Here is a 72089-nt window from a genome sequence, read left to right as displayed (position 1 = left end):
TTTAGGTTTAGGTTAAGGTTTAGGTTATAGGTTTCGGTTTAGGTTAAGCTTATAGGTTTAGGTTTAGGTTTAGGTTATAGGTTTATGTTAGGTTTAGGTTTAGGTTATAGGTTTAGGTTATAGGTTATAGCTTTAGGGAATTGAGAATAGGTTAAGGTTTAGGTTTAAGAAATCGGGTTCGGGTGTGGGATCGGGTTTATGTTTGGGTTTTCAAGTTTAGGTTTATACCTTGTAAATTAGGGGGACCTTTTTTACACTAGCCCTGCTTTGCAAATAACAACTGATGCTACTAGCATAGTATTTGGCACCAAGCTAGAAAAATTACAAACAATCGTTATCACCAGGGTGCAAAAATGGCCAAGAATATGTGGAAGATTTCATAGTTTAACTACAAAGATGCAACTAATACACGAAGGAGAGAAAAGGCAAACCAGGCCCAGTTGGTGTAGTGATACAATAATAAGTACACCCTTGTCACGACTTTAGTTTTTAAGTTTGGTTTTAATTTTTATCACTTGAAAATCATACGAATACCACATTGGGGAAAAAAAAGGACAATGCAGAAAGCACCCATCACAACAACAAAAAAATTAATTCCATCCATTTAGGATAAAATGATTCAGAAAATCATAATATTAGGGTGTCTGCACTCACGGAAGGCTACAGGCAACACATCCCTACTCATTCTTCCACAGAAAAAACATAATTGTAGATAACTATTAAGTTAAATTTCAGTATATAGGGAAGAAACAAAGCTCAGCTTTCAATTGAAATATATAGATCAATGCTATGAATTTAATCTGTGGAATTGGTTTTTTTTTTTTTTTTTTTTTTTTGTTCAGGCAATTTCAGTAACTAGTATCAAAGTGAGCACAAAAGCAAAGTAGAGAAGATAATGGTCCAACACCAAAATTTAAAACTTCTTTAGATATTATATGTTACTAATTAGCCTGCATTTTTCAACAAGGATTTACAGGATGACTTTGGGTTGGTGGAACATACATCCAAGGGGTGTAGCCTATCACATATGTAGCCGCTCAAACCTCCACCACATGACCCTTGTCACTTGAGTTGGATCCTTCTCATAGCTCCATCAGCCCCTTTCTAGTCCATGAAATGAAGACAACTGGCCCTAGAGTCCACATTACCTGCATTTAGAAAATAAGAAAAAAAGAAAATTCAGGATAAAAGCCGTAGCCATAGACCTATTACAAACAGGGAGCAAACAAATGCCACAAAGCAGAGCCTCAGTCAGTTACTAGCATGAATATGAGCCTGTCCGATAATGGTGTTGCCACTGTGAATGAGGAAAAGGCGACTCTATTAGACAGTTAGAATCACAAAGAGATTAATGCTAGTAGAGATCAGTTGCCTGTTGGGAGTGGCGACAACCTGATAGGCACTTTGGTCGAAAATCCCTCTATTCCTTTTCAAGCTGACATGGGTCTTGATGGGACTGCCATTCTGAATTCAATGACTAGGGAAGAGAAGATGCCAGTTGATCATCCAGCAGGTGATTCTAGAAATGATGTTCAAGTTGTAGAGGAAGATAAAGCTTGTGATTCAGGAAACCATGTTAAAGCTGCAGGTGAAGAACATACTGCAGCAAATAGTAATAGTTATGTCGAATCCAAGTTACTGGTTGAGGATCATTCCTCTGTTTCAGAAGGCCAAAACCCAGATGCTCTTCTTATCAAGCAAGTTGGTCATCCCCTGACAGCTGCTGCAGGAGACGGTGGTAACTTGGCTGCGGTGGAGATGGAAGAGAAAGCGACGGATGAGGTTAATCAGACTCAAACAGCTGCAGGGAACATAGAAAAGGTGATGACCGATGAGGTTGATCAAATTCAAATGGCCACTCATTCTACATCAGATGTGGGTGGAGACACGAAATGCAAAAATATCGATCCAGCTACTGGGATCGATGCTGTTCCAAATGAGAAGGCCATGGAATCAGATGGAAAGCTGGTGGAAACCATTGCGAGTTTTGAACAGGCAAGCATAGAACTGGATAGTGAGAGAGTGCTTCGATGCGTGAGTATGCAGATGCTGAAAAAAAACTTGCTGTCAACCGTTCGATGTTCTCGGAATTCGACAAAACCATTGATTCAACATTCTCTTCATAATCTTAAAGGTCCATCAATGTTTTCTTCACAATATCCACGGCCCATGAAACGAAATCTTAAAATCCCCAAATCCCCAATTTGTAAAATCAGAAAAACCCAAATTCAGGGTCCACATTCAAATCTGTAAGCCCTAAAATCCCCAAATCCCTAAATGAGGGTCCATATTCGAATTGGAAATCCACAAATTACTAAATCCCCAAATTCATAAATCAACATTGAGATTGAGAGAGATTGAGAGAGAGAGAGAGAGAAATACCTCGCGGTCGAGGATGGGCAGAGAGAGAGAGAGAGAGAGAGAGAGAAGTGGAGCCATCCGAACGAGTCCCTCACGCAGTCGAGGATGGGCAAGGAGCGAGAGAGAAAGTGGGGAGAGTTAGAGAGAAAGGAGCGAGAGAAGATAGAGAGAGAAGTGGTGCGCGAGAATGAAAAATGCAGTGGGCGGGCTCCTTTTTTTTTGTGCACGCGGCCGCCAAACTGAGATGAACGGTTTTGTTTGGCTTTGATACCATAGGAAACGACCCACCCAAGAACACTATATTGTCCGCTTTGCCAGAGGGCTCACGGCTTTGTTCTGGGGTTGCCCCCAAAACACATTGTATCCTTAAGGTGTGAACCCCACATATAACCACCACAACTTCCTACGACTCTTCCAATGTGGGACAAGTTTAACCCCCACTGTGTACATAGTAGCCTACTAGCACAGTAACTTACCAACCACCGGTAGCTCGCCCAGGCCCTTTTAGGCCCTGGCCACATCAGCATCCACCCACGTGTGCCCGCCCACATGTACAACAATGACGGGGCGTCACATGATGGGTGATGGGTGTGAGTGATGGGTGTGAGTGACATGAGGGTTGACTTTGGGGAGAGTTTCTTGTCTTGGGGAGAAAGAAGGTATGAGTTGTAATGGGATGTGTACATGACTTGCCTTCCATTCAATTCAAAGAATTATTTAGGGATTTATCCCAAAAAATGAGGCAAATAGAAGACTCAAATGGACCACACCACAAATCAACAAAAGGCACTTAATCTCCATTGTTTCCTATGGTGTGGTCCACTTGAGCTTTAACTTTATCTAATTTTTGAGCTAACACATTAAAATGATCTGTCAAAATGGATGGACGGCTTAGATTGAATACAAAAATTGTGGTGGCCCCCCCATAGAACTTCTAAGAGACCATCCAAACGAGTAAAGACTACAGATGATTGGAGTATACAGCTATGGATTTAATCCGTAGTAATATAGCTACGGTTTATATCCGTAGCTAAAGACTCCAATCATCCATAGCCTTTGCTCAATGGGAGGAACACAAAGCATATCGACTGAAGAAAGCCCTTTATGGGTTGAAGCAGGCTCCTCGTGCCTGGAATGCACGCATCGACAACTATTTTCAAGAGAACGGCTTCACCCAATGTCCATATGAGCATGCGGTCTACATCAAGAAAAATGCTCATGGCGACATCCTCATGGCATGCCTATATGTTGATGATCTGCTGTTCACAGGAAACAGTCAGGCGATGTTTGAAGAATTCAAGCATGCTATGTTCAATGAATTCAAGATGACTGATGGTGGATTGATGTCCTTCTTCTTGGGCATCGAAGTAAAACAATAAGTCAGTGGCATTTATATATATCAAAAGAAAAAATATGCCAAGGAGTTGCTTAAAAAGTTCAAGATGGCAGACTGTAATGCCGTGAACACGCCTATAGCAACGGGTTTAAAATTGACAAAGGATGGAGAAGGAAGAAGTGTTGACTCAACTATGCTCAAGAGTCTGATTGGAAGCCTAAGATACTTCACAATCACAAGGTCGGATATTGTTTACAGTGTTGGGCTTCTAAGTAGGTACATGGAAGTACTAGAATTACACTGGCTAGCCGCAAAAAGAATCCTCAGGTACGTCAAAGGAACAATGGAATTTGGTCTTTTCTATCCATACGATGATGAGACGATTCTATATGGATACTCCGATAGTGATTGGGAGGTGACCAAGATGAAAGGAAAAGCACCACTGGCTATGTATTCTATCTTGGATCGACTGCTTTCACATGGAACTCAAAGAAGCAAAATGTGATTGCTTTGTCCACATGTGAAGCAGAGTACGTGGCAGCATCGTCCACAGTTTGTGAAGCAATATGGTTGAAGAACATGCTAAAAGAGCTGAAACATCCACAGGAGAATCCACCATTATATATGTGGATAACAAGTCGACAATCGAACTTGCCAAAAATCCGGTGCAGCATGGAAGGGGCAAACACATTGATATTAGGTATCACTTCTTAAGAGATCAAGTAAAGCAGAAAATGGTGAAATTGGAGTACTGTCACACCACTGAACAGGTCGCGGACATATTCACCAAGGCATTACCGACTAATACTTGTAGACGACTAAGATCGATACTTGGAATGAAGCCTGTTTTGGTTTGAAGGGGAGTGTTGAAACGTCCAAACTAAATGTACGGTTCAGATGCTACAGTTTTCATGGCATTTGAAACAGCCACACGTTATGGTTATTGAAATTTTCACATTTTGCACATGTTGTGGCTGGTGGATTTCCAAACGTTTGGAACTGATGGATTAAACGTAGTTAATGGTATAGAATGAGGGCATATTAGGTATTTCACAGTAGGTGCAAAAGCCTGTAAAAGGCACATTGTGTATCCTATTACAGCAACTGTGTGCAGCAAGAGTGCAGCAAGTGAAAAGCAAGTAAAAAAAAAAAATTTAAATAACAAAGGTTTTTATTTTTATAGTTTTGTGGTGTGTACGGTTCTAAGGCTTTGTAAAGCCAACAAATTGGCATCCAAGGAAAAAAAAAAAAAAACAATGTGGGGCCCACCGTTTCAGCCTCTTGGAGTCCTCGTGAGAGTCCATTTTGGGTCCCTTTTTGGATGGGCTCCCAACTCCAACATTATTCTTTGAGGAACTCCCAATCACCTCTCCTTTCTCATCAGAAACACTCTTAGGTTCCGAGGATGTTGATGTCATTGGGGTCGTCGGATTCTCTGTCGCCGGATTCTTACCCACAGCCGGACTGGGCTGAACCTCTTTAGAAGCAATGAAGCTGCCGCCACCTATCTTCAACTCGTCGACAAGCACTTTGTTGACAGGCTTTCCCATCAATGACCCTGAACCACCGGCAGATATACGGTGGGACACGTTCACCGGTGCTGACCTGGATCCATCTACTCCAAGCCATGTGACGGGAAGGTGCTGCTTCCGGTTGTGGGTCAGATATCCGGTTGTGGGCAGCACTCTTGGGCTCCTTGGTGGCAATCCCTTCCTCTCCTCCGCCATTTCCTTCCTTTGCATTTTCCTCTTTAACCTGCACACTCCACCCACGGCGCTTTTTAGCGAATTCCAGTAGCAAAATAGAAGAGAGAGAGAGAGAGAGAGAGAGAGAGAGAGAGAGAGAGAGAGAGATGAAAAATACAGACCTCTCCTTTTTTTTTTTTTTTTTTGCGGGGTGAATGCAATGGCCTCTCTCCGCTTTCTACTGAGTGGGAGAAGGAAAAGAAATGTTCCAAAAATAGATGATTGTCAGATGAACGTTCAATCAACGGTGATCGGGTGGACCCTACTTCGTGGCCACCGACACGTGTCAGCTCACCTTTCTCGGAGCCCTTGCATGAAAGAAAAAATAGTAACATGAACAGCTAGCCACAGTTGGGATTGTCCCCCCCTCCCCCTCAATTAGATAACCTAGGATGGGTGTTTCGGTAGTCCTTGAGGCTACTCAGAACTGTGGTCCACTGGCCGTTGTTACTTGTTACTGTTCAATGAGTGGACCCACTGTCATTCCAACCGTTAATCTAGTGGGCAACACTATCGATGGACGATGGTACAAATTTCACAAAGGTCTGACAGTCTTATCATATCTAGTCAATGGCCATCACTCCCAATTTTGAAGCCTTCCATTTGTAGGTCCTGGTGGAGCCCGCCAGTTGTCCAAACGATGGGAAATTTCACACCATTGATCGACCGTTCTTAGTTGAAACCGACGAACCGTTGATGTGACCAAATTACTTCGGGCCACATACAATATGGCACTACACACAGCTACAATTTGGGGTACTCCTAATCTTTTATTCTTCCACCTAAAATTCAAAATATTTTTAAGGGTACCAATTTAGGCGAGGATTTGGTGTAGTACACCAGTGGAAGGAGTTATCCCTTGGTCTAATCTGTCTATCAAATCAGATGGTGTACAATCAAAGTCTTGCAAAGATCCATCTCATCTCAAATCCATAAGATTGACTCAGTCAAAGAGATGAGTGCACTATCTGATTTGATGAACTGACTAGATTCTTCAATATACAGGTGGTCCAAATATCCCTGTGATCAGTTGATGATAGCCATTAAGTAAAGGACTTGAAAATTGAAATGTTAGAAGAGTTTTAGTTTTAGTTAGGTTTTTTTTCTTTTTTTGGCTTGCCTTGTTGTAGTGATTCTTGGTTCATGTACAATTCACAAATTTTTTATCATGTTCAAGTCACAGATTCTTCCTATCCAATGGTCATTGTTGATCATAAGTGAGCTTATTTGGCCCGACATAGATCTCCCATTTTCATAAGGTATCTGCGTAGTTTTCCATTCTTTGTTGTCGTTCTGCGACCGCCAAATTTGGTATGTTTTTGTTATTGATTTACATTCTCTACCGCAATTATGCGATCGCCGGATTTGGTCGGTTATATTATTGATTTAAACATTGCTCTGGGTTCCGGATAGGCCAATGCGATTATCATAGCGCTAGCGAACAGCGATTAACCTGGGCGATTTGTTCATGCTTTGCAACCAGGGCATGTTTATAATGAGCCAAGAGGTTGGGGTCCACTTTAGGTGAAAGAACTGGCATTTGATCATTTCTATAATTTCTTTTAAGCACTGATCTAGCCTTTATTCTTCATGCTTTATTAAGATGAAAATTTCTGAGTGGGGCCCAAGTTATAGTTCTGCCTAGAGATAATGAGGACTCAGATTCGGTAACTGAAGTATATGAGCTGAGCTGAGCTGAGCTGCGGTTTAGCCGCTTATACCATATTGTCTATACTCCTCCCAAAGCTACTAAAGGTCAAGCCATAGCTGATTTCTTGGCCTCCTTTATGGGTACCTCAATTCTGCTTTTCTTTGTTGCTTGACTGAGCAGCCCCAGCAACCAATGTCTACTGCCAGTACCCACATCGGTATTGCTCAGTGCTGGAAAGGCTCCGTTGGGCCCACGATAATGTATGTTCTTACCCACTTTGTCCATCCATTTTGCACCCTCATATTAGGGCATAAGCCCCAAAATTAAACAGATCCTAATATCAGGTGGATCACACCAAAGGAAATATGAGTGATAGAATGCCCATCATTAAAAACTTCGTGGGGCCCATTATAATGATCATTTACCATCCAGGTCAAACAGCTCCAAGTAAAGGGAAAACAAAAAATATCAGATTAATGAGCCCAAAAATGAAGCAGATCCATTTGTGGACCACACCACACCAACAGTGGTGATTGACCACCCACGATTATAAACTTCCTAGAGCCCACTATGATGATTATTTGACATCCAACCTGATGATTAGGTCATACAGACATTGTCCAAACCTTTTGTGGCCGTCGTGAAGTTTTTAATGGTGGCTTTCAATAGCCATTGTTTCCTAGGTGTGGTCCACCTGAGATTTGAGTATGGTTAATTTTTTGGCTCATCCGAGGTGGATAGAGCCCACGAAGCTTTTCTAGCACCAACCAGTACCAAGGTGGTTGGTACTGGCGGTGTCGCTACCGAATCTGCATATCCCAATGTGAACCACTTGATAGGAGCCAGAATGCACCTAACCCTGATTGGACATTTATCCTATGATTGTCCAGCTTGGTAGTCGAGCTGGGTAGTGTACCAGTTCTGATAGGGTATGGCTCGGGATATATTCTTTCCTGGGTTTTCCCAAAGGTCATGTTCCTTGAGCCAGTGGCCCTGATACCCTTAGAAAAAATGGCTTAGTATAATACATAGGTATAGTTATGGTAGCATATGAAATCGTCGGGGGCCATCTCATATAAGGGCACCGTCAGTTGGGGTAGCCTCAGAGAACTATATATGCCAGATAGTCACCACCCCCCGTAAGGGACCTAGTCTATAGTAGTGGTCAAGGAGACCATTTCCACTACCTTGATTTTATTTATTATGTTAAATTATAGGATCTTCGACCTAAGGCTTTTCACGGTACACTCAGATTTTAGTTATCACAAGTGGGCCTATGATTGATTATTTTAGGTGATCCATCTGTTGCATTCCACTGGTCTCAAAGGTCTCCTCACCAGCATGGGATTTTTCTTTTGTTATTCTCTTCAGAGGCCGAGTTCCTTGTATGTAACTTAGTATGTAGATCTGGAGCCTTGGTCTATCCAATCCCTTGATCTGATGGCCTCCACCGTTGATGGACCATCCTGCAAAATCTCCCAAATTAAAAAACCCTAGCCATCAAATCTTTTGGTCTTTCCTCCATTAATTGTGGGTTTATTCTTGAATTTCTTTTTAACCATGTATTTGAATGTCATCATCAGGAATGTTTTTGAGTTGACCAATTGTGAGGTTATTCTGTAACACAAATTGGCTTGGATAAACCAACCATGGCCTCACATCTACCACTAAGTTCCAAACAGTGAAGTTCCATATTCAGAATGAATAGGAAACTTGGCTTCTTTTTCTTATGATTGTAACTAAAAATGAAAGTGTGTCCACTGCGGGTGCATGAAGAGTCCGCATATGCGTATCCTGGGCTTTGCGGCAATCATTACTAGGAACTTTAACACGAATGTGCGCATGTGTATGTGCACATGCGCGTATATTGAGAAGTGCCTTCACTTTGCTTCGCGGACCACTTAAAACTCACTTTCAGTGACGTTTTAGAATCGTATACACAACATCGTCGACTTAGTACAAGACTTTTTGCTCACAGTAACAATCAGGAAAAAAGTTCTCTAACAGAATGTTTTTTTTTTTTTTTTTTTTTTTTTTTAATTATAATTGAACAAGTACATTGACAGGACCTGACCATGTTCTCGCCTATAACAAGGGCTTGCAGTAATTAACCAACTAAACTAGCGAGTTAGATGTAACATGCATTTCGAAATGGACTTTTGATTAATTGGAGATTTCAATCGAGTGTTATTAATACCTTGAGAAAATAGGCCATCTCAAACATGTGTAAGGGAGTTTTTCAAAGCACCATGACAAAATATTGCTACGATTTTAAATATCTTGTACTATTTCTGTGACAAACTAAGGAAAAGAGATTACCGCGTAACATCAACAGGACCCGGACCATGTTCTCAAGGGCTTGCACTAACCAGCTGAACTAATGAGCAAGATGCGTAACCTGCAGTTTGAAATGAACTTTTGAATGTTAATCATATTAAGTACTTGCAAATTCCAATCGAGTATTATTAATAGCTTGAGAAAATAGGCAATCTCAAACATGTTTAATGGAGTTTTTCAAAGCACTATAACAAATATTGCTATGATTTTGAATATCTTGCAATATTTCTGTGACAAACTAAGGAAAAGAGATTACCATGTAACATCAACGAGACCTAGACCATGTTCTCTCCTATAATAAGGGCTTGCACTAATCAGCTAAACTAACGAGCTAGATGTAAGATGTATTTTGAAATGGACTTTTAAATATTAATCATTTAAAATACTTGCATGTTTCAATCGAGTATTATTAATAGCTTACAAAATAGGCCTTCTCAGACATGTCTAAGGGAGTTTTTCAAAGCACTATGGCAAATATTGTTGTGATTTTGAATATCTCTTGCAATATTTTTGTGACAAACTAAGGAAAAGAGATTACCATGTAACATCTATAAGACCTCGACCCTGTTCTCTCCTATAATAAGGGCTTGCACTAACCAGTTAAACTAACGAGCAAGATGTAATTAACATGCATTTTGAAATGAACTTTTGAATATTAATCATTTAATTTAAATACTTGCAGATTCCAATTGAGTGTTATAAATATCTTCAGAAAAAAAAGGCAATATCAGACATGTTTAAGGGAGTTTTTCAAAGCACTATGACAAATATTGTTGCGATTTTAAATATCTTGCAATATTTATGATGAGAAACTAAGGAAAATAGATTACCACATAACATCAACAGGACTTGGACCACATTCTCTCCAATAATAAAGGCTTGCACTAACCAGCTAAACTAATGAGGTAGATGTAACATGCATTTCGAAATGGACTTTTGAATATTAATCATTTTAAATATTTGCAGATTTCAATTGAATGTTATTAATAGCTTGAGAAAATAGGCCATCTCAAACATGTTTAAGAGATTTTTTTCAAAGAACTATGACAAATATTGCTGTGATTTTGAATATCTTGTAATATTTCTGTGACAAACTTTTTTTTTTTTTCCCAAAAATTATGAGATATATTGATGGTGTCGAACATGTCTGTTGATGACATCGATTGATGTTCGATGAGATCGAGTGATCTATCGATGGCATCCATTAGACCCTGTTCCAGTTAGATTGATGACATCTGACAACATCATCCACAGTGAAACAGATCAAATAATCTGTATTACTCTATCTTTTCCCCTGAGTTGTACCATTTATTAAAAGCTTAACGGTCTAAAATTTTAAGTATGATCTAATATAATTGGATCTTAGGGTAACTTACCGTATGTTGTTTGTGGGCCTAGCATGATATGTACATAACACTTAAACCGCGCATCAGGTACTATTTGGGGGATGCATATCACATCGGTTGAGATCAATTTGGGGCATGACATCTAACCTCTAAATTGGGTGAGACTTGCTTGAGGTCCAAATTCACCATGTAAACAAAACATGAAACTTATATTAGGACGTTTTTGATAAGTGGTCTTTTAATTAGTTATTGTTCTCTCAAACAAGTGTAAGAGGTAATCGGGCGACATTGGACATTGGATGGACAATCATCGGAGACCAGGGAAGTGTCCATTTTGATTGGGTGAGGAGATGGGAGATGAATGCTAAGTTTAAGATTGTGCAATCACACCTTTTTAAGGAAGTCTTCAATCCCTTCAAGTGCTTTGTGTATCCAAATTATCCCATTAGGGCATGTTTGGATTGGTCAATTCCTCGATCAATGCCTGGTGACCCCAAAGAAGGGATTGAGAATAAATGCCTAGATTGGTCAATCTAAAATTAAGGAATGGAAAGCATTAAAGTGCTGTGTATCCAAATTATCCCATTAGGGCATGTTTGGATGCCACCTAAAAATGAGTTCATTTCTCATTAGTTGATTAAGAGAGGATGCCACCTTACAGTAGCTTATAGTAAGTTCGACTGCGGTTGGCTTCACAATAATTTGTGTTAGACAGACATCTGAATTATGCATGCCGTGAGTTCCCCTTCAGGTGATGGGTTGTCCTAAAAATTAGTTGTATCTGCAACTCAGGTGGGCCACACCATTTAGAATAATGTAAAATCATGCTTAAAATATCTAAATCATTTCTTAGTGTTTACCCAGTTTTGGAATGGCAAAAAATTTGGTGGGATCCCTCATCTAAGAGGTAGCTAACGGATTAGGTGAGACCCGGCCTCACCCAAAATAGTGTCGCTGTTACCATGGGGCCCACCTTGATGTGTGTATTCTACTTCCACACTGTACATTCGTTTTCCAGATCATTTTAGGGCATTATCAAAAAATAAAGCTGATCCATTTATCGGTGGACCCTACCACATGAAAAGTGGTGACTGACCATTAATAATGGGCCACGGAAGTTTTGGATCAAGTTGATACTTGTTTTTTTTCCTTTGTCCAACTTTATGTGACATTATCAACGGTTTGGATGGCAAATAAACACTACGGAAACATTAAAGCATGCCATAAGAAGTTTTTAATGGCAGGGTGATTCCACTGTTTTCTAGAGTATGGCCCACCTGATAATTGGATCTTCTTCATTTTTGGGGTTGTGCCCTAAAACGATTTGTAAAAACGGATGGACAGGTGATACATAATACACAAATCAAGGTGTGCTCTGCGGAAAGGGCCGCACTTTCTTGGGTGAGGCTAGGGTCTCAACTAACCCGCTCCCCATCCAAGAGGGCCACAAATATTGGATGAGTCAGATGTCTGAACCACATCTCAGTGGATCCCACAAACAATAAAAAAAGGTTTAATGGTGCACGCCTATTTAAGACTATTTACTATCATATGATCCACCTAAGCTACGGATCGCACTAAATTTTGGGTTCTAGGCCGAAAATGGAGGGACCCATCTAATGTACAAGGTGGATGTCTAGCACACATCATGGAAGTAACATTTTCCATTGGGTATTAAAAGTCATTTTATGGATTAAAAAATAATCCTTATAACCAAAACCAAACTATCATCTCTATTACATAATTTATATTAATGAAAATGAAATGAACTAATTTCTATAATTAATAATATTAATTAAAATGAAATTGACGCAGAGATGAACGTGATGAGGTCGATGACCGTCTTCCTCAAGGATAACATTTTCCATTAGTTTCTTTGACTCATCACAAAGAGTTCTCAAATCCACAAGAAGAAAAATAAAAAATAGATTCTATAAAATTCGTAATTTGACTGATTTTGAAATAATTGAGTCTAAATAGGGATACCAAACCTCGGAAGAAATTTTAGAATTAAATTATAACTAAAACTTCCTAAAATTCGTAACTTACTATAAATAATAAATATACTATTTACAGTGTCCTATGTGGCTTAACCACGTTATTCTCCTAATTTTTCTAAGAATTTTTCATGTTGGACACGACTCCTAAATCTCAAAGGATAAAGAGTTATAATAAAACTGAAACTTACTAGAAATATTAAAAACAGAAATAAACATGGAATCTTTCATGAAGGTCTATGTGACCTTATGATTAAGTTCATGGCAAATAAATATCATGGTGGGCCTGTCACGCCCCAAACTCGAAAATCGGGCTTATAAAATTCTCGATCGCTAAATCCAGTGCCGACAACCTCCGTAGTACCCCATTCTCAGCTCCTAGCGTCCATACGCCAGATTCCGATCCTGGGATCCTACAAGGAGGATTTTTCAATGTACACTTAACTCAGTATAACCACAAGTATACCCAAATCACAAAGGCAACATCATCATCACATATCCGCTAATATAAACATTCGAATACAATGTTAAAAGCGCATACATGTTCACTCCCCAAGTATAGGGTTGTGATGTAGTAATAAACTCGGTAAGACCGAGGTCGAATCCACAGGGACTGATACCTGTACGTTATCTGAAACCAAGTAGAACTAGAACTAGACTAAGATGTGATCTAAACCAAATAGAGTTTAAGGAATAATTGTGGAATAATTATCTAAAACTTTAAGGAATTCAGAGGAAGAAACTAGGGATTCAGAGGATCCACTTGTAGGGATCAGGGAGATCTTTTGCCTGCATCAAGAATCACGGAATCAAACTGAACCTACTTGATCTAGTCTTCACAGGATGAAAGGTATATGAGTTAGAATGGATTCCATCATCTAACCATGCCCAGGAGACAAAGCAAACAACAGGATTAAACTAATCCCCCTTTTCTTCCGTTTTTCTCCTCTTATAGAACTGTCGTGGAGTCCCACCAGAATTAGGTTGCGGAAACAGTCCTTCCGCAGCCAGGAATGCACGTCCCTCTACTGCGAGATACCTCACGCAGTTCGAAATTCCGCGTCTCCATTCTTCCTCTTCTTTGCCTTCTTTCCAAAAGGACAGCGTCCTCTGGGAGATTTTTGGCCCACCTACATGATGAACGGTTCAGATCAGCCGTCTGACCGCCCCCAAGGGCGTACAACCTGTTGCGAAAGTCGGACGGCGTCTGGCTGCGAAACAGAGTGCGTTACGCACGTACGCTGTCCGATGGTGGGGTCCACAACAGGCTTCAAATGATCAATCCAAGCCGTCCATTGAATTCTTCTCGGAATTTTCGTCAGGATGGGCTGGTTTTTGTCGAGTTTTGGTGTGGTCCACCGATGTTTCTCTTCCACCGTCTATCGTGCCTTTAACGGTTAGGATTCTGCAACATTTCACATGGTCTCAAAAGGCCACCTTGGTGAGGTAAATACCACACCTACGCACACAATGGATGGTCCCGATTGATGCTATGCCTGATGTGTGGGGCCCACAAGCAGATCCGACGGACGAACAGCGTTAACGCTGTTGCATTTTTGGAAAAATTTGAGTTTGAGTCGGTCAGCGCCTGCTGACCGACTTTAAGTGAACGGGTACACGGCTGGTGCACGTGATGTTATGCACATTCATCACAGGTGGGGCCCCACAGAGATGTTAATGAGAAATCCACTCCGTCCATCAGCTTTTTCACCTCATATAATGGGTTGAGAAAAATTTGAAGCATATCCAGATCTCAAGTGGGCCCAGAATCAACTGTTTATGGGCTGATCTGATAGTTGTGCCACTTCCGGAGGGATCTGAGAGTTAAAATCTGTCATGTACGGTTAATTTGTGATCTTCAGGCCATATATGGAGTTTCGAACTGATCGGATGGTGGGAACCCTATGATCTTGCGTTCTGGACACTTTTTAGGCCACTTGAGCTTTAGTTCCTCAATTTTCTTGGATCCCTAGCATACACATCCGTCGATCTTGGTCTCCTGGGATCCGTCCCTTGCCTTGGTGCATTCCGAACGTTAATTCCATACTTTTAGCATCCCGATCCAGTCCCAGCTCGCAATTCCACCTTGCAACAGAAACATGATTAAAATGAGCTATTAAACGGTGCCATGTTCATAAATCTAGGCAACAACTGGGTCTGATATGCAATATTTGACCCTCAACACAACCCCCAACCATCATTTTGCTAATCTCGAGCAAAGTATGCGAAAAATAAGTTGAGAATTATAAGACAATTTTTACAAACTCAAGAGAGTTATGAAAAACAATTCAGATACTCGAATTCTAAGATTTATGAATGTTGGCATTACTTTCTCCTGAAATCAAGCTCATGGTAAACTTCATAATCAAGTTCAAATATTAATCCATTAATTAGAACGATTCTAAATATTGAGTTCCATGGATGTAAAGTCTAATCTTGACTTATCAGCAATAAGATTCACCTCTCTATTTAAAGATATTATCGGAGACCAATAAGAGAATTCACGGTAATCCAACTTTGCCTTACACATTATCTCTTTATTCTTTTAATTTTTGACTTTTTCATTAGAAGTAACGCCAAGAAGAAGGATCAAACCTCACCTATAGGGAGCAAACCTAAGGTAAAGACTGTACACCCAACTCCTTTTCCAATATCATCCATGGGGAATCGAATCCTCACTTATAGGGAGCAAACCTATGGTAAAGACTGTTCGCCCAATCCATTCAATTTTCCAAGTTGGCTCTTTTCATGCTTAGTGAGTACCACGTTAATCCTTCAATATCAGACTGAAACCTTACTATGCAAGCGAGATGTGTCTTGCGAATTCATGACTCAATCAATGTTTACAAATTCTAATAATGGATTAACAATTCAAACTTAACTGTGAAATTTAATAGATAACCGAATCCAAGAGTCGTAAATTACCAACATCATGTATTTTGCAATTCCCAGTGTCCCAGATGGCCATCAAAATCACTTTGAATTCATATGAAATTCCAAAAAAATTTAAAATTTTCACAATTTTCGCTCAGGACTAAGAAAACACTGATTAGGAAACATAATCTCCCACCCCCAACCTAAGATCTACATTGTCCTCAATGTAAAAGAAATAGGCATGCAATGCACATGGGACAACGAAAATATAAGAGGAGTGATGGAAAGATAGTACCTAGATGAAATAATCAAGAGGCTTTCCATAGCTATTTACGTAAAAGGGGGTCAGTACAAGAGAGAAACCAATCAGAAGAAAAATAAAAATAACAAAAAATAAAATCCTACCTATACCACTTTCACAGGTACTCTCGATTGCATTTAGCGTATGCAACAAGCCTTTAAACCCCCACGTTGCCCCTAGTGGACGAGTTGTAGTCTCGTGAGGGTTTACAGTAATGTTACCCACAAACATTGAACTCACTAATGATAAAAAAAAAATGAAATGAAATGAAGAGCTGGGCTGCCTCCCAAGAGCGCTAAGTTTACCGTCTTCAGCCAGACAAATAAAGCAACTATCCTAGTCCTATGAAAACAGGAAACCTACCTATACCTCCATCAGACTAGGAGATCAATCCTGGTAAACAGGATCAGTCAGAGGCATGGACATGTCCTCTGAATCAAATTTCTCGACAAATGGTTTCAATCGATGTCCATTGACTTTAAACTCCTTGCCATTGTCGGGATCTCTTATCTCAACGGCCCCATGCGAAAAAACAGTGACAACAATGTAAGGGCCGGTCCAACGAGATCGAAGCTTACCCGGAAAGAGATGTAATCGAGAATTGTACAAAAGGACCTTCTGACTAGGCGTGAATGATTTTCGTAAAATGTGTTGGTCATGAAATGCTTTCATCTTATCCTTGTAAATTCTTGAATTTTCGTATGCATCATTCCGGATTTCCTCTAGTTCATTCAATTGAAGTTTGCGTAGCGAGCCAGCGTTGTCCAGATTGAAATTAAGATTTTTGATCGCCCAATACGCTTTATGTTCCAGCTCCACAGGCAAGTGACAAGCTTTCCCATAGACAAGTCTAAAGGGAGACATTCCAATAGGGGTTTTAAAGGCAGTAAAGTATGCCCATAAAGCATCGGTCAATCGGATTGACCAATCCTTACGATCAGGGTTAACCATTTTTTCCAAAATGTGTTTAATTTTCTTATTAGAAATCTCGGCTTGCCCACTTGTCTGTGGGTGGTACGAGGTGCTCACCTTATGAGAGATACCGTATTTCTTCATTAAGCTCTCAAATGGTTTATTACAAAAGTGTGAGCCCCCATCACTAATGATGGCTCGAGGCGTTCCGAATCGAGAAAGGATGTTTTCTTTTAGGAATATAATGACCGTGCGATGGTCATTCTTTCGACACGGAATCGCTTCGACCCATTTAGTGATATAATCCACGGCGAGCAAAATATATAGATTCCCAAACGATTGGGGGAATGGTCCCATGAAATCGATGCCCCAGCAATCAAATGCTTCGATGATAAGGATGGGATTCAAAGGCATCATATTTCAACGGGACAATGCTCCCAATTTTTGACAACGCTCACAAGCTTTGCAAAACTCATGAGTGTCCCTAAACATAGTGGGCCAGTAAAAGCCACACTGCAGAATCTTGGTCGTGGTCTTTTTAGCAGAAAAGTGACCACCACGGGCCTGTGAGTGACAGAAGGAGATGACGCTCTGATGCTCATCGTCTGGTACACATCTCCTTAGAATTTGGTCTGGGCAATATTTAAATAAATAAGGATCATCTCAGAAAAAGCTGCGCACCTCGGCGAAGAATTTCTTCTTATCTTGCGTAGTCCATTGTGTCGGTATGGCACCTGTAGCAAGATAATTAGCAATATCAGTGAACCAAGGTGAATGAGAGACTCTGAACAGTTGTTCATCAGGGAACATGTCGTTGATATGGGTCGTCTCAAGGGAATCAGAGGTATTAAGGCGAGAAAGGTGATCGGCCACTACGTTCTCTACTCCCTTTTTATCTTTAATTTTCAAATCAAATTCTTGGAGAAGAAGGATTCATCGTATCAAACGGGGCTTAGAATCATTCTTAGAAAGAAGATACTTAAGTGCCGCATGATCTGTGTAGATAATGATCTTGGATCCGATCAAGTAGGACCTAAATTTGTCCAAGGCGAACACTACAGCTAAGAGTTCCTTTTCCGTAGTCGAGTAGTTCACCTGGCCGAATTTAAAGTTCTACTTGCTTAATGAATGACGTAGGGCCGCTTATCTTTCCTTCTGGCCGAGGACCGCTCCAAGAGCATAATCGAAGCGTCGCACATAAGCTCAAAAGGAAGGCTCGATCGGGTGGTGCATGATAGGTGCGGTGGTTAACGTGCCCTTAAGCTTGGTGAAAGCTTCTTAGCATTGCTCATCTACTCGCACGGAGCATCCTTTTGAAGAAGATTACATAAAGGACGAGAGAGGAGACTAAAGTCCTTTATGAATCGCTTGTAAAATCTTGCGTGTCCTAAGAAGGATCGCACGTCTCTGATGTTCTTGGGTGGAGGTAGGTTAGAGATAAGATCGATTTTTGCCTTATCTACCTCGATTCCCTTGGACGAGATGATATGCCCAAGGACAATTCCCTTCTGAACCATGAAATGACACTTCTCCCAATTAAGTACCAAGTTCTTTTCTTCACATCTTTTCAGCACACATTTAAGACTTTCCAAGCACTTGCTGAAAGATGGACCGTAAACAGAGAAATCGTCCATGAAGACCTCTAGATATTGCCCCACCATATCAGAAAAGATACTAAGCATACATCGCTGAAAGGTGGCAGGGGCATTACATAGTCCGAATGGCATCCTTCGGTAGGCAAAGGTGCCGTAGGGACATGTAAATGTGGTCTTTTCCTGGTCTTCAGGGGCTATCTCTATCTGATTGTAGCCCGAATACCCATCAAGGAAACTGTAATAGGAATGACCAGCTAACCTTTCCAGGATCTGATCAATGAATGGTAAAGGAAAGTGGTCTTTCCTCGTGACGGTATTCAACTTTCTGTAGTCAATGCACATTCTCCAACCAGTAGTGACTCTAGTTGGCACGAGTTCATTATTAGCATTGGCTACGATGGTGATTCCGGACTTCTTAGGGACCACTTGAGTTGGACTCACCCATTGACTATCGGATTTAGGGTATATGATACCCACATCCAATAGTTTAAAAACCTCGGCCTTAACCACTTCCCTCATATTTGGATTTAGTCAACGTTGTGGTTGCCGAGAGCGGTTTTTGCATTATTCTCAAGATATATGCGGTGAGTACAAATCGAGGGATCGATTCCCTTGAGGTCCGCTATCGTCCATCCAGGGCTCCTTTATACTCAATGAGAGTAGATATGAGCATACTCTCCTGTTCTTTCTCCGTAGGCAGAGATCACCACCGGGTATGTCTCATCTTAACCTAAATAGGCATATTTCAAATCGGAGGGCAAAGGTTTTAGATCAAGCTTCGGCGGCTTGAGATTAGACGGTAGAGGCACTACATCGGTTTGTGGCAATTCTTCAAATTGTAGCCTCCACCGGTTAACTTCAAGTACAGTATCAAGCAAGGCACACGTCTCCCTAATCATGTCATCATCAAAATCATTGGAGTGGGCCAGGCACGTCTCTAGAGGGTCAGGATAAGGTCAGCGGTGTCGTATCTTCCACGAAAGAGTCAATCATGTTAATGTCGTGGAAATCGTCATCATCCTCTGAGTTGTTACCGTTATTGAAAAAATGTTTGACTCCAATGTCAAATTTTCAAAAGACATAGTCATGACACCATTCCTGTAATTGATAATTGCATTTGACGTGGCAAGGAATGGGCGACCAAGAATGACGGGAATCTGAGTGCTCATGTTATTGATGGGTTCGGTGTCCAGGATGATAAAATCTACAGGGTAGTAAAATCTATCGACCTGGACTAACACATCCTCAATTATCCCTCTTGGTACACGAACAGAGCGATCAGCAAGTTGTAGTGTGGTTAGGGTGGGTTTTAATTCACCCAAACCTAACTGTTTGTATACCGAGTAGGGAATCAGATTGACGCTCGCTCCTAAGTCAAGAAGTGCGTGATCAATTCGATGGTTCCCGATTACACATGATATGGTTGGGCTACCGGGATCCTTGAATTTCTGCGGCACGTCTTGCTTCAGGATGACACTCACTTTCTCAGTCAAGAAGATTTTCTTTTGAATAATTTTCCGTCTTTTGGTCGTGCATAAGTCTTTCAAAAATTTGGCATATGAAGGAATCTGTTTCACGACATCAAGTAGAGGAATGTTGACTTTCACTTGTTTCAACACCTCTAGGATATCCTGAGAGTTAGAGAGAGGTTTTGGTGAAACCAACCATTGGGGGAACGGAGCAACTGGCTTCTCTAGAAGTTCCGGTTCTAATTTTTGTGGGGCATCACTGGATCCATCATTGTTGTCCTCTTCTAGTTCTTGAGGCTTTTCGGGCCTAACCGGAAGAGTTTTATCAATGATCTTCCCACTCCTAAGAGTGGTGATGGATTTAGCATGCCCCATCTGATTTGAAGAGCTAGGATCATTAATCTCGTATTGCGGTTTAGGATTGGGGAGAGGTTGTGCAGGAAGCATCCCCTTTTCTATAACCGTCATACGAGAATCTATCTTTTGCATAAAATCTGTAATTCCCCGCATTGCCTGAGCCAGCTCTTGTATGGGATTTTGAACCGGTTCCTCTTGAGGTTTCACTTGATTTGGATTTTAATTGAAGAAACCTGGAGGAGTCGCCGTTTGTCCATTCCTCCAACTAAAGTTTGGATGATTTTTCCAGCCAGGATTGTATGTATTGGAGTTAGGTCCAGTAAAAGGTCTTTGATAGTTGTTTACGGCATTGGCTTGTTCATTCAACACTCCTCGAAAGGCGGGTATTGTAGGACAGTTTTCAGTTGTGTGAATGTTGCAATCACAGATGCCGCAAACAATTTCATTGACCTTATCCTTCTTTCCTTCCATGGCCTCAACTTTCCTTATGAGCGTAGTCACTTTACACTTGAGATCATCCTCTTCTTTCAAGAGATATAATCTACCTTTCTCCTTTGATTGAGTCGGCCTAGACGTGGTGTTCGACTTTGGGTAATAGTCCCAAGATTGTGTTTTTTCAGTCAGACTATCGAGGTAGTCCCATACCTCGTCGACATCTTTATTAATGAACTCTCCATTACACATTGTCTCGACCATTTGGCGCATGGAAGATGTCAGTCCATCATAGAAAAAATTTATAATGCGCCACATTTCAAATCCGTGTTGTGGGCATGAACTGACCAAATCTTTGAACCTTTCTAACATTGGAAGAATGTTTAATCTTCCTTTTGGGCAAAGTTCATGATTGCTTTTCTGAGGATAATCGTTTTATGATGTGGGAAGAATTTTTTTATGAATTCCCTCTGCATGTCATTCCATGTGCCAATGGATCTAGGATGCAGTGAATGTAACCACGTCTTAGCTTTCTCTTTTAAGGAAAAAGGAAAGAGTTTCAGCCTGATTATATCCTCAGATACATTAGGAAAACATAATGTAACTATAATCTCATCGAACTCTTTCAAATGTAAATATGGACTCTCTGATTCAAGTCCATGGAATTTGGGAAGGAGTTGGATAACTTCTGGCTTGATGTCCATTTGTCCTGTGTTTTCAGGGAAAATCATGCATGAGGGCGTACTCACTCCCGCCGATTGTAGATAATCTCGTAAAGTACGAGGCGGGGGTGCCTGATGCACCTCATTCTCATCTTGGGTATCCTCCACCCTGGGTGGGAGTAGAGGAGGTTGGTCTTCAGCCATAACTTCAGTTAACTCAAGAAATTTCGAGCGGTGTCTAGTCCTGCAATGGATAGTCAACCCCTCAACCAATCCTCCTTCAGTCAAGAGACGTCGAGTGTTGTCACGGGCCCACTTGGGCATGAAAACACTCGCAGCCCTCAATTAAATTCAAAACCCAATCCTAAGAAAGGGAAAGAAAATCTAAAAAGAAAGAGAGAGTTGGAAAGAAATTACCAAATTGAATCACCTAAGTTAAGGACATGCAAAATAAAATAAAATAAGTTAGATTTTAAAAAGAGAAGAACGATCCTTTAAAAGTAAAATAACGGTAAATTAATTCCTAAAAGAAAGTGGAAATTTCTAAAATAAATTAGGAAAGACCTAAACTAGAAAGTAAATTAAAAAGAGAACTGAAAAATAGAAAGTAGGGAAGGAGCTTACCGAATTAGAAATTTCTATCTTAAAGGCTTACAAAATAGGAAGGTTAGTTTTTAAACTAAAATTCTACAATTAGAAAGTAAAAAATAAAAATTGAAAGTAACTTTTTGAAAAGGGGACTAACTAACCAAGTTTCTAAAAACAAAAGAGGAAGATTTCTAAAAATAAACTATTTCCTGCAAATAGGAAAATACTAGAATTAGAAAAATTTAAACCCTAACTTTAAAAGTGGAAAAAGTAGAGAAATTAGGAAGGACTTATCAATTTAGGAACTTATGTCAGGATCCTACAAAACATGGAAACAAGTTAGTTCTAGAAATCAATTAAAAACCTAAAACTAAAGTTAGTTAAATCCTAATATTAAACTAATTCTAAAACTAATTAATTTCAGAGAATCGTAACCGTCAGTCCCCGGCAACGGCGCCAAAAACTTGTTCACTCCCCAAGTATAGGGTTGTGATGTAGTAATAAACTCGGTAAGACCGAGGTCGAATCCACAGGGACTGATACCTGTACGTTATCTGAAACCAAGTAGAACTAGAACTAGACTAAGATGTGATCTAAACCAAATAGAGTTTAAGGAATAATTGTGGAATAATTATCTAAAACTTTAAGGAATTCAGAGGAAGAAACTAGGGATTCAGAGGATCCACTTGTAGAGATCAGGGAGATCTTTTGTCTGCATCAAGAATCATGGAAATCAAACTGAACCTACTTGATCTAGTCTTCACAAGATAAAAGGTATATGAGTTAGAATGGATTCCATCATCTAACCATGCCCAGGAGACAAAGCAAACAACAGGATTAAACTAATTACCAACCAATCAACAATGTATGAAGATCAGGAAGGGTACTGTCATCCTACCATGCCCATGGAACAATGATGAACAACAGGGCTTCCTGACTTCATAAACATAAAAAGGGGAAAGAAATATTCAAAGCCATTGCAAACCCATTGTAATTTCAGTCACAACAGACCATTAAAGACTAAGAAAAATATTCCTTGAATAATCAACTAGAATCACATTCAGTTTATGAATTTGAAATTACAGGAACAAAATATAATCTCCCATCTCGCTACAGGCTTCACCTCTTGGCCCCAGCTAAGAGGTTTAGCCAACCATGATTAGGCTAAGGACCTTACGATTCATAGAAGAAAGAAAGAAAGGAAATAACAAAGAAGATCTGAAAACAAACCCAGCTCTCCCTGTCTTCTCTGTTTCTCTTTCTCTCTCCCTGACGTCCAGCCAACTGTCTTCACGTTTTCAGCAGCCCTGCTCGTCCAAAGCGTCTCTCCACGTTCTGGCAGCAGCTCCACGTTCTGGCAGCAGCCAAAAACCGAGCCCTAGTCCTCCCCTGCTGCTTTCCCTTTAAGCTCAAAAAAACTCCCCCTTTTCTTCCATTTTTCTCCTCTTATAGAACTATCGTGGAGTCCCACCAGAATTAGGTTGCGGAAACAGTCCTTCCGTAGCCAGGAACGCACGTCCCTCTGCTGCGAGATACCTCACGCAGTTCGGAATTCCGCGTCTCCATTCTTCCTCTTCTTTGCCTTCTTTCCAAAAGGACAGCATCCTCTGGGAGATTTTTGGCCCACCTACATGATGAACAGTTCAGATCAGCCGTCCGACCGCCCCCAAGGGCGTACAACCCGCCGCGAAAGTCGGACGGCGTCTGGCTGCGAAACAGAGTGCATTATGCACGTACGCTGTCCGATGGTGGGGTCCACAACAGGCTTCAAATGATCAATCCAAGCCGTCCATTGAATTCTTCTCGAAATTTCAGTCAGGATGGGCTGGTTTTTGTCAAGTTTTGGTGTGGTCCACCGATGTTTCTCTTTCGTCTATCGTGCCTTTAACGGTTAGGATTCTGCAACATTTCACATGGTCTCAAAAGGCCGCCTTGGTGAGGTAAATACCCCACCTACGCACACAATGGACGGTCCCGATTGATGCTATGCCTGATGTGTGGGGCCCACAAGCAGATCCGACGGACGAACAGCGTTAACGCTGTTGCGTTTTTGGAAAAATTTGAGTTTGAGTCAGTCAGCCCCTGCTGACCGACTTTGAGTGAACGGGTGCACGGCTGGTGCACGTGATGTTATGCACATTCATCACAGGTGGGGCCCCACAGAGATGTTAATGAGAAATCCGCTCCGTCCATCTGCTTTTTCACCTCATATAATGGGTTGAGAAAAATTTGAAGCATATCCAGATCTCAAGTTGGCCCAGAATCAACTGTTTATGGGCTAATCTGACAGTTGTGCCACTTCCGGAGGAATCTGAGAGTTGAAATCCGTCATGTACGGTTAATTTGTGGTCTTCAGGCCATATATGAAGTTTCGAACTGATCGGATGGTGGGAACCCTATGATCTTGCGTTCTGGACACTTTTCAGGCCACTTGAGCTTTAGTTCCTCAATTTTCTTAGATCCCTAGCATGCACATCCGTTGATCTTGGTCTCCTGGGATCCGTCCCTTGCCTTGGTGCATTCCGAACGTTAATTCCATGCTTTTAGCATCCCGATCCAGTCCCAGCTCGCAATTCCACCTTGCAACAGAAACATGATTAAAATGAGCTATTAAACGGTTCCATGTTCATAAATCTAGGCAACAACTGGGTCTGATATGCAATATTTGACCCTCAACAATAGTCAAGGCAAGCACAAATCATAATTTCAAGTTCATTCAAACATTTCAACAAATACATAGAATGCATATTTGTCCAATATAGTTCGTACATGTATGATATATGGAAAACGTAAGTGTGTGCACGAGGTAAGTGTCAAGCACGCAAATATCAGAGTAAGCGGAAATACTGACAAGTTCATAAATCATACGATATCAGAGTAAATAGAAGTACTGACAAGTTCATGAATCATACGATATCAGAGTAAATAGAAGTATTGACAAGTTCATGAATCATATGATATCAAAGTAAATAGAAGTGCTGACAAGTTCATGAATCATACGATATCAGAGTAAATAGAACAGATCAACTATGCAAATGAGGAGTCATAGAGAGCCAAATATCAAATGCCGAGGGTACAATGCAATATGTAAATCTTGCTAAGTCTGTCTAGGCCATATAAGTATAGAAAACATAACCCAAAATGCCATATGCATGCGGATGCAATATGCGATGCAATGAAATGACCAAGCTGGAGTGTGAGGTCGGGATGATAGTACATAGTATCACAAGCTACGGGGTCCATCACAAGGGACATCTATTCAAACCAGTCCCATACCTAAATTTAGATAGTCAGACTCAATGTGGTAAACTCTTGGTCTCAGGTTAGTCGCACACCCAACCGAAATCGTTACCATGCGAAGGTACGCGTAACAAATAGTTGTGCACCACCAGCCCGAGTGGACAATGAATGAATGAATGAATATGCAATTCCTACTCAATAAGTCCACATATCAGTACAGTTCCTCTCTGGGATCATCACTGGGGTCTATTACACTCCACGCCATCTGCCGCCCCATCGCGCGCAACAAGGTGAGTGGAAGAGACGTCACTATTCGCCCGCCAATATCGGGCCCGGCTCGTCGATAGCGGACTCATTCCTCGAGCCGGTCGACTCGGCCTAGCATTGCCCCCTCCTCTCGGCGGGTAAGGTTGTATCCCCTTCCAATCAACCACGACACGGTGAGAGACGCGACCTACTCGGTATACCGCCCTCATGCGCTCATTCATCCACTCGGCTAGGCGTTGAAGCAACCTCTGGAACCAAGAAGGTTTAATAACGTTCACCTAGGGATATCTTTAACACCCTATGTAGAAGATTTTCAATGTCTCATCTGCCATCCACAAAATACTGTGGAGGCTATGGCCCCGATGTCGCTAGAGCGTACGATGGTTATGTCACACAAATGCAAGATGAATGAGTCACACAGTCCAATCATACATCAATCCCGCACATACAGTGCTCTCAGTGGGGCAACTCCGCCTATCAGGAAGCCCTATGAACAACTTGCCCTATGACATATACAATGGTTAATCACATCTCATAACAAACATGCAGATGATGCGTATGGGCATGTATTATGATGCTATGCTGTCACATACTCATAATCGGTATCAACAATCAGCCTCGCCAATGTGGACATTTAACCAACATTGCCCCCAAGGAATGGCCACATAGAGCCAAACATATAATGGGCCCACGACCTCACACAAAGGCCTAATATACAACACAATGGGTCTAACTCAAGGGCCACATATACACAACAGGTGGACCCTGCTCATGGGCCTAATACATATCACAATGGGCCTTGCCCATAGGCCATGAATACATCACAATGGGCCTTGCCCATGGCCCATGAATACATCATAATGGGTCTTACCCATGGGCCTCAAATACAGGACATGTGGGCCCTACACATGGGTCTTGAATACATCAAATAGGTCATGCATCATGGGCCAAATATGTGTCACAATGAGCCTCAACTACGGGTCACATGTACATCATATAGGTCTCGACAATTGGCCTTGGCAATTGAAATCGGCCTCGACAATTGGAATCGACAATTCGGCCAAGTCAATCGGAATCGGCAATCGGCCATGACAATCGGAATCGGCAAATCGGTCACGACAATCGGAATCGATCGTTAATCAGAATCGACAGATCGGTCACGTCAATCGAAAATTGTCAATCGGTCATGATAATCGACCTCGATCGTTAATCGGCAATCGGCCACAACAAATAAGAATAGGTAATCGGCATTGATCGATAATCAACCTCGATTGATAATCGGCAATCGTCCACGACAAATGAAAATCCGTAATCGGCATCGATCGATAATCAGCCTCGATCGATAATCAGCAATCGGCCACGACAAATAAGAATCGGTAAACGACACCGATCGATAATCAACCTCGATCAATAATTGGCAAACGTCCACGACAAATCAGAATCGGTAATTGGCATCGATTGATAATCGGCAATCGATGAAAATGGGCCTAACAAGGCCCGAGGGAAGGTCAATGTGGACATTCAACTATCATTGCCCATCAATGTGGACATTTAACCATCATTGCTTCTAAGGAGTGACCCACATAAACATTTTTATATACATCATTGCAAAATCACACATCACATTGGGCCTTGAATACACAACAGGTGGGCCCTGCACCTGGGCCTCAAATACATAACATGTGGGCCCTGCACATGGGCCTCAAATACACAACATGTGGGTCACAACCCATGGGCCTAATACTTATCATAATGGGCCTCATTAAATGGGCTACAAAGCATCACAATGACCACGCCATATGGGCCGAAAACACATCTCATTGGGCCTTACCAAATGGACCGGAAATATATCACAATGGGCCACAACATATGGACCAAAAATACATCTCAATGGGCCACGACCCATGGGCCTAATACACATCTCAATGGGCCATATGATATGGCCTAATACACACCATAATAGGCTACATCAATGGGCCACACTAATGGGCCGTACTAATGAGCCCCAAAAATATATCAAGGTAGGCCTCACAGATGGGTCACAAGTATATCAAGGTGGGCACCTCGAATGGACCACAAAATACATCAAAGTGGGCCTGACAAATGGGCCACAAAATACATCAAAGTGGCCTTAACAACATACCTCATACACATCAAGGTGGGCCTCAACAACGGGCCATAAATACATCAAGATGGGTCCTCATATGGCAAGTGGGCCACATCACATGGACCATATGTACCTCAAATGAGCTACATCAATGGACCTCATGTATATCAAATGGGCCACACTCCAAATATAAGTGGTGATAATGATTCCACCATTAAAATTTCCAAGGCCCGCCATAAACTTCATTTCCCATCCAATCTGATCATAAGGTCACAAAGGCCTGGATTTAGACGAAAAACAAATATCAATTTGGTCCAAACCTGGTAGCCCTAAGAGTTTTAATGGTGGACGTTCAAACCCACTAGTTCCTATAATGTAGTCCACCTGATCCTAGATCTGTCTTATTTTTAGTCTCAAGCCCTAAAATAAGCTTTCAAAATGGTTAGACAAATTAGATGCAACACATGCATCATGGTGGGGGTCCACATGAACTATGGATCTGACTCATTCTTTAGCTCATGTCGTAAAATGAGCTTTCAAGATGGATGGACGGTTTGGATGCAGCACATGCATCATGGTGGGTCCCACCGTCCAAGTGTGGACGGTGTGAATAAAACACATGCATCATTGGTGAGTCGCACATGGGGCCCACCATAATGTTTATTTGCAATCCAACCCGCTGATAAGGTCACACGGATCGGGTGAAAGGAAAATAAATTTCATACTGATTCAAAACTTCTGACCCAAAAGGGTTTTAATGGCTGACGTTTAATCATCGCTGCTTTTTTTGCCGTGTGGTCCACTGGTTTGGACGGCATTGATAAAACATACACATCAAGTGGGAGGGTCCCACCGTCCAGTGGTGTGGATGGTGTGGTATACATCATATGTGGGTTCCACAAACCTTGCTGAAGTGGGACCCACCGCCTCTACAGAGAATGGGTGGACGGCATGCATACAACACATACAATGTGGTGGTTTCCATCGTCATGGACAGTGTAAATAAAACACATACATCCTCTGGGTCCCACGTGGGGCCCACCATAATGCTTATTTGCAATCCAACCTGTTGGTAAGGTCACACGGACCTGAATGAAAAGGAAAAATAATTTTCATATGATCTAAAACTTCTGCCCACCCAAAAAGGGTTTCAATGGCAGTCGTTCCATCACCACTATTTCCTATATTATGGGCTACCTGAGCTTCTGATAGGGCTGATTTTTGGGGGGGCCCACTGTCTCAAAAGGGACCTACCAAATGCACAGAGTGGATGTTCCACACACATCATGGTGGGGCCCACGGCTAGGACCGTGGGTCCTTGCCAGTCCGTCTGCATCCAGAGGACAGCAACAGCACCTGCTGCATCCCATGTATTTTTTTTAAAAAAATTCTTTTTCCATGATTTTTCATAGGTGGGGCCCGCATCAGTAGAATTCAATCCGTCCACTGACTCCTATGGCTCAAGACAAGCCAAACAAGCACAATATTCAGTATATTTCGACGGTGTAGAAAGATCAAAATACATTTTAATGGTGAAAACCACTGTTTTCTAAGTTATCACCCACTAGATAGTCGGATTGACTTCATTTTTCGACTCAACACCTAAAATGACATGGGGAATGGAATGGACGGCGTGGATTGGATTGATACATCAAGGTGGGGCCTGCATGAGTGGCTCACCTGAAAGCTTTACACCAAGCTAATATTTTTGTTTTTCCCAGAGCACATCTAGACGTTCTGAACCTCCGCCCTGCTCAGGTGGGCCACTAAATGGCAGGATGGTGTGGATACAACACATATATAAAGTGGGCCCCACCTACATATGGCTTGGATAAAATACATGCTTCATGGTGGGGTCCATCCGGGTGGGCCACATGGCCACATCATCACATATAATAAAAAAATGAAAGAGAGATGGAGAGAGAGAGAGAGAGAAAGAGGCACGGTGTGATAGCGCCAACACGATCTAGAGCTCCAAAGGACGGACTTCAACGGTTGAGATTAGTTTTGGAGGGTGGGGATGGGAGATAGGAAGGTGGGCCACACATGGCTTCTCCATGAAAACCATGGACAATTTTCTCTTTGGGTGTTACTTGGGAGAATGAGAGAGAATGAGAGAGAGAGATGATGTGAGAAGAGTGATGGGAGAGAGGGATGGTGAGTGATGGGTTAGTGTACTTGGTTGTAAGAGAGTGTTGACTTTAGGGGAGGGGTGGTTGTACTCGGAGATGGGGTGTGAGGTGATGGGAGTACTTGACATTTGACATGATTGATGGGATTGATTTGAAAGGTTGTAGAGATTCTCTTGGGATGTTACAAATGCGCGACATTTTCTCGAATTGAACATGGGTCCACATCTCCTGGCCTAGGTATCGCCTCGGCGCACAATACGCCGGATCGGAACTGTGGTGACGGCGCAGTCGCTAGGGTACAAGTTTCGGATCGAGCCAACTCTAGAATATGGGATACAACTCGGGGTCACGCGCAACTGCTGAAAACACTCGAGTCACCAAAATTCGGCCAGGAGGACCGCGGAAGCCTACGGGACGGTGCAGGATAGGATACAGTCTTATAGGGCCCGAAGGAATTTTCAACGGTGGGGGACCATTTCTCCATAAACCCTTTTGTTGTGGTTGGCTTGAGCTTTGAATCTGCTTCTTTTTTCTAAAATAAGCCCTAAAATTAGCTGGCAAAATAGATAAAAACACATACATCAAAGTGGACCCCATAGGGTTGTCGGGCAATCCACTTCATACAACAAAGATAGTTAGTCGGGTGGATCATGCGGGACTGCATTGCATAGAGCGAGAAGAAGAGTAGCAGCGGTTAGTACGCGAAAACCTTGTGGTGCCGCTACTGATATACGTGTTTTATCCATGCCGTTCGTCCATTTTTCAAGATCATTTTAATATATGAATTTAAAATTAAAGCAAATCCAAAGCTCAACTGGACCCTTCCAATAGTGGGGATTGAACACATACCATTGAAAACTTCTTGCGTCTCACAAAATTTTAAATCAAGTGGATATTTATGTTTTACATTCGTCCATGCATATGTGACCTTATTAACAGATTATAAATTGGGTACGTTTTTAGTATAGACATGATGGACTACCCACGTTAATCCATTCGACCAAGAGAAACCGTAATTAACAAAGTAGGCTACTGTTCACACAAACAAACTTAGAAAGATAAAAATACATCTATTTTTTTCAGCTGCTTAATTTTCGTCAAAAATTCAATGTCCATACCCCTAAAATCACCTTACGCAAAATAAGTTCTTGGACGAGAAAAAAATGGCATTCTATGGACTCGCCTTTATAATGCTAATATTTTCAAATAAATATCACAGTGGACTGAAAGGTCTCAGCGGTGGACATAATTACCCCAATTGCTTCATGTAGTACACTTGGACTTTGTATCGGCTATTTTTAGCTTATGAAAGGAGAGAGCTCTAAATAAAAGCCCGACCTGCATGTGTACGTGAGCCGATTTCTTAAACGGTAAAAAGGATAAAAATATTTAAAAAATAAAAAAATAATTCCCGCTAATTTCTAGTCAACAAATTCTATGGGTCGATCATGAGATATGTGTTATATCCAAATTGTCCATACACTTTGTGAGCTCGTATTAAGGCTTTAGATGAAAACTAAGATAGATCTAACTATCAAGTGGACCACACTGCAAAAGCAATGGGAGATTGAGCGTCTACCATTGAAACCCTTTTAAGGTCATGAAAGTATCGATCAGTATGAAATTTGTTTTTTCACTTCATTTAGGTCTTTGTGACCTTATAACATATTGGATGGAAAATAAACCCTACGGTGTGGTCCAAATGATCTTTGGATATGATTTATTTTTGAATAATGTTATAAAATGAATCTCTAAAATGATCTGCAAAAATAGATGAAGCAGTGTAGATATAATAAATACATCACTATAAAGCTCATGTAACTTTGATCTACTTCTAACCACCTACATGTTCTAAAATGATCTCCAAAAATCGATGAACAGTATAGATATAATAAATGCATTCATGTAACTTTGATCTACATTGAACCGTTCGTACCTCCGCATCCGTGGGACACGGATTTCCTGGGAAAGCCTTTGGCAGGCAGTTCTTGTAACTAGGTAGGGCCCACTGTCATATTTGTGAGAAAATCCTTCCTTCCAATCGAATTATAACATCATTTTAGGATATAAGCAAAAATTAACCGTATCCAGTGCTCAAGTGGGCTGAAAGCGTGATAATTGAATGTCTACCGTTGAAATATTCATAGGGCCAAAAAAGTTTTCATTTAATATTTGTATTTTTAGTTCATCTCAATGGAAATGACTTACTGACGGTATGGATGGCACGTAAACATCACCGTAGAACCTAGGGAGGTTTCAACGGTAGGAAACTCTTTCTCCGCTTTTCCCTCTCGTCCGGCCAACTTGAGTCTTGTATCCTTCTCAAATTTTGGTTTCATCTCTTGGATTGAACTGAAAAAACGAATGTACGGAAATGATTTCTCACAAATATGACACTGGGCCCACCTGGCTTCCCTACGTGTAAGTATCTAATTCGCGTACGTTTAAGTCCACTTGACCGCGGATTACGTCCTACCCCGCCCGGACACTAGCCCCGGACGGGCAGTTCTGTGGGTGGGCCCACCGTGATGTATCCGTTTATCCAAGCCGTTCATCCCTTTTCTCATTTTTTTAACACATGCACACACACCACCACACACTCACACCGGGATTCACCACCTATGGGTACTCGAACCCTCAACCAAGTGTTGAAACTCGTAAGAGTCTACCACCAGAGTAAGAGCAAGGACCCACCGTGATGTATCTATTTATCCAAGTCATTCATCCCTTTTCTCATATCATTTTAAGGCATTAACACAAAAAACACGTCTCCCTGCTCGATATTAACCGTCCGATCATGGGTAGTTTTGGAATTATATACCGCATAATCGTAGCTTGTGAAAGGAGAAAGCTCCAAGTAAAAGCCTGACTGTATGTGGACGTCAGCCGGATTCTTAAACCGTAAAATGGATAAAAATATAAAAAAATTTGAAATCCGCCAGCTATATAAATAGACCGAAACAGTCGGGCTTTAGAGCGAAAGGAGGAGGCGAGGAAAAGCCGGCGAGAAAGTCAGATCGGGTCCGGAGAAAAGCCCCCGGATCTTTTTCCTACCGGCGAAGATCTGACGAAATTTCTGGTAAGATTTGAAATGCTTCGAAAGTTCTCTCTTTTTCACTGGTTTCGGCGATTTTTTTTTTTATATTGATTTCCCGGCAGATTTGGTTCTGGATAGCAATTTTCAAAGCTTTCTTGAGCCTTTTCAACATCTGGAAGTGGATTTTGATTGGTTTTTGGACGGTCGGATGTAGATCTTGTCGAGGAATCGGTAATGTAGATGAGATCTCAGATCTGGTTATGTCGCGTGATGTTCGATAGGATTTTGAAGATTACTCCATTTTTTTTCTTTTTCTTTCTACATCGAGTCTGTTCGTTTTCAGGATTTCTGGTTTATTCATCTTGATTTTTCTGAAATCCATGAGTCTTGCGAGGGATCTGGTTTTCTCGCAGCGTTTCTCGTATTTCACGACATTTTGGAGTGTTTCCCGAATATTCCTCGGCTTATTCCTCTGTATCCATGAGAGGATCTTTCCTCGTTCCGATCTTTGCATAAGATCTGGTTTCTTCGCTGCCTTTCTTTGAATTTCAAGAGATTTCATATTGTTTTTCTCGTCTGATTTTATAGCGAGATTTCCGATCTTTCCATAAGATCTTCTTCATGCCTTTAGCTGTTGGTTCATCTGCTCTGCTTTCTTTCGGTTTTTTCTTTTGATTTCCAGCATTTACTCGTTCTTCCATATCACCTTCAAATCCTCAAATCCAACCCATTCCGTCTTTTTTCTACGGAAAATTTGTAAAAATGCTGGAAAGATAACGCGTTTTTCAGCGTTTTCTTCTCGTTGTGGGAAATTACGTGTTGCCGCTCCATTTTCCGTATCGTGTGGGGGTCGACTCACTTGCGTGAGATGGACGGTGCTTAGCCGTACACGTCATAACATATCACCCGAATTCGTCAGCACGGCTACTATCACGCATGATTATTCGCCACATGTGCGAGATGCTAATGATCAGCTTTTATCTAACACATGCGTGCCGGTTCCAATTGACGTATCTCATGCCACGTGGCTCTACCGTATCATCTTCTCCCTTCGCATCACTTTACTAAAGATGAACCCTAAGCAAGAATGGTATTTTCTCAAGCTGTAAATCAGAGAGGGTTTTCATCATCTCTCACCAAAATTTCAAATTTCCTCTCGGAGAGATTCCATCTTCTAATCGAAGCTGTCACTCAAATCTCTTAATTTGGAAGACCACCGACCCTTCTCCTTTAATTCCGATTTCCGTTTCTAGCCTTCCTGTGTCGTATTTGCGAAAAATTAGTGTCTTTGCTCCAAAAATCGCTCTGTAATTTAGCTGGAATTTGTATCTTTCCTCCGTCCCATTCCAGCTAAAACATACGGACGAATCTCTCACTCTCTCTTTCTCTCTGTACTGAGCTTCTCTCAACACCTGTTACCCTCTTTTGGCCCCTTTCCTCTCTCTCCCCTCTTTAAATTCTTGCAGTTGGTTTTCTTAAATTCCCCATCCAGATCTGGTCTGTCTTCTCCTCCACTCAGCCATGGCAGGTTCAGTTTCACACCTGGCACGCTGAGGCCAACAACTTCGCCTGATTTAGGCTAGGCTCTCATATGTGTTGAATTTCTGGCATATTTTGTTTTGAATTTCTGCATGGTTTATGTTAAATTCTTAAATTTTGGGGGTGATTTTGTGATAGATCAACAAGAGTAGTTGGTTCTCCGTGCAACGATGAAGGCACTCATTCTCGTCGGAGGGTTCGGTACGCGTCTGCGGCCATTGACGCTCAGCGTTCCAAAGCCGCTTGTGGATTTTGCTAACAAACCCATGATTCTGCATCAGGTAATACCCCATGAGTCCATCCCTTTGAAATTGAAGAGGAGCATTCCTCTTTTTTACTTTTTCTTTTTCTTTTTTTTCCCCCCTATGGGCTGGATCTGTTTATGCGTTTCTCTTCTGTTGATTTCCAATGAATTGATAATTGTTTGCATAAGTTTATGTTCTATTCTTGTTTTGCTTGTCTGGATATATATCATATCTGAAATCTAGTTTCCTATGGAAGATGAGAAGAACCCTTTAGGGTGCAGTTCTCTATGTTTGGCATGGTAATCAGAATTGATGATAGGCAGGATACTCTGTTCCCACCTTTGCGCTCCAAATCATTTTCAGCATATGTTGCTGATGTTGATTTCGGGTAGACAAGTTGGAATTAACAGCATCCGACAATCCACAATCCGAACCATCTCAAATGCAGGGGAGGACAGATTATGCCATTCGGTCTGCAAAAATAAAAAATAAAAATCAAACCAATTGCATTTTGGGTTGCATCCAAACAAACTCTATATTAGACACTTGAATCCCCCAAGCTTGCTTCCAGAAACTTCCAGTGTGTTTTTTTTTTCAAATTTATCCTCTGAATCTTCGTAGATGAATTTGCAGTTTCATGTCTTACGATGGATATGGGGTAAGTAAATTGCGTAAATTAACCGTAATCTGTCTATGTTTCTGATTTTATTTTATTTTTTTCAGATTGAAGCTCTGAAAGCCATTGGAGTGACAGAAGTTGTTCTAGCCATCAATTACCAACCAGAGGTAAGAGAAACGAACCTCAACCAAATCATTTTGCAGCTGATTTTCTGTTTTAAAATATTGATGATGTCAAGTCGTGTTTTTGCTTTGCAGGTGATGCTGAACTTCTTGAAGGAATTCGAGAGCAAGCTGGGGATGAAGATCACTTGCTCGCAGGAGAACGAGCCAATGGGCACTGCAGGTCCCCTGGCTCTAGCCAAGGATAAGCTGCTAGATGGTTCCGGTGAGCCTTTCTTCGTACTCAACAGCGATGTTATCAGTGAGTACCCGCTCAGGCAAATGATCGAATTCCACAGAGCTCATGGTGGAGAGGCTTCAATAATGGTAACCAAGGTATAATTGCATATCTATCATTTCTCTATGTGAAACCTTCGAATTTTATTAATTCAGCTATCCAGGCTGCTGAATTAATAATGGGCATACCCTGAAAAAAAGATCTCCTCAATGGATCTCCCTATATATCCATGGTGGACCCACCGGAACATTGAACCATGGGCCTACTTTTCGAATACTATGCATCTCTCTCTCTCTCTCTCTCTCTCTCTCTCTCTCTCTCTCTCTATTGTTTGCTTGTTGATTCTTCAGGGTAGGTCAGAAACCTCCCCTTCTCAAATGGCTTGAATCATAAGAAATTCCATTAACTTGAATAGGTAGATGAACCATCAAAGTACGGCGTCGTGGTCATGGAGGAGAAGACTGGGAAAGTAGAGAAGTTTGTAGAGAAACCGAAGATCTTCGTGGGCAACAAGATTAATGCCGGGATCTACCTGCTGAACCCCTCCGTCATCGACCGGATCCAATTGCGGCCCACTTCGATTGAGAAAGAGGTCTTCCCTAAGATTGCTGCAGAGCAAAAGCTCTATGCATTGGTCTTACCTGGATTCTGGATGGACATTGGGCAGCCAAGGGATTACATCACAGGCCTGGGGTTGTATCTGAACTCCCTCCGGAAGAACTCTCCTTCCCGGCTAGCTGTCGGGCCCCACATTGTGGGGAACGTCCTGGTCCATGAGAGTGCAGTCATTGGGGAGGGCTGCCTGATTGGCCCAGACGTGGCGATCGGGCCGAACTGCGTGGTCGAGTCTGGGGTGAGGCTATCCCGGTGCACGGTCATGCGTGGGGTCCGCATCAAGAAACATGCGTGCATCTCCAGCAGCATCATCGGGTGGCACTCTACGGTGGGGCAGTGGGCCCGTGTCGAGAACATGACCATCCTTGGGGAGGACGTCCACCTATGCGATGAGATATACAGCAATGGTGGGGTTGTGCTGCCCCACAAGGAGATCAAATCCAGCATCCTGAAGCCTGAGATAGTCATGTGAGTGAGAGAGCTGACTTGTGTGCCGGATATTGATAATGTTTTTAGATGTTTGTTTTCTCTTTTCTTCTCTTTTATCCTTCTTTCGCTCTCTATCTCAAGTGTATCTAAGGTTCGTTGTTTCAGCGAGTTTTGCTGGTCTCTTGTTGGGGGGGCGGGTGCATACACTGGTTTTGTGGTGTATTGTCTTTTTACAAGCAATTCTCGGTGTATATACCCGACTGTTTATACTAGTGGGGACCCTTTGTAATTTGTTTGGAATGCCTTTTTTTATTTTATATTGTAGTTTAGTTGCTTTTCTCTATACTGGTTGTTAATTAGTGTGTTATAGATGGAGGCAGGGAGGCCGAATTTCAATCCTGTTTGTACCATTCATTCCCAATGGCCCACCTGTTACGTACTTGCAGGCCCACTTGGGGCTTGTTTGGAACGTGGGATTAGGTGGTATGGAATTGTATTTTTGGTCCAATAGCAATTCTACCCGGCTTTTGGAAATAATGGGGAAGATTGAATTAATTTGAAGGCTTGTTTGGGAGCCTGTAAGTGGAGGTAAATGGGAAATGGAATTGAAAGTAAATGACTTCAAAATTTTGTTTGGATGAGAGTAAATTAAGTACTTTGAAATTCAATGTATTATGTCTAGTGCCACAAACTTAGGCTGACTTAGACTTGCGATTCTGGTGGGACGTATTAGCACAACCCACACCCGATGGTTACTCCCACAAAAAAAAATCAAATCTGATCATATCTCATATTCAAATCAAATCAGATCAACCTAGCTCATCTTTGGTGGTGTTTGAAATCAGTCAAGATGTAGAGAAATTTCATACAATCAGTCCCCCAAATCTCATGCAATTAGACAGGATTCAGATCAGTCAAGATGCAGAGAATATTGCCTCCAGATTTCATGCAATCAGTTAAGATCCAGATCAGGGAAACGTTCATCGAGCCCTCAGAAGTTTTAAATTGGACTGACATTTGGCGCTTGCCTTCATCCCCGTGAGGCTAACTTTATGAACGTGTTGAGTGGCATGTAAGCATCACCGTAGGCCTCAGGAGGTTACAATTTCAGGCGTACTGGACCCACTTTTTCTTCTGGCGGCTCACTTATGGCTGGATCGGCCTGAGTTTTGGTTAGAGCTGTACATGGGCCGACTTGAACTCAATCTTACCATGACCTGCGCTCCAGCTCAGCTCAACTCGATCTTCGAGCTCACCCCTTAAGCTCAACTCAGCTTGCTAGTTCCAGTAGAATCGAGATTGGATCAAGTCGAGTCGAGTCGAGTTAATATTATTTTATAATGATAAAAAATTAAGATTATCAGTTCATAACAAGTTAATATAAGCTAGCAAATAAAAATATGAGAATGTTATATTACAAGCCATAAACTCACTCAAAATTTATCGGCATCTTGTTAATATGGTCCATATGAGGAACGCCTTACCGACCGTCGGATATGAGAGTAATCACATTCATCTACTTATTGACCACCCTACTACCGGTGCTAAATGCAGACTCCGATGCCACTATTGTAATTGGAATTCATAAAATATCTCGGGCCATCAATAATAGCATAGGGTATTTTCCTTTATGAGCTCTAATCTTTCACCAATCTAAGACGTTAAAGTCTTAACTGGAGACCTTCACGACTGACCCATTGAGATATACATCTAATTCTGACTCGTTTGTTTGCTGAGTTGCTTCATCTTATTCTAAGGTTGAGAAGTACTCATCGAGAAAATTGTCACCACCTACAGACGAACTACAACCACATTCATGCATAAGTCATGTGTCCTGACTTTTAGTAGAATTACCCACATAAGAAGAGTACAATTCTTCAATTGTCACACGAACATTAGATGTTTCAACTGTTGCCTTGTCAAATAAATAAATCTTCTTATAAACGTAACTAACTAATCCCATTTTGCAGCGAGGATCAAGTACAACAGCCAAAGCCATCAATAGGTGACATTCGCTCCAGTGCTTTTCAAATTTCACTTGCATGCTTAGCGCCATATTCTAAATATAATTTGGACCTGTTGTGACACTTCTTTGAAGCACATCCTTAATCTTCTAAAGCTTTGGAAGAAACAGAATTGCCGTTGGATATTTATTTTCGAAAAATAACTTCATGCAGTCATAGTAAACTCAAAGAAAACTACAAACATCTTCAGCTCTTTTCCAATAATTTTCACTAGGTAACCAAGCATATACTTTATCACGAACTACAAATTCTAAGAATGAAATTTTCAACTCCACTGTTGCATCCAATATTTCATATGTTGAATTTCAACAGGTGCACACATATAACTTCAATGTTTTTTGAGTTCCTACATTTAAGCATTGGAATATGTCATTCTAGATACTAAGTCTTGATGGTGACCCCCGTATATACTTCACGATCTCTCTTATGTTCCCAATTGCGCCATCAATTATTTTTATCCCCCCGACGATGACCCAACCCTGACCCAACCCGACGCAACTCTGACCCAACTAGATTGCATTAAAAAAAACTAGAAAGATTTATCTGAAAGAGAGTAGAGAGTAGAGAGTAGAGAGACTGAGAGAGAAAGAGAGGTGGGTTGGGGTCTGCAGACGCTCGGAGGTTGGGTGGTGCCTGCCGAATTTCTGCTTGGAAGTCGGACGCTCGGCTTGTCAATCGAGTGGTGCTGCCGGATTTCTACTTGGAAGTCAGACCGCTCGCTCGCATAGACACTCAGCTCGAGTAGGGTAGCAAAAGGAAAAGACAAGAGGAGGAAAGTAAAGGGTTTAGTAGGGTTTAAAGTTTTTTTTTTAAAAAAAAAAACTTATATATATATATATATATATTGAGTTCGAGTTGGGTTCGAGTCGAGTCGAGCCTGACCAACCTCGAACTCGACTTGATTTTATTCGAGCTACAGTTACTTACGCTTGGCCTTATCCGAACCTTTTTGCGATTCGAGTCGAAACGAGCTCAAACGAGTTAATTTGAGCCAGTTTATCGAGCTAGCTCGACTCGTATACAACTCTAGACATAACATCATATCAATTGGGAATCCAAAGGTACGACTCATTGTGCCGGTATGGCCCTCCTTTATTAGTGGACCATCCTGATTTTTGTTTCAGATGATAATGACGGATCGAATCCATGACATGTTGATGTTGACGGTAAAGGAAAAAAAAAAAAAAAGGCCGCATCATAACTATTGATATATCAGCATCCTATTTTATTTTAATGGTAGTGGGTGAAGATTATGAAAGCCAATAGCGTTTGGGTTTCGTTTTAGACACTTGTTTTATTTTATTTCAACTAAGAGACTTCATGACTCCCTTTGGCTACAAAGTCCAAACATATCCATCTAACCATGCATGCCGGTTATGACATGCAGCAGGAACTTCATGTTAGAGGAAGTTAGGTGGGGCCCATCATAATGTTTATGAGAAATTCACCCAATCCATCCATTTTGCTAGATCATTTTATAACACGCCCTAAAAATAAAACAGATACAAATTCAAGTGGGCATTTGACAGAAACAGTGAGGATTGAAGTGAGGATTGAATATCTACAGTTGAAACATTCACAGGGCCACGAAAGTTTTAAATCAAGCTTATATATGACCGACCTTATAAACGGTATGGATGGTATATAAACATCATGGTTGGACCTTTGGAAGGTTTCAACGGTTGTCACATCCTTACCCACTTTTTCCCTTTCGTGCGTCTCACTTAGTTTCGTATCCGCCTCATTTTTGGGCCCATGTCTTGAAAAACAAAAAAAGATGGATTTCTCACCAACATCGCAGTGGGTCCCACCTAGCTTCCCATTGCAGTTCAAAGGCATTCAATATCCAGTGGCACCGGTGTATTGTGGGCCCACGTGGCATGTTCATCTGACCTGTCGTCTACGTGGAAACGTGACTTTTAGTGCTCATCATAGAGCTCAAAAGTCATACTTAACATTTCTAAGTCATGCTTAAAATATATAAATTCACATGGTGTGGCCTAAAAAACTAAATTTATATGGTGTGGGAGCATATAGATTTTTTATTATTATTATTTTAAATCATAAACGGGAGCAGGCTAGGTGTTTACCGGGCTGTGGGGCCTACCTTGATGCATGTGCGGTTCATCACATTTTTCAGCTTATTTTAAGGTGTGGCACATGAAATAAAATATATTTAAATTTCAAGTGGACCATCTCCCGAAAATCTCTCAACATTTTTGGGAAATATTCAATCCACTATGGGTTACAACAAACCAACGGTCCTGATCACAGGACCATCGGCCCCACCAGTCAGAATTGAAAACGCATACATATATAATAAAACCCTTTGATACTCTGCTAGAGTGTGATGGATGATACGCAGGGAGGCACTTAGAAATTGCACACGCTACACATAAGTAATTTAAACTAAACTCTCCAAATTATGGTCACAGTTTAGATGTGCTGTGAACCAAAAATTTCGCTATTTTGATTTTCTGACCATCCGATTGGTGAGTATTAATTGGACGGTTAAAAACATAAAACATCCGTTGGTCTTGTTTCAACTACCAATTCTCCACAAATCAGAGGTTAGGATTGTTCAATCAATCTGATTTTTAAGTGGGTCCCACAATTTAGTCGTTTAATTTAAGTTTATTTATGCCACGTGTACAGCTTCTCTGCATATCAAACTTCATATGCCGCCAGAGTATGAACTCTCCCTACACTCGATACCAACTTTCTATCACGTGCATCACGTGTGACTACAGTGGCATTGATAGGCAGAAAGTGACAAGAGCATATAACAAAGAATCCTTTTGGCATATCAAGACCTTTTAATGAGAAAGAGAGAGTTCAACAAATCCTAGCCGTCCAATGCCAGTTATGTGGAGTAAAAGGTGGGCCCTTTGTTAGGTGTGGTGAAGGAGTATTTGATGGAGATTGAATGTGATGTTTGTCTCAGATTGAAATTTGCAACTACGCCAATGTCTCATTTCTCCATTGCCTTTAAATGCTACAGTCGTTTTGTGGTCTGTTTTTCACCTTTCTGGTACAACCCAAAGCTCTCCACGTCTTTCATTCTGAGAACGGACCACCTACAGCCTGATGTATGCTAACTTACCATGCAGCCCTGTTTTCCTACCAAGTTCTCACGTGTTTAGGACATCTGACCCGTTAAAAAGTTAGGCCCCACCTTATTTACAGAAAATTAGTCTGATCCACTCGTTTGGTGAGCCAAGCCTGTTTTTTGGCCGTTCGTTTATTTCCTATGGTGTGGCCTTCTTGATGCGTGGACTAGCTTGATCTTTGTACCAGATGATCCTCATTGGATGTGCCAAAGTTTGGATGGTTCTGATGTCCAGTATAGGTGACACGTGGCTGGTAAAGATGGAGATGCATGAAATGGGGTAGGTGATTAGTTCTCATCGTAGCAAGTGATCAAAGCCCTCAAAATCTCTCAACATCTTATACCACATTTGATTTTTTTTTTTTTAGTGGATATGGTAGTTCATACGCATCCACTAAGAAATTGTGACTCAAATTGCACCGTCCAAACAGTGGGGCCCGCTATGGATAGGTCATGATCACGAAGTCAGATTGATGGAGCAATCAATGTTTGCTGAATTTGGACCACTGAATTTCCTTTCATGTTAACCGTCCATTAATGTGTTCCAGTTGGTCTAGTTAGGATATCATTTCCGTGTTATTTTTGGTTGATGATGGATGTAAAGTGGGCCCATGTATCGGAGTTGTTCAGCTGAAGCTAAGTACATGGCAAATGTACAATTGTTTAGTGCATGTGCATGAACTATCACACTTGGCAGTGTACCATCGTTTTTCTCAGAAAAGAAATAAAGGCGTGGGGCCCACCACGGATGAGTCAGGGGCAGAAACAGCTGAGCAATTGAAAAGTTCTGTTGGGGAAAATTGGATAAGGATGCGAATTTCCAACGATGCAACGAAAAGGTGTGGGACCCACCCTGATGTGTCACATGTCCTTTATTTGCCATCCAACATGTTGATAACGTCACATGGACCCGGATGAAGTGAAACCACAAAACGCCGGTTTGATTATTGCCCCAGGAAGTTTTAACGGTGGATGTTCAATCACAACTCTTTCATCCGGTGTGGCCTATTTGAACTTTTCATTCGCTTCACTTCAGGACCCATGTCCTGAAATGAGCTGGCAAAACGGACGGACAGCATGGATAAAACACATACATCACAGTGGGCCCCACAGTGCTCAACACCACCTAGCTGGGTGGTGTTGGGGTCACCACTCAATCCACTTCCAAAAATCACGCGGATCCAAGACTCTGGTGGGCCACACGACAGGAAAAAGTGAGAATAGCCATGCCTACCATCAAAAACCTTTTTGGGGCCCACCATACCTTTGGATAGGGCTGCCATTTGTTTTTTCCTTCATCCCTGTGGGGGTGTACATAAACATCACGGTGGGCCCCAAAAGGTTGAATGGTGCACGTCCTCTCCCCATCTTTTCATGTGGTGTGGCCCATCTAAGTGTCAAATTGGCCTGATTTTGTGTGTTATTTAGTAACGTGGGCTTGGAGGAAATGATGGACGGAGTGGATTTCATACTCACATCACAGTGGGCCCCACATAGCTTCTTTTCCACGGGATTGGATAAAAATGAAAGAAAAGAGGGGCAAAGACCGAAAGAGTAATCAATTTCATGCATGCGCACCTTTCTTTCAAATTTTGTCCTTTTCTGCATGCTTTATTATCTAACCAAGCTCAGGAGGGGTGTCGCAACTAAAAATAAAGGGTCTTAATATCGTTGCCCTTAGCCCGTTTTCTCATCCACATGTGAAAAGTACTGATATTTTATCAGACAATATGCAAGTTGCCCCACCCACTTGCCTAACACACCATGGAAATACACAAATGATTGAATAGGTTATTTGAGGCACACGTGCCACTGTGGCACACATGTTTGAGATCTCAGCCACACGTTAATCATATCCAGCTGATCTCCATATGTGGCCCACCTGACTCTACACATCAAAGGCTGCGACACTTCTACATATACAAAATTTAGATTTCATTTATCTCTATCAAAGTCATCCGCTCATGTTAGGATGTAAGTCTAAAAATGAAATAGGTCCAAAATTCAAGTGGATTACATGCCAGGAAACAACAAGAATGGAAATACCCAACATTTGAAGAAGGGGGCAGCTGCAAGAAGAGTACGTTTCCCAGCCGGAGACCAACGAGCTCATTATCATCCATTAGGAAATGAAAAGAGCTCTCATATATAAAAGTGCTTCAACTATGCTTTTTTCAGTAATTGTGCGAAATTAATGTGAAATATATATATATATATATATATGAAAATAAGTATAGAGAATGAGTCCAACAACAAGGATAATCTTTTGGACAACCATCCTAATCTTCTCTTAACTCATCTCTTAAAGTAATCAAGAGCTTTTGAAAAACCATCCCACCTCTCATTATCTTTTCAACACGTAACAAGAAATGCTTAGAGAAAACTCTCCCATTGAGAAAGACACAGTTTAGCTATTGATGCGTGTTCTATGAGCCCTACCATGATATATGTGTTAGATTATCTTAGGGCTTGATCCCAAAAATGAAGTAAATCTAAATCTCAAGCGGACCTCACCATAGGAAAATAGTAGTGATTGAATGCTCACCATTAAAAACCTCCTAGGTTCATTCGGCATCCAACCTGTTAATTAGGTCATATAGACATGGATAAGGTACAAAAATACAAATATAAGCTTGTTCTAGAACTTTTGTGACCGCCGGGAGTTTTTAATGGTGGGCATCCGATCAACACTCTTTCATGTGATGTAGTCCACTTTAGATTTGAATCTACAGCATAAAATAATATGGAAAATGGATGGACAGCATGAATGAAATACATACATCATGGTGGGCCCCACAGAGAACTAACCAGTGGCCAATCTATGTCCCATTGAGAAACACCTTCTCTCCCTCTCTTCTCTACAACTTGATAGAAAATACAAAAACCTTTAAAGCTACAAAAATAAAATATTATCTTTTTGTAGTATTAGGGTAATGGTATACCGTATTGGGTGATGATATAGTATATACAAAGATCCTATCCATTGGGTGTAGGATCACCATCATTACATAGTCTTCTTCAGCCTCCACATGGTGAAAAGATCATTTTGCCTTATGTGAAATCCCCTCACCAAAATACTAACATTCAAAAATAATTATTTTGCCATTAGAAAAATGCCTCTACCTAACCTAATGATAGGTCATTATTCCAATAGAAACATTCCCGATCACAGTAGAAACATTCCTAATGCCCATGGTGACATTTATAATCCAACATCTTCATGAGGGATGGAAGGAAGAACAAAAATACCAGCTCGATACAAAACTTTTGCAGGCCCTCGAAGGGTTTCAATGGTGGGTATTCACTCTCTAGTATTTTCAGTATTGTGGCTTAGTTAAGTTTTAAATATACCCAAGTTTTTAGATTATAAGATGGCGCAACAAATTAACAAAGTGGGTGTCACACAAACATCATGGTGGGCTCCACAGAGCTTTTGATAAGTGGGTTCTCTGCAACATTTATTGAAGGGAATTCGCATGTGTTACAAGCTATCAACTCCCGCTTCTTCTTTTTCTTTTTAAAATACTCACACACACCACAATGGGTACTCGAACCCACGACTTATGTGTTAAAACTCATGTGAGTCTATGACCGAGCCATGAGTAGAGCTAGGCAGAATCCGACCCGATCCGAACCGAACCGAAGGCTTGCATCGATGTGGTTTGAGTAGGACTACTCAGATCCGATTGTACATCGGATCGAGTTCAGATCGTGGTCAATCTAGACCGATCCGATCCGATTCGGTCAAGTACTATATAAGCAATACTTTTTATTTTCATTTTTTTACCTCCCGCCTCACCTGAATGAAGCCCTAATCCCTCCCTTCTCTTTCTCTACTTAAATGACACTGCACCCACCCATCTCTCCTCCTTTCTCTCCTTCTTTCTCTCATTCTCTCTCCTCCTTTCTCTCCCTCTCTTTTAATCTTAATTCAGCCCAGTCCGAATCAACTGGATAGACTCAACTCAATCGGACTCAGTTCGGTTTCCCTGACCGAATCAGACTCGGTTCGAATCAGGCCAGCAAGGATTCGGATCGGATCGAGTCAGTCTTGATGGACTCGGTCCCGAATCAAATCGAGTTTAGGTCAAGTTATTGGAAAAATCGGATTGAGTCAAGTTGGACCCAATCCGGCCTGACTCGACTTGTTGCCCACTTCTAGCCATGAGTAGGGAGACCCAACTATCAACTCTCCCTTCTCTCGCAGTGTAATTGTGGAAACCATTGTCTCTAATTCACATTCCCAAAATTATGGTTGAAGAATTTCAACCTCTGATTCAAAAATACTAGTTCATTGAAATAGGATCATTGGATATTTTCATTTTCAACCATCCAGCCTGCTAATCCAATAGTCAGGTAATCAAATAATCTTAATATTCAGCTCATAGTGCATCTAAAGTGGGACCCGTAATTTTGACAGTCAAATTTAAAATGCTTTTACTCCGTGTTTGCAATTTCTAAGTAACTTTCAAGTGCTCGAGTATCATGCATTACCCTCTATCAGAGTATCAAAGTTTTTCAATGCTCCAAACCCGCCAATCAAGATTTTAGAGCCATCCACATTCAACTTTGGGACCCATCATATCAACGATTTGCACCGAACCGTGGACCATCAAACTGCACCATTCTCTCTCACAAAAGGGGTGTGTTATCATAGGTGGACCACCCCACTAATAAGAAAATGAACGGATAAGATAAAATGGACCAGCGGTTCAAATATTTTGTATATGTGTGGACCACCTGATGATCACGTTTACCTAAGGACCAATAGTTCTTACACACGAGTGAAACATCTCTGCCTCCACGTCTGAGGTGAGTGCACTCTCAAAACAGACTTAGGTAGGTGGAATTAGCAATGGCCTTGTTTGGGGTCAGGAAAATGAGAATGTGAATTTGGTAAATTCATGAATGTGGAATTCATGGAAAGTACTTTTTGAGTGGCGAAATTATCATAATGTCTATTGCATATATTTTTCTTTAGAAAGCTATAAAGTGGAAAATTGTGGAGCCCATATGACATTTTTATTAAATTCAATCCATCCTTTAGATCTAATCTGACATGATATTCAGAAAAACCAAAAAAAAAATTTAACCTAAACAGAAGGTGGGCCACACTGTAAAGAAATACATCATTTAAAAACATTAAAATTCACGTGCAGCTTATCTGGCGTCTCGATCTTAGATTTTTTGTTGGTGTGATTATCAGGGTGGGTATATGTGTTGGATAGGTTATATGTCATGCACATATCACGTGGGCCATAAAATTTCTTGGCTTTATTACTTTTTAAAGAAAAATATTTTTTGTAGTATGTGTAAGTGATCCTCAATCCTCAATAGTGCTAACTCTCAAAAAATAAAAAATATATATATATATATATATATTATTTTTTAAAGAAAAATAAAGTATGAAAATAGGTTGGTAACTTTCCTCCTCGAGGAGCACCTAGTGCATGTGAATTTGGAATTCTTTGGTAAATTTGAAATTCATGAGGAATTTTGCACTAGAAACCCCAATTACAAATGCAAATGGTTTTTTTTTTTTTTTTTTTTTAAAAAAAAAAAATTTAAGGATTAAAAAGCCCAGCAATCTTTTGGATGAGAGTAGATGAAGGTAAATGAAAGGAATTGGGAGTAAATAGAGGTAAACAATCTTTATGGTGTATTTGGATGGGATTAAATGCATGTAAATGAAATCTTTTTAGATGATAAATTTGAAAATACATGGGGTCAAATGCCTTTTTGAGCTCCACTGGAGAGTTGCCTAAATAAATAATGGTTTCACCACATTAGTATGGTGTACACATGGCCCATTGATGATACCTTAAAACAATTCAACTATCAGGGACATCACTAAAATTACAGCAATAGAATTATCCAAACCATTCAAAGGTTGGGCGCCATCTAAATGGGCAGTTCAAAACGTTGGCAAGTTGCTTATTTGTAGCCTAGCCCAGGGCTATAAATTTCCTCATTTTTTAAAGCTAAAATATATATCTCTCGATGGGCCTATGCTTATTAATCATTATGTCCAATATCACATATACACATTAATTTAGGATGTTAAAGCCATTTTAGAATATCACATATATTCCTGTAAATAGATTGAAAATTTCCAATGCATTTCAATTCCTCCCTTTTACTCCCATCCAAACAAAATATTTGAATTTCAATTCATTCAACTCCAATTCCACTTTCAATTTTCTTACATTTACAAGCTCCCAATCAAGCCCTCACATAGATTTATAGGTTTTTGAATTTGAAAAATCCTCAAACTTGTAACTAAACAGCAGAGATTTGAAATTTGTGGACAAATCCACGTGAATTCCCTTAATGAGACTGATAGTATGTGAATCAACCATGCCTACATAAATTGGAAGGTTAGGATTGTCATACAAGGGCGATCTTGGGAGTATGGTTCTCCCGCCATGGTGAGACACAACAGACCAATGGTCTAGATTGCCTAACCAATGGGCCCCACTCATGATAACTTAAGAAATAGAAAAAAAAAAAAAAAAACTCCACCAGTAAAATTATCATGTTTTAATCAAGGATCGGACACGCTGGGCCACGTGTAACATCAGTTGCTGAAATAATTGGTGGGGCCCACTAATAGTGGCAAGAACGTTGATTCAAATCTCTACCTACCAACCCCGAGCATGTGAGGTTGTCGGTCAGTTTTTTTTTTTCCTTAGAGAAATGCTCCAGTGCTCTCTCCTAGCACTGTAAGTTATAGTGCTTCTGGTTGGATCGGTTCACCTGGACAGTCCATTCGATTAATCTGAACCGTCCATTTAAATCCAGAACATATTTCATAGGCTATCATTCCAAAAAAAAAAAAAAAAAATCTTACTGATTGGATGATCCAATCCATTTCAGCTTAGCTTTAAAAAAAAATAAAAAAATAAAAATAAAAATAAAAATAAAAAATCTTACTGATTGGATGATCCAATCCATTTCGTCTTTGCTTTATTTTCCACAGCCATCGATTTTCGGCGCCGTTAATGGATGGATGGATGGTTACAATTGCCTAACAAAGTCATTCTTCAGAAGCATAAGCAATCCATGACAGGCACTAACAAATAGATGGATCAAATAGTTGATTGGACATTCTTTTGTGTAAATTATCTAGGCTGTCTATATTAAAGAGCATTGATCAAAGGGTTCATATTTGTCAGATCGGTGTGATGTTTGCATTGTGAAAATGATGAAATTTCAAGTCTCGGATTGTCCACGAGCACAAAATCACGTCCGAGTGACTATCCAACGATTTTTAACCGTTGATTTACATGGTCAATGTGTGGATGGTGTTGATCATCATATTAAAGTAATTATAGTGATGCAATTGATAATCTAAATATTTTAGGATATCATTAGTGGGTCATGAGTCCAAAAGATTAATAATTTAGTGACACACATGTTACACGTGCAACTCTCAGAAGGATTTTAGATGTAATCCAAGCTCTCGCAATGAAATTGAAACCTGGTTGAGGGGATTTGAAACCGCAGTTACTTTATTACTTTACGGTGCCAAACAACCCAGGGGATTTGAATCCCCCCCAAATCCATGGTACCAAACGACCCCTTGTGGTTACAAGAATCACTTTTGTTAGGCAAATGTAACCATTCCATCCGTTCATCTGGTCAGTATGATTTTTGCATCAACGCCGCTAAAATGGTTTCTGTACTTAATGGACGGTTCAGACTGGCGTATCTCTTTAAATATATATAAATATATATATATATATATATATATATATATATATATATATATATATATCTGGCACTCTAACCCAAGCACATGGCACACGTGTATGGCCTGCTGTCAGTTTATCTCATGGCCCCTACCTAGATGAATCCAACCAACGGTCCGGACCCACTAGATGACCACACCAGATTACTTACATGTACCACATGTATTTGAATACTCCGACCTGTGATTCCTGCCAATGGCCCTCCTGGCAAGGGGATTGTTTGGTGTCCTCCATATAAAGCTTCAGGATCAGGCCAAAAACCCAGCTGATGAACGGCTAAAAACAGGAATGGGCCCACAACTGACTGGGAAAGTAGAAAACCCAAAACCCTAGACCAGCCCATTGATCTATCAGACACTGATTTTAAGAGCCATGCAGTGCAAGATCAGCCATTTCTACAACAAGATCAATGGGTCATTAGACCTGCCTGGCCCAGCCCATTGACGACCCTAAATGCAGGATGCCTTTGAGAAACTTAGATCTCCATGAGGCCAGCTACACCTGTAACGTTAGTAAACAAATAATGAGAAGGCTTGCTAGCAAGGCTCTTCACCAAGCTTGATGTGCCCCACTGCGTGATGATCCAGACCGCTCATCTAAAAGCTGATACTGTACAGTCAAAATAGAAAGAATCGCACTCATCTGTGATCATAACCATTCATTCCAAGTTCAGCTAGAAAATGCTTTCCTAAGGTTTGTTGTCTCTAAGTTGGGTTTTTACAGACAATCAGGACTGACAATTGGATTTATTTTTTTTTCACTTTTCTTTTAAATCATTTCTCCTTCTCAGGGCCAGTCAATTCTAATTGAACCATGCATGCATACATGCACGCCAGGATTTCCAGATTCACGAGGGGTTTTTCGCCATACTGAAAAAAATAAGACCATGTTACAGACAGCATATACAATGAGAGAAGAGACGCGGTAAGAAGCGTGGAGCTTGTAGGTGTCATTAAACAGAAGCCAAGAGCCAAAACATGACCAGAGAAGATATCGCAATGAATAGCCAAGTTATGAAAGCTAAAGCGATCGAGATTTGGAACTTGCCACACGGAAGGCCTTCTGACTTGCAGTAGTCTATGTCCCTTGTGAACAAAACCACCACTCCTGCCGACGAGCATGCCGCTGCAAGCGATAGTGTTGACGTCACCTGCATTGGGTTATCCTGATTAGTTTAATATTTTAATTAAATCAAGTGTATAATAAAGATGAGATTTTGTAGAGAGACATGGAGGCCCGCTTGTCTCCATCATCTCCTCCCTCCATGCCACTTGCTTCTAGGGCAGTCGCATTGCTGATCTGGTGGTGAGCCACATAGTTAGGCTATAGTTTTAAAACTTGCAGCGATCGGATTATCTTAGCCATCACATTAGTGAATTATGAATGGATGGTTAAGATAGAGAAGAAAAAAAGACTGAGATAAGTAGATGGCTCCCACTGTCAAATCACCATGATTTTTGGGTCATGTCCTGTGTAACAGTGACCTATCAAATCAATGGTTCTTATTGTCCTTGATCTCCACAGCAGGTACGATGGAGATGTTGGAGGCAAGCAAGCATCAATCCCCAGAGAGGTACACCAGCAAGTTTAGAAGGATGTCATCCAGAAGAAACTCAATCTCTGCATTCAAACTTTTTACATTTATTTTTTTCCTTTTTCTGATGATTAAGATATTTGCATCCAAACATGAGTTTTAGAAAGAAGCAGACAAGAAAGACTGACACAATCCAAGCAGTTCAAAATCCAAGCCCAGGCCCATTTATAACCATAGGCAACATGCAATGTAGTTGTTTGGGAGGTGAGCTAAAGTCATCTAACCAAGAAAAGAACAAAAAGGCTTTGGGAGTGGACCACAATAAAACATAAATCAATCAGCTCAGACATATCATCACTAAGGAATAGTTACATCAACGAGCATAACAACCTGAGGCAAGCAACCGATCAATCTGGGCCAGGGGGAGTCTACCATATTCCAGTCCAAAATATTTCAGGTTGGGATTGCAAAGCATGCGGGCTTTTGGATTACAAGGCATCCAACACCATTTTCCCAGGTTATTTTCTGTGGATGGTAGTGAAATTCATAATCGCCATTGTTCTCTTCCTCACATCACATCGTGAGCTGATTGATATTGAGGCATTCTACTGCAAACAAGGACTTGTTGTAATCAATATAGGATGGGAAGAAGAGTGATGAGGGCCACAACATCAAATACAGTCCTGGTTTGCTACTCATGCTTGTCTATAGTTCTCTTATCTTTTGCAATTCACCTTACAAAAGGAGTTTTATTCTTGAGTTAGGATGGGAGAAGACCAGTTCAACATTAGCATTTATTTCATCCGTTTGGAAGTCAAAGAGAGTTTTGAAACAGACATGGAATTTAGCCTCCACAAGTATCACATGAGGTAAGCTTCTAGATGAATATTACTTATCGAGTGACAACATCTCCATCAGCACTCTCAATTTCACTAATGAAAAGAAGCTCTAACCCTGTTTTTACTTCAGAGCAGATTCTAGAATACGCTGGTCTTGCCTTCGGCAAAAATTTGCAGGTTATAGCATGTCCTCTGAAATCGAGCATGAAATGAGGCTTTTTCCTCTTCCTTTTTTTCTTTTTTTTTTTTTTACGGTAATGAAACTTCTATTTAAAAAAACTGCGCCGAGGAAAACATCAAGTGGGGACAACACCAACAGACCAACCACAGAAAAACAAAACAAACTACAGCCGAAACACAGAATTACATTAAAAACATCAATGGCCTTAAAACAAGAGACCCATTCCACCCAATCTCGATTGACCCTTTTAACCACATCTGACACCAACCCACTCAAATTCCGAAAACACCAATTGTTCCTCTTCCCCCATGTAATGAGGATACTAGTCACCGGTTTTTAAAGAAACCCACACCTCATCACAAGTAGCGAGTGGGCATGGGGTCAAATCCCCCACAAGTCCTCGAGTGCACAACACAGTGTTGAAGCAAATATCGCAGGAACAGAAGTAAAGCAAACTAAAATGAGGTCTCCATCCATCTACCGCATTCCCTCCTGTGATGCTGACTCTAATGACAATGAACCTTGGTTCCAGAATGCAGCATTATCATCTGTACATTGAAAGGATGCAACTGGGCTGGATTGGGCTTATCAGGGCCCATACGCAATCCACCCATTAAGAGTTGAGCCTTAAGTCCTGAGGGTTGACCCAGGCTAGGGTTTTAGGCCCAATAACTAAATGAGCTTAACATGGGCTTGTGTATCCTAAAGGTCCTAGGTCTGACCCAACTTATTTAACATTGGTAAGCTACCCAGTTGGTGCACCCTGAGCTTGATTCATTAGCAGGCACAGGCTTCCAATAGCTATATGGGCTCGACAAGGGCTTGTGTACTAAAAGTCCGAGTAGGTACAGCCCAATTCATATAAAATGGGTGGGCTGAGGACTTGGTGGGCCCTGAGTCTGATTCATTCGTGGACAAGGTGGGTTGGGACGGGCTTGGGTCCTTAGCTCATGGGCTAGACCTAGACATGCTTCAGTCCAGTCCAGACAAGTTGCAACCCAAATTGTTTGATTCTAGAATGGAAGAAGAAAAAATAACAACATGCTTGCTACTCTTCACCATGCAGTTCACCTGGAATAAAAGGGTCGGCTAAACTTTGTGACTGCGCCAATGATCCAGAATCTCCCGGGAGTCAAACCCCTGATTGATAATGCTGTAACCAAATACAGTGTACTATGCCAACTTTACAAGATAATCAATTTCTCATTTCTCATAAGGGTTATTAGGCTTGCTAATTCAACTATGATTTTGTATTTAGTTTACGCCAGTAGGCTTTGGTGGCCGTGCTGAATGCCTTGTTGTATTTTTTATAATGATTTTAGCCAACCTAGAAAAAATTATGAAGGATCACGGTGAGACATCATTACATCCCTTATGTGAATCTTATGCCTTATATATCAATATGATACAATGTCAAACCTAGAGAGATGGCGAGATAAAATAGAGAACTATGGACATTTTTGAGTGAAGTGTCGCTGCTGTAAGAGTTCCATTATCCAGGAAAACCAATCAACTGCAGGCCGCCACCCACAGAAGGAAAAGAATATCAAAAGAAGAGCTGGGCATATTTCTGTTTATCCATTGCCCATTTGCCTCTTCTGTTTGGAACGGTCTTCTCTATGTTTATATCTCTTGGGTTTCACCGAACTCCATTGGGCAGTTCCTCATGGGGTGGCATGGACTGGCATTTGGAAAGAACTTGTCAGTAATTTGGCATCTCTGCTTGCTGGCTAGTCTATAGGCATTATGGGAAAAAAGAAATGACAAACCTTCAAGGAAAACCATTCTCCTTCATTCCATAAACATGACAAGAAAAAGGAATCTCTCCAAAAAAAAAAAAAAAAAGATACGCATCCAAAGAACCCTCATATAGGTTTCAGAAACAAAAGAAACCTAATGCAAAGTCAAAGAACCAAAATGTCCCTACTCATAGCTATTTCTCAGTGAGCCATAAGTGGGGTACCTTGGTCAATTCCAATTATTTAAAGAAACATGAAACTAAAAAAGATAAAAATAATACTAAATCTATCAAGGCCCACACGTGTGATCATGTGGAGCCCAAATGTAGGATTGGAGATCTGCTTGCATCATCTTTACAACCAAAAAAAAAAAAAAGGTTACTTTCGGTTGCCTCATGAGAAACTTGCTACCATCCGTTCACAATTTCAGCTCCAGCGGGGAAAGGGGAAATGTCTCAAAAGGGGGCAAACTCATATTGGATGGTCAAAGAAGCCGGATAACACCATCACAGAAGTGTTTTCCTCATATAAACATATTTACAGTCAATTCAGAAATTCTCTGGGTGTGATAATTGTTTTCTATTAAGATGTTGATTGGGCAAGACACACCATACAAGCATGTAATGTGGCCCGCCCATCATAGCCCTGATTAACACAATGGTCGTTAGTCTTCATGGGTGTGCCCTGGAGCAGTCTGCCTAATTCAACATTTTTTAGAAGATAAAAAGATTATCTAATTATACAATTAAGGTGGCAAAGACTCCCAGTCATTCCAAAGTTGTAGGTTTTAGAAAGTGACCAAAATATACACTTCTAGAAACATTTTAAAAGAAAAGTCGGTCTTTAGATGGCAACTGGATTTTAATCAGTTCACTGGGAGTCATAAAAACAATTGAACTAAATACAACAAGACGGGCCTATGAACATTTCTTGTTGCTACCAGAGAAAATTGCATACAACCAACCATATTTATCTTCAGGTTCAGAAGTATATCACATTCAATGATGTAATGGTTACAATGCACCTAACCGACAAGGAATCAGAAATTTTGTACTTTCACGTTCACACACTTACTTTGTTCATTTAAACTTAGAAAATATACATTTACAATATATCAAATGTCCGATATGTGAGAACAGTGGTCCTTTGAGACAGAGAACTTCAGTCATGTAATAGTCAGTAAAGAGTTGACTTCCTTTCCATCCACTGTGTGGTGGCGGTCCAAGTCTGGAACTTTTTTCCTAGCTCAGCTCAGATCGGATGGTCTCTTAATGTTTCCATTGGCAATTTACTTGTGACATGCAGCTGTGGTCCATTTAAAGGCCGAAGGACAATGATCATGTGCAACAGAGTATCCCTTGGAATTATTTGGGGGAGCGTGGAGGGAGAGAGAAAACTCTTCGAGGACAAAGTGGTGCCAATGAAACCCTCAAAGAGAAGAATTATGATCATAGATGTAAATTGGCCATTGCCTAGCCAAGAATTTTGTGGGTGTTCGATGGCAGTCCTTCTGGGAAATTTGGAAGTGTTTAGTGGCCTGTTGTTTGTTTCCTCCTTTTTTTGGGGTATCTTTTGTGGGGGAACGGTTATTGGGGCTCCCCTTGCATTCGTAATATTCCTTTGTTTTCTTTTGATGGATTGAGTGTGAAGTGACAGGAGGGTCACCCACTGCTGGGTATTTCTGTTTGTTTTTCTTTTCCATTTCTGATAAATTCAATCGGTTACAAAACCAAAAAAAAAATAATAGCATGTTGATCTGCAATGTAGGCAAAAATAAGACCCAAATGTACAAACATCATGTTAATCTTGACTGAAAATTTTAGAAAATGAATGTACTCGGGCATACAAGGTCTCAGAGTTTTGCAAGAGCATGTTAATGCAACTGTATGCAGCACATGTAGCATAAATAAATGGAGTATAGAATGGAAAATTACTTACCCAATCTCCAACCACAAAAAGGCTCACTAAGACAGGATTTTGAAGGTCTCTCTTAATCCTCAAAGCATAGACATCAAGACACGCGAGTCCAAAGCTCCACAGAACTTGCAGCCCCATTGAAGCAATCAAATAGCTGAAACACAAAGTAGACGACTGTAAAAGCATATGATTGAAGAAATTCCGTGAATGCATGTACTGGTGAGTATGTACGTCTACGTCACTGTCAAACTGACGATATGCATATTGTGAAGTGCCCCCAGGTCTCGAGTCTGTGTGAGTTGTGGGCATGGTTACACAATTCAGACCATTGATCTGATGGGTTCCACTGTGGATAGAAAATGCCCCCAAAATTTCCCAGACTAGAAGATCCTAGCCATCAAATTTTTGGTCCTCTCACCACTGAATATGTACCATCACCATTATCTGGAGGCCACTGATTGAAAGTAATGCAGGGGCATTTTCACACCGGGCTCGAGTGGGGTTGCCTATAGGATGCAGGGGCACACTCGGGGTGGGCGGCCTGTGTGAGGTGGGCCCCACCCGTATGAGGCGGGTGGCTCGTGTGAGGTGGGCCCCACCCGTGTGAGGCGGGTGACTCATGTGAGGCGGTACCCATGTGATTTAGGGCCCACGAGAGGGGGTTCGGCCGATGTCTTAACCCATGAGATGTGGGGCCTAGGCTATAAGATAAAGGGATTGATTCACTATGCTCTAGCAGTTCGAGCTTTGAGAGCAAGTAGTTAATTGTCCTGCATCAAATTGGTATCAGAGTGGGAGGTCTCGTGTTCGATACTCCTCACCGAAGGAGATTAATGCAGGGGCATTTTCACACCAAGCTCGAGTGGGGTTGCCTATGGGATGCAGGGGCACACTCGGGGTAGGCGGCCCGTATGAGGCGGGTGGCTCGTGTGAGGTGGGCCCCACCAGTGTGAGGCGGGTGGCTTGTGTGAGGCAGTACCCATGTGATTTGAGGCCCACGAGGGGGGCTCGGCCGAGGTCTTAACCCATGAGATGTGGGGCCTGGGTTATGAGATAAAGGGATTGATTCACTATACTCTAACATTTTCAGCTTTTAGAGCAAGTGGTTAATTGTCCTGCATCAAAAAGGTTACCACTTATGTTTGTCCCATTAGGTGATTTATGGGCATGTCTCTCAACTGTGGGGCCCATCAAATACCACTTATATTTGTCCCATCAGGTGATTTATGCACAATGAGCCATTAGAAAAGTTCAGAAAGAACAAAACTACTATCATTTTCAGCATTGTTAAGCAATAGAGAGTATCTGATTAGAAGAAAATAGATAGTTACTTGAAATTGGGGCCAAGGTTTTAAGTTTCGGTTTTTTTATGGGGGGCGGGGAGGGGGGTGGGGGTGGGGGGGCAAATCGCGGTGATGGCAATGATCGGTGAAGAATAATACAAGTTACAACCTTGAACAAATTTCACTCAGTCGTGCCAAGCAATCACTCCATGCATGAGCAGATGGTGCCCAGCTGGAGGTAAGATCATAGGAACTCCTCAAGGCCTAGATCTGAGAAGTAGTACATAACATATGAACAATGATTTTGTATGTGGAACCCTGCCCAACCACATGCAAGCACACATTTCACTAATGTCACAAGTGTGCAAAACCCAAGCTTTCAATCAGGCAGGCCAAGGCGTTTCGTATCTTTTGGCCCAAAAATCAGGTTGTTTCACTCTCTAGGCATGCTACAATGTACAAAACAAATGAATGGCAAAAGAAATAATTATAGACATCTCTATGTTTTGTCACTGTGGCCCACTCGAGGGATGAAACACCACAATGATTTTGTTAAGAAACTAACCAATACACCAAAAGCCCCAGGACTGATGGAACGCATCAAGCTAGGCTCTTTAGACCGTTGGGATCATAACATTCCATGACACTCCATGGCCAACGTCCGCGGCAACCCCCACTCTATGGGGGCACTCTGGCCTCTTTTTCGGGTAGTCCTTTCCAGAGCATGGTGGCTACACTCTGGTTATCCATGTAACCCTTTACGCTTGGTGGCTGCACTCTGGTTGTCCAACTAGTCATTTCCACATTGTGGCAACTTTCACTCTGGTCCAGGTTGCCCTTTCCACAAGTCACCCCTTCTGTGACTCGAACACAGGACATAGTGTTGGCTCCGATACCAATTGTTAAGAACCTAACCAATGCGCCAAAAGCCCCAGGACTGATGGAACACATCAAGCTTGGTACTTTTCATGAATGATAACCAAGCACACACCTGTACACCCAAACACTCAGGTCTCTCACTTGTGTGCAATATTGGCATGTCTATAACTGAACTCTTCCAGTCACAACATTTTTCACGGGTGATAACCAAGCACATGAACACGTACGGAGATCCCATAACCTTTTCATCCTCCAAGGTTTATACCATACCTATGGCATCTCTCTATGATGGCCAACCGTTAATGGATTCAAAGAAAAAAATTGCCATGATCGGTTTATCCTAAACGTCTAAAAACATGGTGTATAAAAATCATTCAAAATTCAGTCTGTAATTTGTATTCAACACTTTCCAAATGGCTATGATTCTCCAATAAATGTGAAATGTGGTCTATGGTCCATTCAGGGAGTTGTATAATGAAGAGAAATGCCCGGGTACCAGCACCAGTACCATAAGGTAACCATACTTCACATGTTTTCCTGCCATTGTGTCACATGTTTAGAAAATCCGATCCGTGCAAATGGTTAGCCCCATCATGAAGAACACATAACCTGCCTACTTCTTGGATCGTCCTGGTTTCAGTTACAGGTGATATTTGCAATGAGATCAGCCTTGCACAGCCCATCTACATTGGCGGGATACACGTGCGGGGAAGTAACATGATGCTATCATGGCGTTGGGGGCAGTATCTGATCATTTCTCTGCCATGAATGAGAATTTCATTCTCCAGGTGGATTAGATCTCCTCCCATGAATAAAAAGAAAGGCATATATATTGTATACGGGGCAGACGTACATGATGATCTGAACCGCTCATTCATCACAATGCACCATAAATGGACCATGGGCTCAATATCACAATAATCAGACAATCCTAGCCATGTAAAGAAAATGCTGCACAAAAATCAGCGACCACACTTTTTACACGGCTAGGATTATCCAATCGCTGTCATTTTTGGCATTCAAACCATCGATAGTCATTCCCAACAAACAGACGGTTCAGATCATCGTACTCATGTGCCAAATGTATGGTTGAGAAAATGGGAGAACAAAATAGGTGGAACGAACCCTCTACAGTATAAATGCACATGCATACATGGATCAACCATAACTCCTAATTTTAACCGAAAATTCAAAAACTTAAAAAGAAAAAAAAAAAAACATAGAAATATCAAATAACTATCTAAATTATAAAATAAAATAAAATAATAATAATAATAAAAGAAGGATCTATACCAGAAAGCAGTGAAGCTCGAAAAACCAAGACCAGAAACCATGGCGACAATCGACGCCGCTGCAAACAGACACTGCCATATCCTCAGCAGCAGCCCACTTATCGTGCCAGGGCTCCCGAGCAAGTCCTTCATTTCCTCTCTCTCCCCCTCTATCAGGGTCTATACACCAATCTCTCTGTGTATATATCTCTCTCGGGCCCTCCTTTTTCCCAAACCGGAGGGGCCCTCAAAAACCCTAGATTTCAGTACCTTTCCATATCGAATGAAACCTCTACCCGATCTCCTCCGTTTCTCCTCTTCTTCCCCAGCCCAACTAAGTGACCGATTCTTCCGATTCAACTCAGGTAACTGGTTCTCATTAAGGATTCTGGGGTTAAAAGAAACCCTAGAGATTTTTCTCTTGCAGGGAGAGGATCTATGAGAAGGAGACGAAGCAAAGAAGAAAATAAGAGTCGGGCGGAGAATTTTTAAATGGGGTGAGCGGTCGTACATGAACTTCCTTTTCTTCTTTTCTTTTTCTTTTTTTTAATCTTTCTTTTACACTTTTCTTCTTTTGGGTGAGGTGTTATTCGGTAACCCCGTGTTATCCCTTTGGTGGGGCCCACATTGATTATTTATCGTAAATCCACGACGTCCATCTATTTTTCCAGAAAAATTCAGTATGAAATCCCAAAAATTAAGTAGATTTAAATCTCAGGTGGACCACACAACAGGAAACTTTGTTGATTGAACCTCCACCGTTAAGAACTTCCTAGGGCCCACCGTAATTTATATTTTCCATCCAACCCATTGATAAGTTCAAAAAAATATGGATAGAGGGAAAATACAAAAATAATCTTGATCTAAAACTGTTATGGTTCACAAAAAGCTTTGAATGGGAATTTACCAGTTTTTCTAGTATTATGGTGTAATGAAGAGTTAGATCTGCTTAAATTTTGGTATCACGTTCTAAAATGAGCTGGAAAAACAGATGGACGGCGTGGATTTATAAAAAATTCATCAATGTTGTCCCTACATGGTAAGGATAGTTGCCACTAAAATATTACCCGGATAAGACCTAATCCGCTCCCGTTGCTCTCGGCCATCCAGCCACGGGCGCTCAGAAGAGTAAAGACAGGATTTGGATTGCGTGGTGCAGCACACAGCACTGACGTCAGTGCTGGAATGGCTCCATCGGCCCACCATGATGTACGTCTTTTACGCAGTCCGATTTTCGGATTGCATGGTGGTGCCATCGACCCACTTGGTGTGTTGACGTCACCAAGTTTTGTGGGCCAACAACGATGTATATTATAGGAAGATCCGAGCCCCTAATAAACCCAAGGGTAAGCCTCAAACTAATTCAACCAAGTATATGAATAACCAAGGCGATGCTCGTCCGACCTGATGCAAGCGTCCCCGAAGAAGTCGTGCGCTCTGAAGGTGCTCTTAGATATGAAGGTGCTCTTACTTCGAGGCTGAGGATCGGAGTGACTTCCACACTTCGATCGGAAGTGGTAAGCTGCCTACCTAACGTCTAACGAAAGACGAATAATCCGACCATTGACATCAATTGCATGAAGTCTGACCCGATAAGATAAATCCAGCACCTGGCCTTAGACCTCAAAGAGAAGGTTTCCATAGCGCCGAGCCGAGGCAATATGTCAAGGTGGGCATTCCGTCTGCCAAATTTAGAAATTACCATAAGCAAACATGGCCGATTGCTTCGCTCCCATATACGCATTATCCGCATGATACGCTACACGGTCCACGGATTACGTATAATATACTCACGATCTCAGTATCCCGTTGATTGAATAAATCGTGCAGACAATAGCGAATCCAGACCATCCAACAATCAGGTATAAATACATTGAGACCTCACTACTAAGGTAAGTAACATTCTGACATTCTCCACTACTCCCCACTTAGACCCAAGTTCCCTTGACCTGACTTAGGCATCGGAGGGTCCCCCGGCTTAGCCAGGGTCGCCTTTGCTTGTTCTCATTGTATAGAATCAAGAAGTTGAAGTGGTCCACAGTTCGGGAGACTAAGTGGAGTGTCGTCCAGATTCTAACCTCAACAATGTATATATTATATTCGGACCATCCATCTGCATTACGAGATCAATTTAAGGCATGAGCCGACAATTTTAGCAGATCCGAAGCTCAAGTGGACTACACCAAAGAAAGCAGTGGGATAAATGCCCATCATTAAAAGCTTCATAGGCCCATTGTAATATTAATTTGCCATCCGTTCAGTTGATTAAGTTACATAGACATGTATGAAGGGAAAACACAAGGGCCTCTTTGGGAGTGTGGATTTGAAATCCCCTCATTTGAAATCTTATTATTGTGCTTGGCACCCTGGATTCATAATCAACTTTGATCCAGAGAATTTCATTGCTAAATCAACTTTAATCTCTAATTAATGAAAGTCTATAACGCCTGATATAGTGGTTGTAATAAGCTCGTTAAAATATATAATTTGTTTGAAAATGATAAAATTTTAAATCTCAAGTAGGCCAGAGGTATAAGATGATGTCACTAACCAATGATTTTCAACCATTGATTTATATAGATAATGTTTAGACAATGCTGATTATTATATTAAAGTAATTAGAGTGACACAATTGATAATCTAATTATTTTGAGATATCATTAGTGAGTCATGTATCCTATATATTAATAGTTTAGTGACACACATGTTATATATGCAACTCTTGAAAAGATTTTAGATGTAACTCAAGCTCTCACGGTGGATTTGAACCCAATTACTTTATTGTGTCACCCCGAATCTACGGTGCTGAACAATCCCTTAGTATATGCTTTATCCAACACTTCCGTAACCCCCAATAAATTTTAACGGTAGGCGTACAATCACTACAGTTTCATAAGATGTGGTCTACGATAGAATTGACCAAAAAATGGATGAACGGCGTGGATAATGGTAGATCCAAAGAGCTTTTCCACCATCACACAGTACCGACGTCGGTGCTGTGTGTTCCACTGCCTGTCCCGGTTTTTCAATTAAAATAACGAACCTGCCGTGTATAGAAATGATGAGAAAGAGTTTGATGGTATGCAGAGTATGATGGATGATACACAGTCACTTATAGAGATTGAACACGTGGAATGCAAGTTATATAAATGAACGGTCCAGATTATAGTTTTCAATGGAGATGAATCATGAAACAAAATTCAAGATGATCTGAACATGGGATTGGTGAACATAGTACAATACCATTTGGCTCGAGCATGGCATAATACCACTACCACGAATGTCTGCGAAAGGTGGTGGGACCCACTAAGTAGTAGTATATTTCAAGGGAAGCCCAGATCAGGCAGAAGAAGCCAATGCCGTCCAATGATGACCGTCCAACATATCCCTCCGAAATTCATTGAATGTTATTATATGACTCGTTTAATGGGACGAGATCTAGCTAGCCTACATCAGCGGTTTAATCATGGCGTTTTAGTAAGAAGATCTGAACCGTTCATTGGTCATCAGATCCCATAAATGAGAAATGGATGACAAGTTGCGATAGCAAGCAATCCTAAAATACACAAATGTTGTCATGAGGTCACCGACTGAAATTTAGTGATCCGTGTACATCCGCGGCTGGTACACATGAACGAACGGCTAGGATCACTGTACTGAAATTGGCCACGCGTATGGTTGGACGGGGGAGATTTTGTCCAGACCTCACTGTTTCAACCGAGGTGCGGTCCAGTGGTCCCGCGCTGTTGCGGGGTCCACACCCGTGTATGACATCCACGGATGTGGATTGCGTCACCCCCGCGTCTCCAGCTGGGAACGGGCAGGAGCTTTGAGTGGCCACCTTCATGTATGTGTCTTATCCACACCGTCCATCCATTTTTTTCGTATCATTTTAAGTTTTAACTCCGAAAATGAGGTAGATCCAAGGCTCAACTGAACCACACAACAGGAAGCAGCGGTGATAATGATTCTCACCGTTGAAACTTTTTTAGGGCCCACCGTGATGTTTATTTTCCATCCAACCTATTCATAAAGTTACGTAGACGTGGATGAATAGAAAATACAAATATCAGCTCCATCCAAAACTTCTGTGGCCCCCTAGAAGTTTTCAACGGTAAGAGTTTAATCCACATTTTGTAGTCCACTTCAACCTTTGATCTGCCTCATTTTTGGTTTTCCATCATAAAATGATACAAAATAAATGAATGGACGGTGTGGATAAGACCCATACATCACGGTGGCCACTAAAAGCTCCTGCCCGTTCCTAGCTGCAGACGGGCGGGGGGCAGGAGTCGCAATCCCCGTCCGACATCCGCCTATTAAAAAGGCGCGCCGCGCCACACGGTCACCGACGGACGCCCTAAAAAAAACAGTGGGAATACGTTCCAAAAAGCGCCAAAATCAAGTGGTGGGGCCCACCTGATGAATGAATTAACCTGGGTTTTTGAAATTGTCATCACCATAGTTGGGTGGACGGGGCTGATGCCGTGCAAATACCGCATGGATTACAACACCACTTCGATATGGGGTTTGTGGGCAACTGTAAGTTTTTTTTCGCTGTGGTGTGGCCCACCTGATACTTGGATTCTCCTGATTCTTTTATTTTGTTTCAAACGAACGGGTTGGATGTGGTACACGTACTTCGTGTGGATCACACAAAAAAGCGAATAGATCGGGTCCCCGCAAACCGACATTTAGCTGTCTGGATTCGAAATTTAGACCAGTGCGGTGGGTATGGGTCCAAAGGTCCTGGAGCGGATTAGGTGCGGCCCCGGCTTCACCAACCACGGTGCCGCCCTGACCGTGGGGCCTACCTTGATGTATGTATTTTGTATCCACGCAGTCCATCCATTCTGCCAGATCATTTCAGTGCATCAGCTTAAAAATAAAGCAGATCCAAATCGCAAGTGGAGCACACCATAGGAAATAGTGATGGTTGAACGCCTACTGTTAAAAGCTTCCCAGGGCTAACCATAACGGCCACCATAATATTTATTTTCCATCCTACATGTTGATAAGGTCACAGGGACCTGGATGAAGGGGAAAAAAGAAAAAAAGAAGCAAGTATTAGCTTAATCCAAAACTTTCGTGACCTACAAGAAGTTTTTAATAGTTAATCACCACCGTTTTGTGTTGTGTGGTCCACTTGAGACTTCGATTTTTTTTTCATTGTCAGGCTTATGCTCTAAAAATAAGCTGGCAAAACATATGCAACAATTTAGATATACAATACATACATCAAGGTGGGCCCTGCAGTCAGGGTTGCACCGTGTTGGGAGAGGCTTAGCCCCACGGTCACCGTGGATTCCACGCTAGTAGAGTTGGGCACGGGTTGACTAGGCAAACTCCACTCCTCAGACTCGTTAAATCCAACTCGATCTGATCTGAGCCGAGTAGGAGCTAGTAGAGTTGGGCATGGGTTGACTAGGCAAACTCTACTGCTCGGACTTGTTTAAATCCAACTTGATCTGATCTGAGCCTAGTAGGAGAGCTAATCCGAATTGAGTTGACTTTGTCCAATCTGAACTCAAATCGAGTCGAGTTCGAGTCACCCAGTAGCTCGACTTGACTCAACCTGAAATCCAAGTTAGTACCGACTCGACTCTATTTAAAACTTGACCGGTACATTAAAATAAAATAAATAAATAACTCACATCTAATGGAGAGGCTACAATTCAGCAAGTGAATGTAAGTTTTGAGTTGTGATTTCAGCTCGTGGATACCCACTGTACTTGACCCTACTCGGTGCTGACTTGACCTTACTCAGTGCTTATGACCAGATCGGACTTGGTCTAGATTAGTCCATGCCAGACCCGAGTTCGGGTCAAGCCTATTTCAAAACCAGATCAAGTCGAATAAGCCTCAACTCGGTCCGACTCGACTCGATGCCCACCTCTATACACAAGTGGAATATCTTATATATCAGCACAAAAGCTTGGTATCATTAGGCCTAAGGGGTTATAGACAACCCACCTAGGCTAATATCTTAAGAAAGTTAAGACAAGCCGGAAACCATGATCATATCCTAAACCAAACCCTGATCCGAACCAAACCCTAATCCTAGCCAGAACCCTAACCCTAGCCTAACCACAGCCTAAACCTTAATCCTAGCAAGACCCTGATCCAACTCCTAATTAAACCTAAGCCATCATGAGCCATCATTCATGCCAAAGCATACCCAAACCTTCACCCACAATCAACCCATTTCTCGGGCCATTTTCAGGTCACATTCGAGCCAATTTTGAAGCCAAATATTCAAAACGGACTTTGTTCCGCTCTCAAGACCCAAAAAAGGACCAACCGGCCAAATTTTGGGAGAAACTGTACCCGAAATGGTAGTTGGACTACCGCTGGCGGTACTCCGATTATGGCCGCTCACCGAACGCGTGTGTCCTCTAAGCAACAGCTGTCCCATAGCCCAAAAGTCAACCTTTTCCTAAATTTACCCCTTTAGGGTTCACTATTTACCATTTTACCAAGCCCAAGAGCCAATAAGAGCGCGTCACATGGCGTATCTCTCTCCTCAACCAATCACTACCTGCAATGTCAACTTTACCCCTTACCTACCTACCAATTGCATCAATGCCATTGGAGAAGGCTATAAATAGCCCTCTCCTCTTCTCATTTTCACACACAACCAAGAGAACCTAAAATCCAAGTGAAGGAGAGGGAGAGAGAGAGGAAGAGAGTGAGGAAGAGGAGGTGCTCCTAAGCCTCCAAGTTCAGATTTTTTAGCTCCCCCTTAGTCTCATCCCGACCTTCCTAACCCCACAAGCCTAGCCCGGATTGATCATGGTGCAGTCCATGTCTTAGCCTACTCAAGATCGAGCCAAAGATCCATTCATTTTACATACAAGCATTCATCATGACATTTATTCCCTTCTCAACCCCCCTGCTTCTCTAGATCTTTAGTGAACGTATGCTCTGTGACTTGTCGTACATCGGATCCTGTCACATCATAAATTCCTAGTGATGTAGTCCATTTTCTTATCTCTTTGCATAAGCATCATCACATCCACCTTCTAGACACGCCATTGGACGTATGCTCTGTGGCTTGTCGAAATCTCGGATCTTGCCATATCAGAAATCTATGTGTGTGCCTAGTCCTATCTCAACCACATCATCCATCCCTTGAGATTGTTTTACCACACAAAGTAGAGACCGTACATTTGTATGGGCAGAGAGGGTGCCTAACACCTTCCCTCTTTGTAACTGAGGTCCCTTACCTGGAATCCCGGATTGCAGACCAGGAGTCAATCTAAGGTGGGAGAGTCTTTGAATTTCTTCAACCTTACATATTCTGCAGGTGTTAGCCGACTACGGGATTTTGAGATTAATTGGCTAGTGGCGACTCCAACATTCATAAATCAGCCTAATTACCCCCACTTTCAAAAACATAACATACAAATCAGCGTGGGCGCCGATTTCCAGTGTCTACAGGGGTATAAATGGGTTAGATGAACTTAAAAGGTCCATAGGGGCACGGATTGCTTATAACCCCGACCAAGACCTAGCTAGAGATGGATGGTCCTGACAGGGGATCTTTTGGGCCAACCGTGATATATATATTTTTATCTTCCACTCCTCACTGGTCTTTCTCCTCTGCATGGTTAAGCCTACTCCTTAATAAACATCTTATCTTATCCACTTAATATTCATTTCTTCGTCTTCCTCCATGAGACCACTACTCGACTCGAGATAAGAGTATTGTTTGGACTAAACTGGATCTACTCATGCTGGACGAATTGTGCAATACCAACAATGGAGCAAATCGCCCATCTCTACTCAGGAGGACTAACCGACCTACTGACCTCAAGACTTAGGGCGTCACTCAATGGCTATGGCTCTCCTCATGCTTGCCCTGATATGTCGACCTTTGATTGCTGACTCCATTCATTTTTACTGATGATTTTAGGGAATGAGCCCAAAAAGGAGGTAAACCACACCATAGTAAGTAATGGTGACTAGAGTTAGGCAGAATCCGGACCGATCTGACAGATCCGACTCAAAGGTCGGGATCGTGCCGGATCAAGTTGGCCCAATCAGATCCGACTGTTCATCAGATAGAGTTCCGATCAATGTCAATCCAGACCGATCCGATCGGAAATCCAATCTGATTAGATCCGATCGGATCCGGATCGGGTCTATTAATAAGTATGTGTTTGTGTGTGTGTGTATAAATTTTACTCTTTTACTTTTTACCCTACCCACCCGCCCCCGAACAGGCAACGAACCCTAAATCCCCAAAATCCCTCCCTCAAATCCTCAAAATCCCCAAAATCTCTAAAATCTCTAAAATCTCTCCCTCAAATCCCCAAAACCCTTAAAATCTCTCCCTCTCTTTCTCTACCCGAATGAGCAGTCATCTCGATCTAGCCACTCCACTCAGCATCCCGGCCCACTTATCAGTCATCATCACCATTCATCCCTAAAATCTCTCCCTCTTTCATCTATCTCTACCCGAACGAGAGCCGCACCCGGCCATCTTGATCCGGCCACTTAGCAGCCCAGCCCCACTCATCATCTCCATTCATCCATGGGTCAAGGTAGGTTTCATATATATATATATATATATATATATATATATATATATATATATATATATAAATTTTAGCCTGTATTTTGGACTATTTTGGAGTGGTGGCCCACCATTTTTATTTGAAAATTTCAAAAATAAACATAAAAATCAAGACCGATCCAACTTGGTTTCCTTGACCGAGTCGGACTCAGATCGGATCAGGCCAACAATGGTCCAGATCGTATCGAGTCAGATGACCCGGACTCAGTCTCAGATTGGATCAAGTTCGGATCAGGCCATGTAAATTTCAAACCGAGTTGAGTTGGACCCAATTTGATCTGACTTGACTTGATGCCCAACTCTAGTGGTGACAATGATGGCCACCGTTGAAACCTTTCTAGGACCCACCATGATGTTATTTTCCATCCAACCTATTCATAAAGTCACACAGACCCGAATGAAGGGAAAACATAAATATCAGCTTGATCCAAAACTTTTCTGGCCCAATGAGATTTTCAATGGTAGGCATTCCATCCCCATTGTTTCCTGTTGTGTTAATGATATGTATAACTTAGGAAAATAGAACTACTGAGTTAGCTACTCACTCCCACTTTAAGCAGTGTTTTAAAATAGAAAACAAATGATATTATTGATGTAGGTACCACCAGGAAACTAGGCGTGCATGGTAAAACTGGCTTGTACTATCATCATGATGTTTTAAGAGCATTAGACGAAAGCGGAAAACTTTACACTTTTTTAATTTTGGGCATGTATAATTGTAGTCCCCAACTGGGTGCACTTCGTGGTTTGGATGTTGCTAAATGTGTATTATGACTCGTGTGGTCCCCAATTGGGTAGACACCACTTTTAGAATTGTACATTTTAAATATTAGCCATATATTTATGGGTTTAGTTATCTCTACTTAACTTTTGAGGCTGTTGATTTAAAGTTATTCTAATTATTGATCATTGTAACGTCCTGGATTTTCACTGTTTTTTATTTTCAAAAACCCTTCATTTTTTTATTATATATAATTAACTTATATTATCACTTAATGACCATTAACACTCAATGTTAATTTATACACGGGTAGTACCAGTAAAGAACCGCATAAATCTGATTAATCAACCATAAGAAGCCAACGAATCCGATCGATCACTTAAACACCGAGTTTAGCCAAATGATTTGTTCACATAGGGCTCAAATCTAGCAGACTTATCACTGACTAATCAAGACGACTACAACTAAATTAAAGATCTACCCAAAGCTGAGACAACTAGCGGTCAGATTGTAATTAGCAAAGTAAAGTGACCCAATTATCCATTTAGTTTACGAACCAATGATTTAGAGTGATTATGACTGAATCTCCATTTCCATTGATTACGAATAGACCACACTATGAACATAATTAATCCAAACCTTAATCATCGCGCACAAGAAATTTTGCTACCTAATTCATTCCAGAAATGCTCCGATTTTTTTAACAAGCTTTAGACCGCTCATTAGTGGGCCACTAATTTCGAAACTATAGAATAATGTTCGTCTTGCTGGGCTTGACATCCATCATGGGACATCGAACTAAGATCGCGTCTCGAATCGTTCAACTTGGACTCGCAAGTCGAGTGCCTAGGTTGTGTGAATATCTTATATGAAAATATAAAACTTAAGTGAAATAAGTTCATTTCTTCTTTCACAAAGTTGTAACTTTTGAACCATCAATTCATAACCAAAGTTGGAGTACCGACTAAAAATATTTCCCTAAACATATCTATATAGCCGTGGCCCCGATCGACTATCGGTAACCGTTGAATAGACTTTTGATCATACCCGTCGATCAACACATCCAAATGGCAGGCCGATCATATCCATACGTAAATCATCATTAGGGTTAACTATCCTATGGTGTATATCGATATGTACACCCGATAATGGACCTAGAGGTTAGAAACTCTCCTATAGGGCTAGTATAATGAAAACCTAGCCCTTAGGGCCATTTGCACAATATCTGGAACTATATAAGGGCCTCATTTAGGTACCCCATCTCTCCATATGAATTTACATTCTTCAAAGGAGAGAAAGAAAGAGAGAAAGAGAAAGAAGAAGAGAAGAAGAGTGAGAGTAGGAGTGAGGAGGCTTTAGTGCTTCCCTTCATTGGTTTCCTCTAATAAAAGCCCTAACATCGATCATTTTCCTCCGCTGAATCCACCCCATTTACGATTTGGAGGTAAGAAATAAACCTACTTCCCAATCTAGGTTTTTCTATGATGAATTGCATGAATCTCATATAGTTCTTGATATGTGTATAGGAATTTGTGATTTTTTCCAAATCCATAACCCTAAGAATTCAAAATCGAAGATTCCTTCTTAAAGGTGTGGACCATTATTTTTAGATTTCCATTTATCGACCCTTAAGGGTCTTAGTTAATGATGTCTTGTGTTGAATGAGTTATAATAGCTAACATGTTCATATTACATGTTTGATTATAGGTTATTGGTTGGATATGGATGCTCACATACTCGATGAAATGTCTAAGTGGTAGAATGTATTGATTTGTCAATGTTCACATGCTTGATTTATTGCCTAAGTGATCGTATTACTTTATGCATGCCTATATGTTTGATTTAATGCTTTAGTGAATGTAATGCCCTATGGATGCTCATGTCTTCGATGAAATGCCTAAGTGGTTGCACGGTGAAACTTACGCTATAATTGTTGATATAAAGTTTAGTCGATAGAAATACTTATGATTGCTAAGATGTTGGGTCAGTCGGTAAATCACCAAAATCAAGGAGTAGCCCAAATTAAGGCGGCCACCCTAGGCTTGTTCGATCGACTCGAGTTGAATACAGATGACCGACAGTAACTGGACTACACGTGCTATTTGCACTCAATGCCGGTTATGTCGTGGTTCTCCCAAGTCAATCAAATTAGCCACTAACCAACTGGTCATGTTTGTTCACAATGTATGACATGACTAAATAAAATTTAGGATGCCTCGTTCCCAATAGATGTGTCCATTCATCACAGTTAGTGCGATACGATCCCACTAATACTCATGAGCAGGGCATGGTGGTATGGGACACTATGTCCGAGCTGCCGGCTTATACTGAGGTGACGAGTCTCCCTGTAGTGACCAGTGAGCAACTAAGATTAATGAGCCGGGCATGGTGGCATGAGACACTGTGTCCGAGCTGTCGGCCTATGCTGGGGTGACGAGCCTCTCCATAGTGACTAGTGAGTACTGATGGAGGTGATAAACCACTGTTTGAATGACCCCTGTCAAATTACCCAACCGATGGTTCCATACCAGAGTACCGTTTGAACGACCTAGGCGTGAATGGAATTGGGTGGCGAGCCAATTGCTTTATGTATTTTTTTAATTTTATGTGACAAGCCCACACTTCGAAACTGGTGATCATACTCGGTTTGGGTGACGATCCATACCGGGTTGATCCTCATACATTTATGTATCATACCGTATATTTGGAATTATTGATTTGTGATATAAGTGAGTGATACCTAAATTTAGATCAAGTACACTGGTAAGGAGCCACGTGATCCAGATAAAGACACGTGATATAACGTCGGTATCCTAATTTTGTCAATATGCTGGATGAATTGAACTTAATAATCACTCAACTAACATGATCATTCATCGCATTGCATTAGCTTAAAATGTTACGAACAGGCGTGGTTGTCATGTGATGAGGAAGTGTTGTCATTTGAGAAACCGGTGATTGGAGTCGCGTGTGAGGGAGTATTGTTTGGAAAGGGCATACATTATGTCATATCTTCATATGCACATTTAACAATAGTATTTAAGAACTATTTATTTCTTGTTTATCACTAACCGCGCTGATTGTGTCGATAGCATGTGTAATTTAGAACTAATGGAACCATTGAGTTAACTACTCACTCTCACCTGGGACGGTGTTTTAAATCACCAATCAGGTGTATCATTGATGCAGGTACTAGTGAGACCTTAGACAGGTAGGCTTATATCGGGTTGTGCCAACGCCGTTATGTTTTGGTATATTGGGTGTAAACTGAAGGCTTTATACTTTAACTGTCTTGGGTATGTATATTATGAATTATGGTTTGTATAATCCCATTTTGGACGATCATCGCAATTGGAATTATACTTTTAACTCTTAGCCCTATATTTTTGAATTTATTATTATCTCTACCTCACTTTGGATCCGCTAATTCAAATTGTGCTAGTCTGATTATCTGTATGTGAAATGAATTTGAATCTGAATGAGGACACACGTGCATTCTCATTAGGTTAACACCCGAGAACTCAGGATCGGAATCTTTGTACTCGGGTGTCGATTTTCGGGGCGTTACAATCATGAATGAATGTTAATCGGATTACGTGGGCACGTGGGAACTCGCCCACGTGCATTTCTATTAGGTTCACATTCGGGAACTTAGGATCGAAGTCTTCATA

At 41.3% G+C, this 72089-nt stretch overlaps 2 protein-coding genes and 1 non-coding gene across 4 annotated transcripts; 2 read left to right on the top strand and 1 right to left on the bottom strand.

The window, feature by feature from the left end:
• The first annotated feature begins 21035 nt into the window (after positions 1-21035).
• LOC131254608 (small nucleolar RNA R71) lies at positions 21036-21141 on the top strand. The gene has a single exon (XR_009175728.1). It is a non-coding gene; the product is annotated as a small nucleolar RNA R71 (small nucleolar RNA).
• An 11495-nt stretch (positions 21142-32636) lies between these two features.
• Positions 32637-36935, top strand: LOC131252779 (mannose-1-phosphate guanylyltransferase 1-like). The gene is made up of 5 exons (XM_058253474.1): positions 32637-32788; positions 34424-34566; positions 35254-35316; positions 35407-35646; positions 35964-36935. The coding sequence occupies exons 2-5, from the start codon at positions 34456-34458 to the stop codon at positions 36633-36635; spliced, it is 1086 nt and encodes a 361-aa protein (XP_058109457.1). The 5' UTR covers positions 32637-32788; positions 34424-34455; the 3' UTR covers positions 36636-36935.
• A 13164-nt stretch (positions 36936-50099) lies between these two features.
• Positions 50100-59669, bottom strand: LOC131252778 (CASP-like protein 5B2). Of its 2 annotated transcripts, none has more exons than XM_058253472.1 (3): positions 59142-59652; positions 55708-55840; positions 50100-50626 (listed from the first exon to the last, which is right to left on the bottom strand). In XM_058253472.1, exons 1-3 carry the CDS (start codon positions 59270-59272, stop codon positions 50429-50431), a joined length of 462 nt encoding a protein of 153 aa, XP_058109455.1. In that variant the 5' UTR covers positions 59273-59652; the 3' UTR covers positions 50100-50428. The 2 variants fall into 2 exon arrangements, with proteins under 2 accessions (XP_058109455.1, XP_058109456.1); XM_058253473.1 differs by lacking the exon at positions 50100-50626 and adding an exon at positions 50634-50775 and having other exon boundaries at positions 59142-59669.
• Positions 59670-72089: the final 12420 nt, after the last annotated feature.

This window comes from Magnolia sinica, chromosome 8, assembly GCF_029962835.1.
Source record: "Magnolia sinica isolate HGM2019 chromosome 8, MsV1, whole genome shotgun sequence".
Taxonomy (NCBI): domain Eukaryota; kingdom Viridiplantae; phylum Streptophyta; class Magnoliopsida; order Magnoliales; family Magnoliaceae; genus Magnolia; species Magnolia sinica.
Note: the sequence above shows the minus strand (reverse complement) of the source record. Positions and strands in the feature narration are given on the sequence as shown.

Bases quoted from the DNA above. Each gene is read 5' to 3' on its own strand.
- LOC131252778 (XM_058253472.1), bottom strand. From the start codon at position 59,272: ATGAAGGACTTGCTCGGGAGCCCTGGCACGATAAGTGGGCTGCTGCTG. The intron at 55,841-59,141 runs GTATAGATCCTT...TTTGTGTTTCAG, and splicing joins TCGAGCTTCACTGCTTTCTG to CTATTTGATTGCTTCAATGG. The intron at 50,627-55,707 runs GTAAGTAATTTT...AACCCAATGCAG, and splicing joins TTTTTGTGGTTGGAGATTGG to GTGACGTCAACACTATCGCT.
- LOC131252779 (XM_058253474.1), top strand. From the start codon at position 34,456: ATGAAGGCACTCATTCTCGTCGGAGGGTTCGGTACGCGTCTGCGGCCA. The intron at 35,317-35,406 runs GTAAGAGAAACG...TTTGCTTTGCAG, and splicing joins CCATCAATTACCAACCAGAG to GTGATGCTGAACTTCTTGAA. The intron at 35,647-35,963 runs GTATAATTGCAT...TAACTTGAATAG, and splicing joins CTTCAATAATGGTAACCAAG to GTAGATGAACCATCAAAGTA.